Consider the following 72089-nt stretch of genomic DNA (forward strand, 5'->3'; position numbering starts at 1 on the left):
TAAGGAAAATGAGAGGAGAAATGAAGGCATGAATGTGGCACATAGCATTTAAAATAGATCTGATTGGGCAGTGAGAGACTAGAAGGACTCACAGAGTCACAGTTGATTGAGATTAAAAACAAAGCAAAAAACCTCAGAGAGGCCAGGTGCAGTGGCTCACCTGTAATCCCAGCACTTTGGGAGGCCGAGGCAGGCGGATCACGAGGTCAAGAGATCGAGACCATTCTGGCCAACATGGTGAAATCCCATCTCTACTAAAAGTACAAAAATTAACTGGGCGTGGTGGCACGTGCCTGTAGTCCCAGCTACTAGGGAGGCTGAGACAGGAGAATCACTTGAACCTGGGAGGCAGAGGTTGAAGTGATCCCAGATCACGCCATTGCACTCCAGCCTGGGGGACAGAATGAGACTCCATCTCAAAACAAACAAACAAACAAACAAAAAACCTCAGAGCATCCAAGATTTCACGTAGCAATTCATCCCCCAAAACATGCTTTGTCTCCCTTGTTTTCTGGCTTTTCCACTTTTAGGATAAAAGCTTAGAAAGAGTAATGCTGACAAAAAATTAGCCAGAGAGGAGTCAGTCCAAATCTTCCTAGCAGCCTACTTCTTTTTCATCCCTTCATTTCCACATTTCTGTTCCTTCTCCTGTAAAGTATAGAGCTGACCATGGACAAATCTAAATAGCCAGAGTTTCTTCTCTTCTTAGCATCCCCTCATTGTGAGGCCTCATAGGTTGCTCTTCTGGCCACCTGGCTCCCTGTTTCTCTGATGAGATCACCCAGGGCTCCTCAACCAGAGATTTCTCTTACCCTCTATATTCTGGGTCTTTTCCTTATTTACGTGTAATAAGCTTGTAGTTGTAGTTGAATTTAGCATTAGAGTTGAAATGGATATGATCAGGCAATTCATAGGTGAAATTTTAGAGTATAGCCTCACGTGTTTTCTCCGGTAAAGGCCCTTTCGTGAGAATAATTTATCAGTAAACTGAAAAAATAATATGTCAAACTGATGAGGAGGAATCTTTGAGGGAGAGGGTATTGAAATTCCATTATGTGTATGACTGGAGTGGACACTGTCTCTCATCCTCCACCTGGACCCTCCCACCCATCCCCCCGTAGTCATCCAACTATGACTCTGTGAGTCCTGCTGGGACTAAGCACTTGCAGAGGTCTCACAGCTACATCTCTCACTGGATCAAGCCCTTAACCTCAGAGATCCACCTCACTGGAGTCCTCTCCCCGAGGGCAGCTGTGACCAAAGATTGACAGACCCAGGAATGCAAATCCCTGCACACCTCCCCTTCCCACTTGCCTCAATTTGTGACAACTCTGGGGAGCCACTCTAGTTTCTGACATCTACCTTCTCGCCCCTCCCCCTCCCCATTTCCACTGCCTGGCACACACACACACCCTTTGCTTTTGGATTCACTCATAACTACATTTTCAGGCTCTTCTCTCTCTACCTTCTCCTGACCTCCTTACTTGCTTGTAGAGTGTCTCCTAAAGTCACTCTCCAAGGAAACCTTCTGCTCTGTTTCCAAAAAAGCTCAATGCAAAACAGTGCTTCTCCTTGCATTCTTAAGGAGCTCAGTCAGCTTCTCATAAATACTACTGTTTAGCAGAATACTGCTGCAGACAGCAGAGGAGCTAACACCTTTCAGTGGGAAAAGGCGAGGTGCTGTGGGGAGAGCTGAAACCAAGATTGCTTGGGGAAGAGTGAATAGAGGTCAGCGGGGGGCCCTGGCAATTATGGGTGCATAATAATGGGTCTTAGCATACCAGAGGAAAATCCTCACCTCTGTCAGACAAGCTATCATTCCATTTTCACCTCCAACCTGCAAATTTCAAAATCGATCCTTACTTTTTCTATGTGCCCTGGATGTTGCAGGTACAAAAACATTTCAGAACAAATGTGATCTGATCATTTGCCTATATATAGAGATCTTAATTATCACATTTATCCATTTTATTTCTTTTGAAAGGTTTTTAGAGGTTGTATATCAATGACATCCCTTCCGAAGGATTTGCATTTGAAAGGCTGTTGTTCAAATTTAATTCACATTTGACACAATGTTTTCTCTTGCAGAGCGTTACAGAATATCTGAAAATCAGTTTTTAGCAGTCTCTATTCTACATCCCTCTGATCATCTCTCTTTTTGTTAACAGTATATTCTAAGTGAATTTCATGTGTGTTGTGGAAGTGAAAAAAATCAGAAAATGTTCATATCCTTTATTCAGTCCCATTTTGATTTTGAAACTCCATTTCTGTATTGTCTCTCCCATGGGGAGTACTGCCAAAAGGAGCCTGCGGGCCAGTGTCTCTGGGCTTCCTGGGGCTTCCAGGGTCTAGACTAAGAATCGACCCGAACGGAGCACAGTGTGTTGTTGATAGAGAGTCACGATTAATATCTACCTCTGACTCTTCGCTCTTCTGTGAGAGCAAGGCTGTATGAAATCACTCCACTTGCCCAGATGGTTTGTTTTGCACGTCAAGCTCCAACAGCTCTTAGTGAAAAACCAAGGTTACATCCTCAAACCTAGGCTGAAGAAGGGGCTCTCTTTACAGGTAGCAGAATGTTCAGAATTGCTCCTGGCTAATCCTGTTATCTTAGGGGGGAAAAATGAGGGTATTGATGAAGAGTCCCCTTTCTTTAAGAGGACTGTCCAGTAAGAGATGAGAGACAGCTGGAATTAGCAGCTATTTGTTTTGTATGTTTTTGTGTGTTGTTTTCATATTGGAACACATTTTGTTCCCATAGTTAGATGTTATTTATTTATTTATTTATTTATTTTACCCTTGGAAGAGAAATACCGAAATCCAGATGCAAATGCAGGGTACAAAGTAAACTGCAGAATGGTATGCTATCTCCGTATCATTGCTCATTTTATAGGTTTTGTCAGTTTCTGAAAACCGGTGGAAGATAATTGGCCTGAGATGTAAAGCCACACTCGGCTGTTCCAAGGAACAAAGAAAGACAGCTTTAGCCCACAAGGCCATATTTTGTGAAACATACTCTTCCTTTTTAATAATGAGCCGATACACAGTGCTTCTTCTCAGCACTGAAAAATCTGTAGTTTTCCCCCTGCAATGTTGTACAAGGCATTTAAACTGGTGCCATTTGTAATGCTGTGGTCGGTCTCATTGAACAAGGAGAGCCTACACTTGTTATCTTAACGAAAGGCGGAATGACTGTAGCACTCCGGCGTGGCTGTGTGAGAGCTGCAATATCCTTCCAACATATTTAACCTTAGGACGATAGCATCAGAAACAGCGATAGCAAATAATCAGGACCCAGAAGCTGTCATCCCAGCAACTATCATGATCTTCTGGGTGTATTCAATGTTTCCTGTTTAGAAGTGGGCAAATATTTGTCAAGAAATATAAATATGAAAATCTAACTGGGGAATTCAGGTCATGCCCAGAAGACAGAACAAGTAGCCAATACTTCTCATGGGAATCATAAATATATTGTCATAAAGAAAGTACATCCCCCATTCAAACGTAACCATCCTGCTACACTATAGGCACCACGGCATTGGCAGAGGTGACCATGGTAACACCTCTGTCTTTCATTCTTACTTCCTTATTTGAATTCAATCACCATTTTAATTTTTCTTTAAAATCCCACTCCAACTACATGTTATTTTTTCCCATAATTTACTTGGCTGGCTTCTTTCCAGTCTACTCTGGATACAGCAGTCAAAGCTATCTTCTTAAAAGTAAATTTGATTACATTACCCTGTTAGGAATCTTCAATAGTGGCCAGCCGCAGTGGCTCTCGCCTGTAATCCCAGCACTTTGGGAGGCTGAGGTGGGTGGATCACAAGGTCAGGATTTCAAGACCAGCCTGGCCAAGATGGTGAAACCTCGTCTCTACTAAAAATACAAAAATTAGCCAGGCGTGGTGGCACGCACCTGTAGTCCCAGCTGTTCAGGGGGCTGAGGCAGGAGAATCACTTGAACCCAGGAGGCAGAGGTTGCAAAGAGCCCAGATCGTGCCACTGCACTCCAGCCTGGGTGACACAGTGAGACTTTGTCTCAAAAAAAAAAAAAAAAAAAACCAAAAACAAAATAAAACCCTCCAATGGCAGAATAAAATCAAAACTCTTCACCATAGCCCAAGACTTGGCATGCCGTGTGCTCGCCCCTCCATTACTGATCTCTCACACTTCATTTCCTTTGCTCCTTCATCCAAGAACACAGGCTTTCTTTCTTCTCCTAGGACACACCAAGATCCTCCTGCTCCTGGTTCTTAATGCAAGTAAACTTCTCCCTATTCTTACCTCAAACGAATTATTTACTGGGTTTCTTCTCACCCCTCTGGTCTTAGCTTAAATGTTACCACCCATGTGAAGTCCTGCTTAACAAACTTGCCCACAGTAAATGTCTCTCACTCCCTGTTTTAAATGTAAGCTTTGAGATTGTCTCTTCCACGGCAGATACAATCATTCAAATTATTTTATACATTTGTTTTTCTACCTCCTGTAAGCTATGAACTTCCTGAAGTCAAAGAGGAGGACTTTCCTCCCTTAGTCCCTTTCTCCCCCTTATTTCCAGAGTCTACAACAGTACCTGGCACACATCAAGTGTTTAGTAAACACTTACGGAAGGAATGAGTTTTCCCGTGGCCTACTGTATTTAAATCGTACTTTGTTTTTTATTTTCCTTGTTTGGCCCCCTACCGGGTGGAACTTGCTGAGCATCACATCCTATCCTCATGCTCAACGTTTTTGTGGGCTTATGAAACCCCTACACTTTTTGCTACCTTGTGTATTTCAATAGGGAAGAGCAAAGCCAAAGTAATGTCACTGAGCACACGAGAAGGCACCACAGATGGGAGGAGAGATAACATATGATAGAGAGCACCCGCAGGATTCCGTGTCTTCTCAAAAGGCTCCTGGCTACGTGAGAGCAGACACAGCTAAGCAGATGGTGGGAGTCATTTGCTTTTGCAATTCACTTGTTTATGTTTTGCCTGCCTTCCTGTCAATTTCAGCTCTTGAGTCCTTACAGGCAGGGTCTTGTCCATGGTTATTATTGAGGTGTCACCTAATGAAGGTTTGGTCTTTTAGAAACATTGACTGTTTTGTGGTAAATTTTATTTGGCAGTACAGGAACCGTCAAGAATCACAGATGATAAACTTGACTTGAATCAATGATGTTTTAATTAGCTGACCTTGAGTACAACTGGCCAGTTTCCTATGTACATTTTCTCAAACAGCTTTTACAGTAATAAATACTCTAGCGATATCAGGTGGACTCACCATCTGAATGTGAAAAGCCAGGCCATATTTTAGTAGTTGAATAGACCTAAAGCATGGCACAGAAGTTTTTATTGTTGTTGTTGTTTTGTTTTGTTTTGTTTTTCCATATAAAGTCCATTTATTCAATTAACATTTATTATAGTGGACACTATTGGTTGGTAGTTCAGAGCACAGGGAGAAATAGTCCTTGCCTTTTTCCTTTATCCTATTTAAACTAGAAAGATAGACAAAAGAAAAAAATGCATATACACAGCTACTTAGTACTATACAGCACAATCAAATTTACTTATTAAAAGGTTTGTCTGATACCACCCTGGCATAATGAGTGGTTTTATTAAGATTGCAATGTTTATTGGATTAGGGCTTAAGCTGGTGACAAAAGTATGTTGTACTTGGTTTTTAGCCAACAGAGAAGCTTTGAATTGTAAAATCTTAGGAGGCCAACGAATCTGACAAGAAACCATTGGTAAAGCATTTATGACCTTGACGTTGTTTTTGAATTGTTTTTTGCTTAGTTTTTCTGTGATAAATCTGGGAGAGTATATTTAAATTGTAATTTTTAATATAATGAAACTAAACATTTTTTAAATAAATAGGAAGTGTGTAAGAAAATGTCATGATTTGGCTGAGTGCGGTGGCTCACACTTGTCATCCTAGCACTTTGGGAGGCCGAGGCAGGCAGATCACGAGGTCAGGAGACGGAGACCATCCTGGCTAACACAGTGAAACCCCTCTCTACTAAAAATACAAAAAATTAGCCAGGCGTGCTGATGGGTGCCTGTAGTCCCAGCTACTTGGGAGGCTGAGGCAGGAGAATGACGTGAACCCGGGAGGCGGAGCTTTCAGTGAGCAGAGATGGCGCCACTGCACTCCAGCCTGGGTGACAGAGCGAGACTCCGTCTCATAAAAAAAAGAAAATGTCTTGATTTATAAATGAATTTGTAACATGGTGACCATCGCCAGAATGCATATTAGATTACATTGGTCTATTATGATCATTATCATAGGAGTAAGGTATGTGGATTTGGCAATGTATTTTTATCAATATTTGCATATTATGTTAAGTATCCACATTGTGTGAGTCTATGTTTAGAAGCCTATATTTGTCAAGAACTGAGAAGGTTCTGAGATTTTACCCTACTTTCAAACTAACAAGGTAACTTGCAACAGTTTCATAGATGCTGGTAGAGACATAAGACTTCTGGGTCAAGACACATGATTTTATTCCTCACCACATTGCAGGCAGCATAACTTCATGTCTGCATTACTTCTTAACCCCCAAGTCCCACAGGGGTGATAAAGTGATGGGCCCAGGATCCAGTGGGTCTGTGTCGTTCTGAGAAACATTGACCTTAGGAAACCCCCCATCTGTTAAAGTTATTGCTAGCAAAGTCACCCAGTCTTTGTCCCAGAGGCAGATATTATCTTTCTTATATTGTTCAGGAAAAAAAAAAAAAATCTGCCCTTTGTCCCAGAGGGAGAAATTATTATCCAAAGTCTGGCCCAGCGCATTGGCTCATGCCTGTAATCGTAGCACTTTGGGAGGCTGAGGCAGGCAGATCACTTGAGGTCCGGAGCTTGAAACCAGTCTGGCTAATGTGGTGAAACCCAGTCTCTACTAAAAATACAAAAAAAAAAAAAAACAGGCGTGGTGGCAGGTGCCTGTAATCCCAGCTACTTGGGAGGCTAAGGCAGGAGAATTGCTTGAACCTGAGAAGTGGAGGTTGCAGTGACCTGAGATCATGTCACTTCACTCCAGCCTGGGCCACAGAGCAAGACTTGGTCTCAAAAAAATGAAAATTTAAATTTAAAAAAAGTTATTCTGCTGTATAAACATTCTTGAAAAGATAATCTGGGTCAAAACCTGTCACAAGGCATATACAAATGCAACAAAGAATTGCCTTGCACCAATATCAACCACTACTAAGTTGTGTTTAACAGATTCTCAGTTTTGACCTAAGGTATTTAAACAATGACTAAAAGGCATAAAGAGGACAGTTTATATTTACAATTTGAATCAAAATTTTTACATGAAAAAATAATAGTATTTAAACTTCAAGTTTGAGAAATCACATTCTGACATTTTTTAAAAGAATGTATACTCAGCTTTTGTATACAATAAGTGATCATCTTTCTCACACAGAGACTAAAACTGTGATCAGAATGTTTATTCTAGAAATTCTGAAATGAATAATTTCTGAGAAAAATAAAAATTGCTTCTTTTAGAAAATGTTAAAATTTCAGAATCTTAAAACTCAAATCTCTTCGAGAAATTCTGTTATGTCAGAGATTTTGTCATGTTTATTAGAGTGATTTAACTCAAACATTCTCCATGAACAGCAGAGTTATTATTAACTCCAGCATATAGATTCTGCCCTGAAGAAGATTCAGAAGCACAAGCCCCCATGTTGCAACGGCCTATGGTTTGTTGGAATGTTCTGCTTAACGCGATGATTATGGAGAAAATAGAGATTTCCAACAAACACTAGTAACAGAAAATTACCCATCATGGTATTTTCAGGTTTAATTAATTCCTCAGACTTCTGTCAAATACTTACTCTTACAATGCCACTTCCAGGGAGTCGAGCAGTGAGTCATATATGATAGTAGCCATGCACTCCAGGAATTAACAGTATGGGAAAAGATGTAAAAGAAAACTGATTCAGCCATGATGCATTGTCCATTTCCTAAATTGTCAGAAATCCTTATGAAACCAAAACATATTTGGTATTAATTAAGAGGAAGAAAAAGAAGATGGCTTCTACACATAGCTAGAATTTCTTCACCCTCAGAAACACTAGTTAAATTCCTTAATGGAAAAAATGGCTTCATGCAAATGTATAGTAAACCAAATTTAACTTTTTCAAGCTTTTCTTTGTGACCTTGGGCAAGTTACTTAACCTCTGTTTGCCTCATTTTATTCATCTTAAGAATGGAGATAATGATATTATCTACCCAAGAGTGTTGTTGCAAAATATTAAGAAAGATAAAAGGAACTTGCAATAGCACCAAGCACAAAGTTAGCATTCAGGAAATACTAGATTTCATGATTGTGGTTGTTGATTTAAAAGTTTAGTTTTCGAAAGTGTTGTACCTGATGACATTAGTGCAATTTGACCATTGAAGATAATTTATGTTATATATATAGCAAACAAATAACTCTAGTGAAGTAGTTTCAACTTTATTTTTTAAATCAACTTTATTAAAATGTAGTTCATATACCATAAATTCACCCATATGTTGAATGAATTTTGATGTAAAGATTGTATAAAAACAATTTGATGGTTTTTATAGTATTCATCAAGTTGTATAACCATAACTATAATACAATCAATTTTAGAATATTACATCACCTTTAAAAGAAACTCTGTATCTACTGTCAGTTACTCCCCATTTTCCCCAGTCCTCCTCCACCTTGCTCTAGGCAACCACCAATCTACTTTCTCTCTATATATGTTTGACTAGTATGAACATTTTATGTAAATGAAATAATATAATATGTAGTCTTTTGTGACTGGCTATTTTCACTTAGCTAATATTTTCAAGATTCATCCCTGTGGTAGCATTGATACTATAATCCTTTTTTTTTTGCAAAATAATATTCTATTGTGAAAATATACCTGATATGGTTTGTCTCCCACTCAAATCTCATCACAAACTATATTCCCACATGTTGAGGAAGGGACCAGGTGGGGGGTGACTGGATCATAGGGACAGTTTCCCCCATACTCTTCTCATGAAGTGAGAGAGTTCTCATGAGATCTGATGGTATAAAAGTGGCAGTTTCCCCTGCTCACTCTCTCTCTCCTGTGCCTTGCTTCCCCTTCACTTTCCGCCATGATTCCTGAGGCCTCCCCAGCCATGTGGAACTGTATGGAAAGATGTGGAAACATCTTTCCTTTATAAATTACCCAGACTCAGACTCAGGTATTTTTTTTTTTTCCTGAGACAGAGTCTCCCTGGTTGCCCGGGATGTAGTGCAGTGGCACAAACTCGGCTCACTGCAACCTTTGCCTCCTGGGTTCAAGCAATTTTTCTGCCTCAGTTTCCCAAGTAACTGGGATTACAGGCATGTACCATGACGCCTGGCTAATTTTTGTATTTTTAGTGGAGACAGGGTTTCACCATGTTGGCCAGGCTGCTCTTGAACTCCTGACCTCAAGTGATCCACCTGCCTCAGCCACCCAAAATGCTGGGATTACAGGTGTGAGCCACTGCGCCCAGCCTCAGGTATTCTTTATAGCGGTGTGAAAATGGACTAATACAGAGAATTGGTACCAGCTGAATTGGGTACTGCTATAAACATACCTGAAAATGTGGAAGCAACTTTGGAACTAGGTAACAGGCAGAGGTTAAAACAGTCTGAATGGCTCAGAAGAAGACAGGAAGATGTGGGAAAGTTTGAAACTTCCTAGATACGCGTTGAGTGATTTTGACCAAAATGCTGAGAATGATAGAGATGGTGAAATCCAGGCTGAGGTAGTCTCAGATGGAGATGAGGAACTTATTGGGAACTGGAGTAAAGGTCATTCTTGCTATGCTTTAACTGAGAGATTGGCAGCATTTTGCCCCTGCCCTGGAGATCTCTGGAACTTTAAACTTGAGGAAGATGGTTTAGGGTATCTGGCAGAAGAAATTTCTAAGCAAGCAGCAAAGCATTCTAGATGTGACCTGGGTTTTCCTGAAAGTGCAGTTACGAGCATTCACAAAGGGATGACTTGAAATGGGAACTTACATTTAAAAGAGAAGCAGAGCATAACAATTTAGAAAATTGGCTGTAATCCTAGCACTTTATTTGGGAGGCCCAGGAGACCAGCCTGGCTAGCATGGGGAAACCCATCTCTACTAAAAATACAAAAACTTTTAGTTGGACTTGGTGGTGCTCACCTGTATTCCCAGCTACTCAGGAGACTGAGGCACAAGAATCGCTTGAACTCGGAAGGCAGAGGTTGCAGTGAGCTGAGATCATGCCACTGCACTCCAGCCTGGGTCATAGAGTGAGACTCTGTCTCAAAAAGAAATTTGGAAAATTTGCAGCCTGACCATGAAGTAGAAGAGAACAACCCCATTTCTGGGGAGAAATTCAAGCTGGCTGCAGAAATTTGCATAAGTAATGAGAAGCCAAATGTTAGTAGCCCAACACAATGGGAAAACTTCTCCAGGGCATGTCAGAGATCTTTAAGGTAGCCCCTCCCATCACAGGTCTAGAGGCCTAGAAGGTGCCTGCTTCACATTCTGCCATGATTGTAAGTTTCCTGAGGCCTCCCCAGCCATGCTGAACTATGAGTCAATTAAACCTCTTTTCTTTATAAATTACCCAGTCTCGGGTATTTATAGCAGTGTGAAAATGGACTAACACAACACCACATTCTGTTTATTCATTCATCAGTTCACAGATATTGGCCTGTTTTCACCTTTTATCTATGATACATAAGGCTACTATGCACATTTGTGTACAAGTTTTTATATGGACATATATTTTCAGTCCTCTTGGGTATACAATCCTAGGAGTACAATTACTGGGTCATATTGTTTATTACCATATGTTTAACTTTTTGAAGAACTAATAGACTGTTTTCAAAAGTGTACTTTCTGACCAGCAATCTATGAAGATATCAATTTCTCCACATCTTCACCGACACTTCATTCTATCTTTTTGATTATGGCCATCCTAGTTAGTTGAACAACTTTGTATGAGATTATTGGTCATTTTTATTTGTTCTTTTGGATAAATGTCTATTCAAACTCCTTGTACATTTTTAAATTGAGTTGTCTGTCTTTGTACTATTAAGGTATAAGAGTTCTTTATATATTCTATAATGAAGTCTCTTATCAGACATATGATTTTAAAATATTTTCTCCCATTCTGTAGGTGGTTTTCAATTTTTTAAATCATATCCTTTGAAGCACAGATTTTAATTTTAATGACATGCAATTTCTCTCCTTTTTCTTTTGTTACTTTTGTTTTGGTGTCATATTTAAGAAAGCTTTTCCTAGCCCAAGATAATGCAACTTTATTCCTATATTTTCTTCTAACAGAGTTTTAGGACTCACATTTAGATCTTTGGTCTATTTTGAATTAACTAGTTGCTTATGGCATGAGGAATTAGGTTTTTTTTTTGTTTTTTTTTTTTTTGAGACGGAGTCTCGCTCTGTCACCAGGCTGGAGTGCAGTGGCCCAATCTCGGCTCACTGCAATCTCCACCTCCCAGGTGCAAGTGATTCCCCTGCCTCAGCCTCCCAAGTAGATGGGATTACAGGCACGTGCCATCACGCCCAGCTAGTTTTTGTATTTTTAGTAGAGACGGGTTTCACCATGTTGGCCAGGATGGTCTCGATCTCTTGACTTCGTGATATGCCCGCTTCAGCCTCCCAAAGTGCTGGAATTACAGGCATGAGCCACTGTGCCCGGCCCTGGAAAGAGTCTATATTAATGAATTTTTGCATGGGGATATCCAGTTGTCACAAGACCATTTGTTGAAAACACTATCCCTATTGGATTTTCTTGGTGAAATACAATTGTCTGCAAATGTAACAGTTTGTTTCTGAACTCTCAATTCTATTCCATTGATCTGTATGTCTGTCCTTATTCCATCATCACTTTGTCCTGTAGCTTTGTAATAACTTTCAAAGTTGGGAAATGTGAATCTTCCAATTTTCTTATTTTTCAATATTGTTTTGGCTCTTCTGGATTCCTTATGTGTCCATAAGAATGTTAAGATCATCCTTACAATTTCTGGAAAAGATGCCAGCCAGCTGGGATTTTGACACATGGATTGTGTTGAATCTGTAGATCAGTTTGGGGAATATAACCATCTTAACAGTATTATGTTTTCCCATCCACAAACATGGAATTTCTTTGAATTTATTTATATCTCTTTTTAATTTCTTCCCATACTGTTTTGTACTTTTTTTTGTTACATTTAGTTGTAGTTATTTTATTATTTTTGATGCTATTATAAATTGAATTATTGTGTTAAAGTCATGGTGAAATTTTTCATTGCTAGTGTATGAAAATAAAATAGATTTTTATATTTTCATTCTGTATACTGTCAAACTTATTTATTACTTCTAATAATTTTTAAAGGATTTCCTAGAATTTTCTATATTCAAGATCATAGCATTTGTAAACATAGGTAATTTTAATTCTTCAATTCCAGTCTAGATATCATTTATTTCTCTCTTTTTGCCTAATTGCCCTGTCTAGAACTAACAGTGCATAGAAGTGGTACAAGTGAATGTCCTTGTCTTTTTCTTAACCTTAGGGCAAAGCATTAAGTCTTTCACTATTAAGTAGGATGTTAGCTAAGGGTTTTTAAATAAATGCTTTTTATGAGATTGAGGAATTTCTACTCTATTTTTAGTTGTTGTTTTTATCATGAAAGCGTGTTGGATTTCGCCAAATGCTTTTTCTGCACCTATTGAGACTATCACGTAGGTTTTGTGAGTTACTCTATTGATATGACATATGACAATAACTGATTTTTATTTTTATTTTTATTTTTTATTTTTTTTATTTTTTGAGACGGAGTCTCGCTCTGTCGCCCAGGCTGGAGTGCAGTGGCGCGATCTCGGCTCACTGCAAGCTCCGCCTCCTGGGTTCACACCATTCTCCTGCCTCAGCCTCCTGAGTAGCTGGGACTACAGGTGCCCGCCACTGCGCCCGGCTAATTTTTTGTATTTTTAGTAGAGACGGGGTTTCACTGTGGTCTCGATCTCCTGACCTTGTGATCTGCCGGCCTCGGCCTCCCAAAGTGCTGGGATTACAGGCGTGAGCCACCGCGCCCGGCCTATAACTGATTTTTAAAAGTCAGACCACACTTGAGTTTGTGGAATGAATTCTACTTGGTCATCTTGTGTAATTATTTTTATATGTTAGATTTTGTTTGGTTGTTAGTGGAGGAGTTTCCAAACTATATTCATAAGCAATATGTATCTGTAGTTTTATTTTTCTTGTGATTTTCTTTTTCAGGTTTTGACATGAAAATTAACACTGACTTCATAGAACAAGCCAGGGAGTGTTATTTTTCTATTTTTTGGAAGAGTTTGTAAGAATTGGTTTTAATTCTTCTTAAATATTTGGTACAACTTACCAGCAAAACTGTCTGGATTTTGGCCCTTTTATTTTTTGTGGGAATTTTTTAGTTACTAATTTGATCTCTTTGTTTTTATAGATTTATTCAGATTTTCTATTCCTGTTTCAGTTCAGTTTCAGTAGTTTTTCTCTTTCTAAGAAAGTGTCAGTTTTTCTAAGTTATCTAATTAGTTGGTATAGAGTTATTCCCTGATGATCCTTTTTATTTCTGGAAGCCCAGCAGTGATGACCAACCCCCTACCCCTATTCCATTCTTGATTTTATTAATTTGAGTCTTTTCTCTCTACTATTTTTCTTCTTGTTGTTCAGTGTAGTTAAAAGTTTTTTCGATTTTATTGACCTTTTCAAAGAACCTACTTTCAGTTTTGTTGATTTTTGTTTTTCTATTTCCTAGTTCATTAATCTCACTCTAATTTTCATTATTTCCTTTGTCTATTTGCTTTAGATTAACAATGTTCTTCTTTGTCCAGTGTCATAAAGGTAGAAAGTATATTGTATCCTTGAGGTTGTTCTTTTTTTAAAAAATACAGATGTTTATCGCCATACATTCCTCTGTAAACACTGCTTTACCTGCATCCCATGAGTTTCTGTATGTTGTGTCTTCATTTGCATTCATATTGAAGTATTTTCTAATTTCCTTCATTATTTCTTCTTTCACCCATTGCTTATGTTGGGGTATGTTATTTACTTTCAACACACATGTAACTTGACTCCTGTTGTTGACTTCAAATTTTGTTCCATGTGGTTGAAAACATATTGTGCATAATTTAAATCATTTTAAATGTATGGAGGACTTGTTTTATAATGTAGCAGACGGTCTATCCCAGAGTTTTCCACGTGGACTTGAGAGAATACTCTGTTGCAGTTGCGTAGAATGTTCCATAGGTGTATTTTAGGTCCAGTTGGCTTATCGTGTCCCTCAAGTTTTATATTATCTTGTTGATTTCCTGCCAAGCAGTTCTCACCACAATTGAAACTGAAGTATTAAAGTACCCAACTATCATTACTGAATTCCCTATTTTGGGAACTCCCTTTAATTCTTTCACTTTTTGCTTCATGTAATCTGGGGCTCTGTTTGCATCTGTATTTAGGCAAGTATAAGTTTATAATTATATCATGCAATAAATTGAGACATTTATCATTATAAAATTTCTCAAGCTCTTGTAACATTTTAAATTTTAAAGTTTATTTTGACTGATAGTACACTAGCCACTGCAGCATTCATGTTATAGCTATTTGCATAATATATTTTTTTCCTTATTTTCCTTTCAACCAATTTTTTTCAATCTATTTTTATCTGTGATGTAAAGTATTTTTCTTGAGGACAGGACAGCATCTACTTAGCTACATCTTAACTTATGAGAATGCAGGTTAGATTTATACAAAGCTAATTCTAGTGAGATATAGAAATGTTACTCCTATATAACTCTATTTCTTCTTCATTTTTTGCTATTATTATATACATATTGCATCTATATATTGTTACCACAGCAATAGTACATTGTTATAACTATATATGTCTCATAGATTCTGAGAGAATAAAAGAGAATAATTATATATTTACACAATTTGTTATGTTCACTTGGTCATTTACAATATCTACTTTCCGCAATTTATTTTGGTGGATTAAAGTTCTCATCTGGTGTCACTTCCTTGCTTCAATACAGCTTTGCTCCCGCTTGTCTTCTGCTACTGTCAAAAGTATCACCTATCTGTATGTTAAAATCTAACAATACAATTATACACATAATTTTTATATAATTGCTTTATAAATCAGTTGAGAAAATCAGGGAGAACAAACATGAACTTAAACTATCATTTTGTAAGTACATAATTACTTTTACAAGCATGCTTCATTTCTTCATGTGGATTTGAATTACTGCCTGGGTTCACTTGCTTTCAGTCTAAAGAAATTATTTTAGTATTTTTTGTAAGTCAGGCCTACTATCAACAAATTCTCCCACTTCTCATTCATCTAAGAGGGTCTTTATTATTTCCCTTTCATTTTTGAAAGATACTTCTCCTGCCATACTTTTAACACTATTGTTTGACAGTGTTTCTCTTTCAGCACTGTGAATGTGTCATCCAACTACCTTTGAACTTCATTGTCTCTGACGAGAAGTCCACTGTTAATCTTATTAAAATTTTCTTGAATATGAATCACTTTTCTCTTGCAGATTTAATATCTTCTCTTTGTCTCTGGCTTATAACCTTTTTACTCTGATGTGTCTGTGTGTAGATCTTTTTGAACTTATCCTATTTCAAAATTTTGGGGCTTTGTGGATATGTGGATAATTGTTTTTTAAATCAAATTTGTCAAGTTTTATATATATATACACACACACACACACACACACACACACACACACACTTTAAGTTCTGAGATACATGTGCAGAGCATGCAGGTTTGTTACATAGATATACATGTGCCATGGTGGTTTGCTGCACCCATCAAGCCATCAGCTACATTAGCTATTTGTCCTAATGCTCTCCCTCCCCTCAGCCCCCACCCCTGCCGACAGGCCTGTGTGTGATGTTTCCCTCCCTGTGTCATGTGTTCTCATTGTTCAGCTCCCACTTATGAGTGAGAACACGAGGTGTTTGGTTTTCTGCTCCTGTGTTGGCTTGCTGAGAATGATGGTTTCCAGCTTCATCCATGTCCCTGCAAAGGACATGAACTCATCCTTTTTTATGGCTGCATAGTATTCCGTGGTGTATATGTGCCACATTTTCTTTATCCAGTCTACCATTGATGGGCATTTGAGTTGGTTCCAAGTCTTTGCTATTGTGAACTGTGCTGTAATAAACATATGTGTGCATGTGTCTTCATAGTAAAATGATTTATAATCCTTTGGGGGTACATACCCAGTAGTGGGATTGCTGAGTCAAATGGTATTTCTGGTTCTAGATCCTTAAGGAATTGCCACACTGTCTTCCACAATGGCTGAACTAATTTACACTCCCACCAACAGTGTAAAAGCATTCCTATTTCTTCACATCCTCTCCAGCATCTGTTGTTTCCTGATTTTTTAATGATCGCCTTTCTAACTGCCATGAGATGATATCTCATTGTGGTTTTGATTTGCATTTCTCTAATGACCAATGATGATGAGCCTTTTTTCATCTGTTTTTTGGCCATATAAATGTCTTCTTTTGAGAAGTGTCTGTTCATACCTTTCTCCCACTTTTTGATAGGGTTGTTTTTTCCTTGTAAATTTGTTTGAGTTCCTTGTAGATTCTGGATATTAGCCCTTTGTCAGAAGGATAGATTGCAAAAATTTTCTCCCATTCTGTAGGTTGCTTGTTCACTCTGATAATAGTTTCTTTTACTTTTCAGAAGCTCTTTAGTTTGATTAGATACCGTTTGTCTATTTTGGTTTTTGTTGCCATTGTTTTTGGTGTTTCAGTCATGAAGTCTTTGCCCATGCCTATGTCTTGAATTGTATTGCCTACATTTTCTTCTAGGGTTTCAATGGTTTTAGGTCTTACGTTTAAGTCTTTAAACCATTTTGAGTTCATTTTTGTATATGGTGTAAGGAAGGGGTCCAGTTTCAGTTTTATGCATATGGTTACCCAGTTTTCCCAACACTCTTTATTAAATAGGGAATCCTTCCCCTATTGCTTTTGTCAGGTTTGTAAAAGATCAGATGGTTGTAGATGTGTGGTGTTATTTCTGAGGCCTCTGTTCTGTTCCATTGGTCTATGTATCTGTTTTAGCACAAGTACCATACTCTTTTGGTAACTGTAGCCTTTTAGTATAGTTTGAAGTCAGGTAGCTTTGATGCCTCCACCTTTGTTCTTTTGGCTTAGGATTGCCTTGGGAATGTGGGTTCTTTTTTGGTTCCATATGAAATTTAAAGTAGTTTTTTCTAATTCTATGAAGAAAGTCAAAGGTAACTTGATGGGGATAACATTGAATATATATATTACTCAGGGCAGTATGGCCATTTTCACGATACTGATTCTTCCTATCCATGGACACAGAATGATTTTCCATTTGTTTGTGTCCTCTCTTATTTCCTTGAGCAGTGGTTTGTAATTCTCCTTGAAGAGGTCCTTCACATCCCTTGTAAGTTGTATTCCTAGGCATTTTATTCTCTTTGTAGCATTTGTGAATGGGAGTTCACTCATGATGTGGCTCTCTGTTTGTCTATTATTGGTGTATAGGAATGCTTATGATTTTTTCACATTGATTTTGTGTCCTGAGATTTTGCTTAAAAGTTTAAGTAGATTTTGAGCTGAGACGATGGAGTTTTCTAAATATACAATCATGTCATCTGCAAACAGAGAGATTTGACTTCCTCGCTTTCTATTTGAATACCCTTTATTTCTTTCTCTTGCCTGATTGCCCTGGCCAGAACTTCCAATACTATTTTGAATAGGAGTGGTGACACAGGGCATCCTTGTTTTGTGCTGGTTTTCAAAGGGAATGCTTCCAGGTTTTGCCCATTCAATATAATATTGGCTGTAGGTTTTTGATAAATAGCTCTTATTATTTTGAGATATGTTCCATCAATATCTACTTTATTGAGAGTTGTTGGCATGAAGAGGTGTTGAATTTTATTGAAGGCCTTTTCTGTATCTATTGAGATAATCATATGGTTTTGGTCATTTATTCTTTTTGTGTGATGGATTACATTTATTGATTTCATATATTGAACCAGTCTTTCATGCCAGGGATGAAGTCAACTTGAACGTGGTGGATCAGCTTTTTGAGGTGTGCTGGATTCAGTTTGCCAGTATTTTATTGAAGATTTTCACATCAATATTCATCAGGGATATTGGCCTGAAATTCTCTTTTTTTATTATGTCTCTGGCAGGTTTTGGTATCAGGATGATGCTGGCCTCATAAAATGAGTTAGGGAGGAGTGCCTCTTTTTCCTTTTTTTTTTTTTTTTTTTTTGAGACGGAGTCTCGCTCTGTAGCCCAGGCTGGAGTGCAGTGGCCGGATCTCAGCTCACTGCAAGCTCCGCCTCCCGGGTTTACGCCATTCTCCTGCCTCAGCCTCCCGAGTAGCTGGGACTACAGGTGCCCGCCACCTCGCCCGGCTAGTTTTTTGTATTTTTTTTAGTAGAGACGAGGTTTCACCGTGTTAACCAGGATGGTCTCGATCTTCTGACCTCATGATCCGCCCGTCTCAGCCTCCCAAAGTGCTGGGATTACAGGCTTGAGCCACCGCGCCCGGCCCGTACCTCTTTTTCCATTGTTTGGAATAGTTTCAGAAGGAATGGTACCAGCTCCTCTTTGTACCTCTGATAGAATTCAGCTGTGAATCTGTCTGGTCCTGGGCTTTTTTTGGTTGGTAGGCTATTAATTACTGCCTCAATTTCAGAGCTTATTATTGTTCTATTCAGGGATTTGACTTCTTCCTAGTTTAGTCTTAGGAGAGTGTATGAGTCCAGGAATTTAGCCATTTGTTCTAGATTTTCTAGTTTATTTGCATAGAGGTGTTTATAGTATTCTTTGATGGTAGTTTGTATTTCTGTGGGATCAGTGGTGATATCCCCTTTATCATTTTCTATGGTTTCTATTTGATTCTTCTCTTTTTCTTCTTTATTAGTCTGGCTACCAGTCTAGCTATTTTGTTAATCTTTTCAAAAATCCAGCTCCTGGATTCATTGATTTTTTGAACGGTTTTTCATGTCTCTATTTCCTTCAGTTCTGCTCTGATCTTAGTTATTTCTTGTCTTCTGCTAGCTTTTGAATTTGTTTGCTCTTGCTTCTCTACTTCTTTTTATTGGGAAGTTAGGGTGTCAATTTTAGATCTTTCCTGCTTTCTCCTGTGGGCATTTAGTGCTATAAATTTCCCTCTAAACACTGCTTTAGCTGTGTCCCAGAGATTCTGATATGTTGTGTCTTTGTTCTCATTGGTTTCAAAGAACATCTTTATTTATGCCTTCATTTTGTTATTTACCCAGTAATCATTTAGGAGTAGGTTGTTTAGTTTGCATGTAGTTTTGTGGTTTAGAGTGAGTTTCTTTATCCTGAGTTCTAATTTGATTGCACTGGGGTCTGAGAGACTGTTATGATTTCTGTTATTTTACATTTGCTGAGAAGTGTTTTACTTCCAATTATGTGACCAATTTTAGAATAAGTGTGATATGGTGCTGAGAAGAATGTATATTCTGTTGATCTGGAGTGGAGAGTTCTGTAGATATCTATTAGGTCCACTTGGCCCAGAATTGGGTTCAATTCCTGAATATCCTTGTTAATTTTCTGTCTCATTGATCTGTCTAATATTGACAATGGGGTGTTAAAGTCTCCCGTTATTGTGTGGGAGTCTAAGTCTCTGTGTAGGTCTCTAAAAACTTGCTTTATGAATCTGGGTGCTCCTGTATTGGGTGAATATATATTTAGGATAGTTAGCTCTTCTTGTTGCATTGATCCCTTTACCATTATGTAATGCCCTTCTTTGTCTCTTTTGATCTATGTTGGTTTAAAGTCTGTTTTATCAGAGGCTTGGACTGCAACTTCTGCTTTCTTTTGCTTTCCTTTTGCTTGGTAAATATTCCTCCATTCCTTTATTTTGAGCCTATGTGTGTCTTTGCACGTGAGATGGGTCTCTTGAATACAGCACACCAATGGGTCTTGACCCTTTATCCAATTTGCCAATCTGTGTATTTTAATTGGGACATTTAGCCCATTTACATTTAAGGTTAATATTGTTATATGTGAATTTGATCTTGTCATTATGATGCTAGCTGGTTATTTTGCCTGTTAGTTGATGCAGTTTCTTTATAGTGTTGATGGTCTTTACAATTTGGTATGTTTTTTCAGTGGCTACTACTGGTTTTTCCTTTCCAAATTTAGTGCTTCCTTCAGGAGCTCTTGTAAGGCAGGCCTGGTGGTGACAAAATGTGTCAGCATTTGCTTGTCTGTCAAGGATTTTATTTCTCCTTCACTTATGAAGTTTAGTTTGTCTGAATATGAAATTCTGGGTTGAAAATTCTTTAAGAGTGTCGAATATTGGCCCCACTATCTTCTAGCTTGTTGGGTTTCTGCAGAGAGATATGCTGTTAGTCTGATGGGCTTCCCTTTGCAGGTAACCCAGCCTTTCTCTCTGGCTGCCATAAACATTTTCTCTTTATTTTAACCTTGGTGATTCTGACAGTTATGTGGCTTGGGGGTTGCTATTCTCGAGGAGTATCTTTATGGTGTTCTCTGTACTTCCTGAATTTGAATGTTGGCCTGTCTTTCTAGGTTGGGGAAGTTCTTCTGGATAATATCCTGAAGAGTGTTTTCCAACTTGTTTCCATTCTCCCCGTCACTTTCAGGTATACCAATTCAAACATAGGTTTGGTCTTTTCACATAGTCCTATGTTTCTTGGAGGCTTCATTTGTTCCTTTTCATTATTCTTTCTCTAATCTTGTCTTCATGCTTTATTTCATTAAGTTGATCTTCAATCTCTGATATTCTTTCTTCTGCTTGATCAATTAGGCTATTGATACTTCTATATGCTTCACAAAGTTCTCATGCCATGTTTTTCAGCTCCATCAGGTCATTTATGTTCATCTCTAAACTGGTTATTCTAGTTAGCAATTCCTCTAACCTGTTTTCAAGGTTCTTAACTTCTTGCATTGGGTTATAACATGCTCCTTTAGCTTGGAGGAGTTTATTATTACCCACCTTCTGAAGCCTACTTCTGTCAAATCGTCAAACTCATTCTCTGTCCAGTTTTGTTCTCTTGCTGCTAAGGAGTTATGATCCTTTGGAGGAGAAGCAGAATTCTGGTTTTTGGAATTTTCAGCCTTTTTGTGCTGCTTTTTCCTCATCTTCATGGATTTATCTACCTTTGGTCTTTGCTGTTGGTGACCTTCGGATGGCGTTTTGGTGTGGACATCCTTTTTGTTGATGTTGATGCTATTCCTTTCTGTTTGTTAGTTTTCTTTCTAACAGTCAAGCCCCTCTGCTGCAGGTCTGCTGGAGTTTGCTGGAGGTCCACTTCCGACTCTGTTTGCCTGGGTGTCACCAGCGGAGGCTGCAGAACAGCAAAGATTGCTGCTTCTTCCTTCCTCTGGAAGCTACATCCCAGAGGGGCACCTACTGGATGCCAGCTGGAGCTCTCCTGTATGAGGTGTCTGTCAACCCCTGCTAGGAGGTGTCTCCCAGTCAGGAGGCTCAGGGGTCAGGGACCCACTTGAGGAGGCAATCTGTCCCTTAACAGAGCTTGAGCACTGTGCTGGGAGATCCACTACTCTCTTCAGAGCCAGCAGGCAGGAACATTAAGTCTGCTGAAGCTGCGCCCACAGCTGCCCCTTCCCCCAGGTGCTCTGTCCCAGGGAGATGGGAGTTTTATCTATAAGCCCCTGAATGGGGCTGCTGCCTTTCTTTCAGAGATGCCCTGCCCAGAGAGGAGGAATCTAGAGAGGCAGTCTGGCTACAGCTGCTCTGTGGAGCTTTGGTGGGCTCTGCCCAGTTGGAACTCTCCAGCAGCTTTGTTTACACTGTGAGAGGAAAACCACCTACTCAAGCCTCAGTAATGGGGGATGCCCCTCCCCCCACCAAGCTCACGTGTCCCAGGTCGACTTCAGACTGCTGTCCTGGCAGCCAAAATTTCAAGCCAGTGAATTTTAGCTTGCTGGGCTTCACGGGGGTGGGATTCACTGAGCTAGCCCATTTGGCTCCCTGGCTTCAGCCCCCTTTCCAGGGGAGTGAACGGTTCTGTCTCACTGGTGTTCCAGGTGCCACTGGGGTATGAAAAAAAAAACTCCTGCACCTAGCTTGGTGTCTGCCCAAAGGGCTGCCTAGTTTTGTGCTTGAAACTCAGGGCCTTGGTGTGCCTTCAGGTGCCTACACCTGAGGGAATCTCCTGGTCTGCAGATTGCAAAGACCATGGGAAAAGTTTAGTACCTGGGCCGAATAGCTCCATCCCTCATGGCACAGTCCCTCATGGCTTCCCTTGGCTAGGGGAGGAAGTTCCCCAACCCCTCGCGCTTCCCAGGTGAGGCAGTCCCCCATCCTGTTTCAGCTTGCCCTCCGTGGGCTGCGCTCACTGTCTAACCAGTCCCAGTGAGATGGGCCAGATACCTCAGTTGGAAATGCAGAAATCACCCACCTTCTGTGTTGATGTCACTGGGGGCTGCAGACAGGAGCTATTCCTATTCAGCCATCTTGCCAGCCTACCTTGCAAAGGTTTTCATCATTATTCCTTCAAACATTTTTTTTTTTCACTCCATCTCTATCTCGTCTCCTTACACTTGGTACTCTCATTAAACTTATGTGGATTTTTTAAAAATCTTGACTGAAATTTACTTATGAGTTCTCAGAATAACAGGTTCAGGAGATAAAAAAAAAAACAAAACATGAGGCAGATTTGTAATACTCATAATTAGAAGGTGGCTGATGTGATTTTAAAAATTAAAAATAAATTTTTTTTTTTTTGAGAGAGAGTCTTGCTCTGTTGCCCAGGCTGGAGTACAATGGTGCCATCTCAGCTCACTGCAACCTCTGCCTCCCGGGTTCAAGCGAGTCTCCTGCCTCAGCCTCCCTGAGTAGCTGAGACTACAGGTGCCTGCCACCATGCCCAGCTAATTTTTGTATTTTTAGTACAGAAAGGGTTTCACCACGTTGGGCAGGCTGGTCTCGAACTCCTGGCCTCAGGTGATCTGCCTGCCTTGGCCTCCCAAAGTGCTGGGATTATAGGTGTGAGCCACTGCACCCTGGTTAAAATTAAAAACAAAAATGTTAATAGTGGAGCAAGAACAATAGAAAATAAGGACCTAGATTATCTACTATTTATAGAGAATCTCTGTGGAATAAAAATTTCTACTTAGCATCTTTGTTATAAGGTTAAACAACCCCCAAAGTCTGCTTTTAATAACATGAGAAAGTGTAAAGAAAACCTTGCTTTATTTAAAGATCCATTATGACATATTTAAACAAAGCCACTTAACTCTGTATCTTAGCTTTGGTATATGCTAGTGATCCCCCAACTTTGCTGCACATTGGAACCACTTTGGGAGTTAAAAAAAATACTGGTGTCTGGGCCAGGTACAGTGGCTCAGGCCTGTAATCTCAGCACTTTGGGAGGCCAAGGTGGGGGGGATCACCTGAGGTCAAGAGTTTGAGACCAGCCTGGGCAACATGGTGAAACCCAGTCTCTACTAAAATACAAAAATTAGCCAAGTGTGGTCGTGGGTGCTTGTAATGTCAGCTACTTGGGAGGCTGAGGTAGGGAGAATTGCTTAAACCTGGGAGATAGAGGTTGCAGCGAGCCGAGATTGCACCACTGCACTTCAGCCTGGGCAACAGAGCAAGACTCCATCTCCAAAAAAAAAAAAAAAAAAATACTGGTGTCAGGCTCCCACTGCTAGACCTGCCTGTTAATTAATGTAGAGTGCAAGTTAGGCCTCAGGATTTTTCAAAACTCCCCTGGTGATATGAATGTGCAGCCAAATTTGGGAACAGTGCCTTACAATTCTCCGAGACAATGCTCATTTTTCTTCTTTTTTTCTCTTTGTTCTTCAGATTGCATAATTACTGTCTATATATTATCCAGTTCACTGATTCTCTTCTCTGCCAGCTCAAATCTAGCTTTGAGCCTCTGTAGTGATATATTCATTTCAGTTTTTATACTTTTAAACTGTAAAAATTCCATTTAGTTTCTTTTTAGAATTTCTATAACTTTATTGATTTTCTTTGTTTAATAAGGTATTGTCATCATACCTTTCTTTACTTCTTTAATACTGGTTTCCTTTAGTTTTTAGTTTATGTTTCTTTGGTTATGAGTCAAGACTTACCATTAGCAGTTTCTGCCATCTGCTCATCCCATGGATGAGACTCACTTTCCTATTTCTGTCCATGTGCAATATTTTTGTTGAAAACCTTACATTTCAGGAAACACATTGTCTAAACTCTGGAAACGAATGGCACTTTAAGAATCTTGTTTTTGTTGTTATTTGCCTGTTTATTTGTTTAGTGGTTTGGGTGGACCATTTGAGTGAAGTTTATTTCTGCAAAAGGGTATCGTTTCTGATGTCACTCCTTAGAGGGTCAATCCTTGGCATGAACACATCTCTCTAGGATGACAGTGGGTTTAGCAGAACTACCTTTGACTGTCTCTTTCCCTGATTTCTCTATTAAGCTGTCAGCTCTTGTTGATATCATACCCAGATATTAGCCTCCATTCATTGCCAAATGTCTTCAACAATGCCTCAGAGCATAAATTGCTCCAGTGTCTGATCCAGTGAAATGCAGTCCTTTTGCAGGGGTAGTCCTTAGGTCAGTCTTTGAGGTTTGCTCCAACTCCAGGAGAACCTTCTTAGCTGACTCTTTTTCTGGTTCTCCCTCATAAATTTCTAGTTCATTTATAACCTATCTTGCTGCTCTCATGAAGCTATTAGTCTCCTCTTAATTGCTTACCACCAATCGCTCCATTATTCTTAAGGGTATCCTTTGGTTTGAACTTCCCAGGTATTGTTTCAAAAAAAAAAGCACTTTTCTTGGGGAGAGTGTCAAAGCTGTTATTATGGCTTCTCTGTCCCCCTAGGCAAACCTTCTGCACCACTGTACTATAGTGATGGAAAGGAAAAGTGATCTTTTTCTCCAAGAGTGACACCCCAGCTTTAGGAGTAGGGCACTGAGTGGACTGGTAGCCACTGGTCTTCTCACCTTGCTTCTGACATAGAATCTTCAACTGGCAGGTGAGCTGTGATAGGGGTGATATGTGTCTCAGTATTCTCAGTCACTCTTGGAGTAGAGTTTATGCCATATAAATGGGCACTGAGTCATAGAGAGAGCCCCAGACTTTTCAGCATTGTTGCTTGAAAAAAGGAGATTCTGCAAAGACACAGCAGGGAAGGACGAAAAATGCTGGTGACCCAGTTCTCCCTCAGGGCACTTATAGTCCTAGACTGGGAGCCAAGGGGAAAGGATACTCTGGGTTTTTGGCTGCGCCTACCTTGGGTAAGGCTTCCATGAGGCTGAGCTGGGATCAGGATGGGATAATTGACTCAAATTCCACAGACACTTGCTCTTCTTAACAAGATTTGGTAGATTTTCTTAAATAAATATTTTATCATTTGCCCTATAATCAATTAATTTTCACAGACTTTATATGGTGCTGTTTGTTGTTTCTAATAGTTTTCACTAGTTTGGCTTATTTTCCTGGAAAGAGGGTGCATAAAACTGCTTGCTCTGCCATTCTTAAAGTCATTTTATACTTTGTACAGCATAATCTTAGTGCTATACTACATTCTGGAAGAAATAAACTAGCTATTATCTAATCTACCTTATAGTAGGATCTAATGTTTCTGTTATGCCTTGTACAAATAAGAGCAGTGATATATTCTTACTGGTTTTTGATGTTTCAGTGTTTCAGGTAAAACGACAAGCATTTCGTTATTTCTTTTTTCAGGGTTTTTGTTTGTTTGTTTGTTTGTTTAGAAACAAGATCTTGCTCTGTTGCTTGTGCTGTAGTACATTGGCACAATCATAGCTCACTACAGCCTCAAATTCCTGGGCTGAAGCAATCCTCCCACCTCAGCCTCCCTAGTAACTGGGACTACAGGCAAGTGCCATCATGCCCAGCTACTTTTTAAAATCTTTTTGTAGAGACAGGGTTGCGCTGTGTTGCCCAGGCTGGTCTCAAACTGCCAGCCTCAAGAGAGTCTCTCACCTCTCTCCCAAAGTTCTGGGATTGCAGACATGAGCCACAATGCCCAGCACAACAATCATTGCAGTCTGTCCTAGAAGAACCATGGAATAATTATAGAAACAATAGCATGACTTGGCTTGTCTTTTTATGAAAGACACTTGACTTTTCTTATAAACATTTTTCTTAATACTACTCCTTAATACTACTACCACTCTTTCAAATGCAGAGTCTCTTTCTGTCCCATCACACAATTTCATGTTTACTTCAGTTCAATAGTAAAGGAGGTGAGAAAGTGGTTTTTTTTTTGTTTTTTGTTTTTTTTTTTTCCAATTCAAAAAGCCCAAGTTATTAGAAGGCTTAGGCCACAGGCATTCAATTTTTGGAGGGTGGCCTGACATAAAATTTTGTTTTCATTTTTATCTGAACGAGTTTCTTGCCCTGTATTTTCAATTGAATTAGAGAAAAATTATATTTTTATGACTGGCATTGACTTTTGGTTAATTACAAGATGTCACCAAAGCCAGATTTTTGTATTAACATAATTTTGCAAAGCCTTAACCAAAAGATTAAAAATATGTTTACAGCCTAAGTTATTGACCAAATGTGATTTTACTGTCCACCTCGCCCCGACCTCCACCCGCTTCCAAGAAAACATTTGGCTACGTTAGAGTCATATTTTTCTGTCACAATGGAAAGGTGGTGCTAATGGCGTCTTGTGAATGGGGGCAGAGAACGCTGTTAGACACTCCACAACACACAGGAAAGTCCCCCGATACAAAACTAAAACATTATGCAGCCTAATATGTTAATAATGTCACGTTTAAGAAATCTTGGTTTAGAGAAAATCAGCATTTTTCATATCATACAGCCATTAGCTTTATTCTCCAGTGCTAAAAACTAACCAATTTTCAGTTCCTATACTTGTGATATACCTTAAAAATACACACATTCTAGTTTCATTAATTTGTCGAAACAGTTTTGTAACAGTCCCTAGGATACTTTCCCTTACCTTTCTGATAACAAATTAACAACCTCATTGCGATCTAACAAATCACCCCAGTGACTTACCCTAGAGAAATAATAGTTGTCATGTATACACGTTCAGAAATACACAGCAGGAAAGTGCAAATGCAAAGCGCTTCTAAACAAAAGCAATAATACTGTCAAAAGCCAGGCTCCTGAGTTTCGTACCTGATTTCCCCATTCTTTCTTATATCCAATCTACCAACAAACAAATGTTTCGCTTTTCTTCTATTGTAGCCAGGCTCCAAGGTGGCCCCCAGTGAATTTTGCCTCTTGGTATTCACACCACTGTATAGTCTCTTCTGACATTAAAGAGGGTAGTAACCCAGAGGATATTGCAGACATGATGGCTTGTGACTTCCATGGCTGGTTTCCTTTTGCTCCCTTGGATTACTTGCTCTGGAGAAAGCCAACTTACTCTAATAGAAACACTCAAATACCGTTATAGAGGGGTCTACATGGTGAGGAACTGAAGCTTCCTGCCAACAATCAGCATGATATATGTATGAGCCGCTGTGGAAACACATCCTCCAGCCCTGTTAAAGCCTTCCAATTGACTGCATTTCTGGTCAACATCACGACTGCAACCTTTTGAGAGACCCTAAACCAGACCACTCAGCTAAGTTGCTTCCAGATTCCTGGCCAACAGAACCATGTGACATATGAAATGTTTGTTGATTTAAGCAGCTAAGTGTTAGGGTAATTTGTTATGCAACAATACATAACTAATACCACCCCTTTAACATCTCTGGAAGGTGTGCATTTTTTTCCATCCTCACTGGCAATGTGGTTCAGACCAAAATTATATGCAGTTAAAAAGTAATGATGCTGGTCAAACTCCCTGCCCCTTAGTCTTCAGAAAAGAAGGCTGCAAATCTGCCAGGTAAAAGTATCCCCATGAAGTAAATTTCTTTCAGCAAACGTATCTAGGTTCCAGAGTGTTACATCTCTTAGCTGTACAGTTCTTTTATCTCACAAACACACATACACACACACTCCTGCACAGTCGTCATTTTCTCCATAGTAAGAAAACATCCCATTGGATAAGGCTCAGGTATATTCAGGTGTCTCCACACTGTGTCAAGAGTCACCATGGTCCACGAGTCCTTGGTGATGAAAGAAATATCCAGATTCTGTATTCCATTATATTACATTCCCCTTTACATATCCTTTTTTTCTGTTAGTTTGTTTGCCTTGCAAACCTTTCAGTCATGCTTTAGACCTTCCTTTTTTTCTTCTCATCCTTCATTTTCTTCCACTCTTCTCTATTTTTATTGACTAAATTACAGAGGTACTTTCCCACTGAACATAGTTATGAGAAAAGGTGACCACTTCTACCCCCAGCAACATCTTTTTTCCCCCCATGGCAGGGCAGGGGATTCAGTTAAAATTGCTGGACAAATTCTAGATTTATCTACCATAAATAAATTCTAGATTTATCTACAATAAATAAATCCTAAAATTTATGTATTATTATGCTAGATAAATTCTAAAAGAGTTGTGACACTCCTAACAGCTTAGCCCTAAATGCAATTGTGTGAATTAAAATTGGTATTATCTGGTTCCTGTACCATCACTTGCCTACTCAAAAATGCCCTTGATTGGCATGTGTATGACTAAATTATAATCATATGATTGGTATTGTGTCTTTTTCCACTGCACTTTAAATTCCTTGAGGATAGGAACTGTATTGTGTTAACCATTATATCCATGTTGCCTAACTCAAATTGTTGGCCAACCTTAGATGATCAGGACTTGTGATATCACATGAATGAATGAAGGAATGGATTCATTAATTCATTACATGGCCAAGAACAGTATGGCTGACCTTGTTAAAATCTATCTTTTTAAAGATATTTTTTCTCCCTTTTTTCTCAAAGGTCTTAGAGTCTAATGTAATGAATGAGAAAGAATCATGCAATTTTCATTTCTATTTCAAGTTTTTGCTCAGTGTCCTGTTTATAGATATTTACATTAGAGCTGAGCTATCTAATGATTCTCACTGGGCTTCCACCAGAATCGTATTATAGCTTAAATTGCCTAAAGAAAGTGAAGTGAGGGCCAGGTGCCATGGCTCACGCCCGTAATCCCAGCACTTTGGGAGGCTGAGGTAGATGGATCACCTGAGGTTGGGAGTTCGAGACAACCTGACCAAAATGGAGAAACTCTGTCTCTACTAAAAATACACAAGTAGCCTGGCATGCTGGCACATGCCTGTAATCCCAGCTACTTGGGAGGCTGAGGCAGGAGAATCGCTTGACCCTGGGAGGCAGAGGTTGTGGTGAGCCAAGATTGCACCATTGCACTCCAGCCTGGGCAACAAGAGCAAAACTCTGTCTCAAAAAAAAAAAAAGAGAGTGAAATGAGAACACACTTTTTTTTTCCTTTTTTTAAAGACAGGGTCTTGCTCTGTCTCTGTTGCCCAGGATGGAGTGCAGAGGCATCATCAAGGCCCAATGCAGTTTTGAACTCCTGGGCTCAGGAGATCCTCCCACCCCAGCCTCCCAAGTAGCTGGGACCATGGGCATGCACAACCATGCTTGGCAATTTTTTTTTTTTTAATTTTGTAATGATGAGTCCTCACTATGTTGCCCAGGCTGGTCTCAAACTCCTGGCCTCAAGCAATTCTCCCACCTCAACCTCCCAAGTAGCTGGGTTACAGGTGTAAGCCATTATGCCCTGTATAGGGCACAATTCTTATAGAACTAACCCATCAGCAGAATGTCTAGAAATATAACATCATTCTAGTCTGAAGCCATAATGTTTTAACTTTTCATAAAATAAACAGTCTTCCCTAGAATCAAGTCTCTTTTTAAAGAATAAAGAGAATGTAGGTATTAAAGCACCTCCAACTCAAAATAATGCTCTACTATTTGCTTTGTTTATAACTATGCTATCGGGGTAACTGCAGTTCCACAGCATTTCTGTTTGGGCCTCCACTTCATGCTCCAGGCAGCGGGTTGGCATTATATTCTGTTCAGGGTTTTATTTGTTGGCTAGAAGCTCTCAAAACAGAATGGCTATAGTTTTTTCTTTTTTTAGTTTTGACTACTAACTTTTAGAATTGACTTATCTGTGAGTTCCTCTATGCTAATGATTATGTTCTTCCTGTATTCCAAGCCAACAGAGTACCATGGTTACGGTGAAAACTATTGAATTACCAATTAACCTTCTATTAGCAATCTAATAAAGAGTTAATGAACTAATTGTCCATTTCCCCTCTATACAAAATTGAGTCTTTCTGTTGTCCTCACTATTGAGGCCCACTTAGAAATTTGAATATTATTCATATTATCACAATATCCATAATTCACTTCAGGTAAAGGGAACCAGAATTGATTTTGCAGTGAATATATCTTATTTTCGTGTGGAAAAAATAAGTAGAAAGTCTATGTTATCACTTAGAAAAAAACCTGCTTACACAGCCCAGTGCTTTATAATGTTGGGTCCATTTTTGAATAAATGGATAAATCAGTAAACATTGAAATAATTGGCTTTTCTCTTTGGATGTTTTACTACTTGGCCTCATCGTTATTTGATATGATTATTATGCTTTTAAAAATAGTTGGATCGTCAGAAAAACATGAATTAACTTTCAGAAGTTAGATCTCTGAACTATCCTAGGCATTAGATATAAGAAAAAAAGCATCAACCTGGTCTTGGCTCCTTTCTTCTACATAACAGATTTTGAAGGAAGGCTTCATTATGAGACCATCTGAGCCTGTGTCTGGCATTACCAGCACAGTGGTGGGAACCTGGACATATCACTGCATTCCCTTATCATTAAATTAAATAATGTGTAAGTAAGTGGCATAAAACCTACATCATGCTGGACATGAACTTAGTAACTAGTATTTATTATTATTTTTATCACCAACTTTAAAATTTAAATATTTTTTTCTTAAAACTAGATTAATGGGGCTGGGCATGGTGGCTCACGCCTGTAATCCCAGCACTTTGGGAGGCTAAGGTAGGCAAATTATCTGAGGTCAGGAGTTCAAGACCAGCCTGGCCAACATGGTGAAACCCTATCTCTACTAAAAATAAAAAAAATTAGCCAAGCGTGGTGGTATGTACCTATAGTCCCAGCTACTCAGGAGGCAGAAGCAGGAGGATGGCAGGAACCTGGGAGGTGGAGGTTGCAGTGAGCTGAGATCGTGCCACTGCACTCCAGCCTGAGTGACAGAGCGAGATTCTGTCTCAAACAGAAATTAATTCATGAAAGATTATTATGCTTATAATCTCTGTAGTTCTTTAATACAGAACAGAACATTTCAAAATGTTCTTTGTTCTCTAAATAAAGAACCTACCTCAATTACAATGGATTTATGGATTTGCCAGTGTGTGCAGTTTGCATAGTGCACTTTGGCTGTGCTGATTGGCTCCATTCTGGGTTAGTGTCTTTTCTTCTGACCAAGGGGATTAGTGAAATGGATTTGGTGCCTGCTGAGTAGTGGTTCATTCTGTGTCCATCGATATTGTGTGAGGAACTTTGCGTATGTTTTCCATAAAGAGTGCTTTCAGCTGGTAATTTAGCCAATAGTTCTTTTCATTCTAATAGCTTCTGTTTGTAATTTAAATTACCCCCATCCAAACCTTGGCTTCAGATATTATTACCATCTAAACATCATTGTTTAGGACAGTCTCCCAATAGAGAAAAAGAGAAACTCAATGTAAATTTTTTTCTGTTCACACTCGCTGAGTCTGTCTTTCCCCACTGAAATGCTGAGCTTGACTATCACATTTTTTTTCTTTTTTTTTGTGGTGAAAGCTAAAAATGTTTTCCAAATAAGGTGTAATTCCAAAGGCTGAGTAAAGACTGGTCAGAATAGGACAGCTGATTTAAAGGGCGGTTTACCAAATCCATGAATGAGAAGACAGGTCCGTATTAAGAAGAGCCTTCTAAAAAGACAAACAGGATGCCAACATTTTTAACCAAGGGTTCAATGAACAGTTATCATATTGTACGGAAGATCTAAAGGGCAAGAATATCTAAAAGAGAGTTTTCAGATTCCATCTGAGGGCAGGTAGCAGGAATTGATTGATACCTTCACCTATAAATGGAGGATAATAATGGCCATATCGTAGTATTTCATTAGTAGAAAAATTGTATGACTGCATAATAATAGCCATCCATAATGCTATAATATCTTGATATGTATACACATATAGAGACATACAACTACATATGCAATTGATGCATGTGTATGTGTTTGTATGTTTCCTATCTCCAAATGACTTAAACTTGAGATGGGGGCCGGGCGCGGTGGCTCAAGCCTGTAATCCCAGCACTTTGGGAGGCCGAGACGGGCGGATCATGAGGTCAGGAGATCGAGACCATCCTGGCTAATACGGTGAAACCCCGTCTCTACTAAAAAATACAAAAAACTAGCCGGGTGAAGTCGCGGGTGCCTGTAGTCCCAGCTACTCAGGAGGCTGAGGCAGGAGAATGGCGTGAACCCGAGAGGAGGAGCTTGCAGTGAGCTGAGATCCGGCCACTGCACTCCAGCCTGGGTGACAGAGCAAGACTCCGTCTCAAAAAAAAACAACAAAAAAAACAACAAAAAAAAACTTGAGATGGGAAGGTAATATGCATACTTTGTTCCTGTCCTTAAGGGGAGAGGTCCTTGTATATGAGTATATTTTGTTCTCTAAATCTAGATCCTTGTCTCTTTTATGTCTCATGTTGAAAATAGAATGGCCTTCATCTCAGGATGAATTGCACAGAGGATGATGGGCCTGGGATCCAAGGCGTCTCTATTTACTGTAAGCATCACTTAGTGAGGAGAACAGCCTTATTAGAAAGGCACTAGAGGGCTTCATTTGTATCCCTTCTTCTCTGAAACACTTTCCAAGGGGATGCCTTTTAGTCACCAAACTGGGGCACCACACTCATTCTCTAGGAGGAGCTCAATTTTTCTATGTTTAGTAAGTGTGGACTCACCTATTCCATTCTTAGTTCCTAGAGACTCAGAAGGTATTTCTTAAGAAATAGTTACTGAAAAACTAAGGAAGGGTAAAAACTAAAAGTTACTATCTGATTAAAAATATATGCATCAATGAAATTTAGATTGTTGTCTCTAATTTCACAAAAGTCTCATCACAGATCACTTTGGCACCATTTATGGAGTTTCTAGCTTTTAGTTACTTCTCATTTCAATCTCATGTAAAATGGTTTGCTGAAAGAAAGTAATTGCTGTTTTAGCCTGAAGTCAATTTAAGTTGTACCAACTTTCAGAACTGGTGATCTCCACATTCCTTTCCGAAACTAGTTTTAGAAATTATTAATTTTAAGTATGATAATGGGGTATATATATGGTTATGCTAAACTATTTTTATGTCTCAGAGTTACATACTGAGATTATCAATGTTTAAATTATATCATGTCTACTATCATTCAAATTAATCCAAAAAGGGTTCGGAGGAAGAAGCAGATGCAATAGAATTGGTCATAGTAGATTGTTTTGGTCCTGGGTCATGAGTGTATGTGGTCATGAGTATATGAGTAGAATACATAAAGTATGTATTCTAACATACATACTTTCATGTATGTTTGCAATTCTCCATAGCTTCCAAGGAAAATGAAAAAGATATTCTAGTTTCTGAAATATAAGCCCATTTGAAACAACCTGGCCACCCCACTAAAGAACCTCCTTTGAACAAATGCTTTACAGAAAGACTGAAAGGTAAAGGCCTTGATAGGAACTGACATGACAGTAGCAATCTTAGAAATGATGTCTGGGTAGTGGATGTCAAGATAGCTCCTCTGGCCTGTGTTAGTCCCCACTTCCAACATCTTGGTGAGGAATCAGATGATTCTGCCGAACAGCATCCTGGATGGGTCCTGAGCCCTCTGGAAGATGTAACTTCCTAGCTCCACATATTAGCACCATGCCACCCCTCTCCCAGATTTCCCATGGTGTTAAATCAGTTCTTCAGTACCCTCAACAAATGGTTGGCACTCTTTTCTAGATTCCTTTCATCACGTCCTTTAATATATGACACTTTCAGCCCCACAACTGTATAACAAATAATGTCTAACACAATCCTTTGTCTTCTAAAGCTAGTCCTTTATCATGTTTCTTAAGAAAAATCTGTTCAGCTTGAATTTATAGTTTTCACTCTAGAGAAAATTTTTTTCAAAGCTTTCCTTGTCTCTACCACCCCAATAACAATTTATCTCTTCAGTTGTGTTTGTCTGGATTGACTCTTCTTTCCTCTTATTTTCTATGTGTTTGTTTTCATCTAATCAAGAAAAACCTTTAAAGTTTGTCCCCAAGTGCTTCTACAAGAAAATTCCTAGCTAATCTTTGCAGAGGAGTTGATTGTTCCCAACTAATAAATTATTTTATTCTTTTTGTTTGTTTGTTTGGCTCTTTGTGTAAGCAGATGTGATGTGCATTTTTTTTATTTCCATAAGTTATTGGGGAACAGGTGGTGTTTAGTTACAAGAGTAAGTTCTTTAGTGGTGATTTGTGGGATTGTGGTGCACCTATCGTCACCTGAGCAGTATACACTGTACTCAATTTGTAGTCTTTTATCCCTCACCCCTTCCCACCCTTTCTCCTGAGTCCCCAAAGTTCGTTGTGTCATTCTTATACCTTTGCATCCTCATAGCTTAGCTCCCACATTTTAGTGAGAACATACAATGTTTGATTTTCCATTCCTGAGTTACTTCACTTAGAATAATAGTCTCCAATCTCATCCAGGTGGCTGTGAATGCCATTAATTCATTCCTTTTTATGACTGAGTAGTATTCTAATATGTGTGTGTGTATATATATATGTGTGTGTGTGTATATATATATGTATATGTACATATATGTGTGTGTGTATATATATATATATATTTCACTGTTTCTTTATCCATTCATTGATTGATGAGCATTTGGGTTGGTTCCACAATTTTGCAATTGTGAATTGTGCTGCTATAAACACGTGTGTGCAAGTATCGTTTTCATATAATGACTTCTTTTCCTCTGGGTAGATACCCAGTAGTGAGATGGCTGGATCAAATGGTAGTTCTACTTTTAATTCTTAAAGGAATCTCCACCCTGCTTTTCCTAGTGACTGCATTAGTTACATTGCCACCAGCAGTGTAGAAGTGTTCCCTGTTCCCCATAGCCACACCAACATCTATTTTTTTTTTTATGGCCATTCTTGTAGGAGTAAGGTGGTATTGCATCGTGGTTTTGATTTGCATGTTCCTAATGATTAGTGATGTTGAACATTTTTTCATATGTTTGTTGGCCATCTGTATATCTTTTTTTGAGAATTGTCCCATTCATGTCCTTAGCCCAGTTTTACATGGAATTGTTTCTTTTTTTCTTGCTAATTTGTTACGTTCCTTATAGATTCTGGATATTAGTCCTTTGTCAGATGTATAGATTGTAAAGATTTTCTCCCACTCTGTGGGTTGTTTATTCTGCTGACTGTTCCTTTTGCTGTGCAAAAGCTCTTTAGTTTAATTAAGTCCCAGCTATTTATCTTTGTTTTTATTGCATTTGCTTTTGGGTACTTGGTCATGAAATCCTTGGCTAAGCCAATGTCTAGAAGGGTTTTTTCGATGTTATCTTCTAGAATTTTTATAGTTTCAGGTCTTAGATTTAAGTCCTTGATCCATCTTGAGTTGATTTTTATATAAGGATGAGGATCCAGTTGCATTCTCCTACATGTGGCTTGCCAATTATCCCAGCACCATTTGTTGAAAAGGGTGTCCTTTCCCTACTTTATGTTTTTGTTCACTTTGTTGAAGATCAGTTGGCTGTAAGTATTTCGGTTTATTTCTGGGTTCTCTATTCTCTTCCATTAGTCTATGTACCTATTTTTATACCAGTCCATGCTGTTTTGTTGACTATGGCCTTATAGTACAGTTTGAAAACAGATAATGTGATGCCTCTAGATTTGTTCTTCTTGCTTAGTTTTGCTTTGGCTATGCAGGCTCTTGTTTGATTCCATATAATTTTTAGGATTTTTTAAAAAATTCTGTGAAGAATAATGGTGGTATTTTGATGGGAATTGCATTGAATTTCTGGATTGCGTTTGGCAGTGTGGTCATTTTCACAGTATTGATGCTACCCATCCATGAGCATGGGATGTGTTTCCGTTTGTTTGTGTCCTATATGATTTCTTTCAGAAATGTTTTATAGCTTTCCTTATAGAAGTCTTTCACTTCCTTGGTCAGTTATGTTCCTAAGTTTTTTTTGTTTGTTTTGTTTTGTTTTTTTCCAGCTACTGTAATGAGAGTTGAGTTCTCTATTTGATTCTCAACTTGGTTGCTGTTGATGTATAGGAAAGCTACTGATTTGTGTGCATTAATTTTGTATCCGGAAAGTTTGCTGAATTCTTTTATCAGTTCAAGAAGCTTATTGGAGGAATCTTAGGGTTTCCAAGGTATATAATCATATCATCAGCTAACAGCAGTGGTTTGACTTTGACTTCCTCTTTACTGCTTGGATGCCCTTTATTTCTTTCTCTTGTCTGATTGCTCTGGCTAGGATTTCTAGTACTATGTTGAAGAGAAGTGTTGAGAGTGGGCATTCTTGTCTCATTCCAGTTCTCAGAGGGAATGCTTTCAACCTTTCCCCATTGAGTATTATGTTGGCTGTGGATTTGTCATAGATGGATTTTATTATATTGAGTTATGTCCCTTGCATGCCAATTTTGCTAAGAGTTTTATCATTTATTTATTTTTGAGACAGAGTCTTGCTCTGTAGCCTAGACTGGAGTGCAGTGATGCAATCTTGGCTCACTGCAATCTCTGCCTCTCAGGTTGAAGCAATTCTCCTGCCTCAGCCTCCTAAGTAGCTGGGATTACAGGCACACACCACCACACCCAGTTAATTTTTTTGTATCCTTAGTAGAGAAGGGCTTTCATCATGTTGGCCAGGCTGGTCTCAAACTCCTGACCTCACGTGATCTGCCCACCTTGGCCTTTCAAAGTGTTGGGATTACAGGCATGAGTCACCACGCCCAGCCAAGAGTTTTAATCATAAAGTGATGCTGGATTTTAGCAATTGCTTTTTCTGAGTCTATTGAGATGATCATGTGATTTTTGTTTTTAATTCTGTTTATGTGGTGTATCACATTTATTGACTTGCATATGTGAAACCATCCCTGCATCCCTGGTATGAAGCCTACTTGATCATGGTGGCTTATCTTTTTGATATGTTGTTGGATTTAGTTAGCTAGTTATTTTGTTAAGATTTTTTTCCTATGTGTTCATCAGGAGTATTGGTCTGTAGTTCTTTTTTTTGGTTATGTTCTTTCCTGGTTTTGATATTAGGGTGATACAGGCTTCATAGAATGATTTAGGGAAGATTCCCTCTTTCTCTATCTTGTGGAATAGTGTCAATAGGATTGGTACCAATTCTTCTTTGACTGCCTGGTAGAATTCAGCTGTGAATCTGTGTATGTATTTTTTAAATATTTATTATTTGGGGGATTGTTTAAAAACCCTTAAGTTACAAAGAGCTTATTTCCTAGCAGATCTTGAGAGATGTATGCATAGATAAGGGTATATATGCAGAACTTTAAGTGATACATTTGAGTTGAACCTATTGATTTCTTAAGTTGTCACAGGAAAAATATATGTCAAATTATTTTTGACATTTTACACAGTTTACTTTTGTAATTAGTGCTGCTATATTCAGGTTGCAGAATTAGGTCCATTTCTGTGTATTTTATTCTTACTGAACATGAATGATTAGTGGAAACCAGCTAGGAAGAATTACAATTGAATAAAAATTTTAAAAATGAATTAATTATTGGAAACTGTAATTAATTAGGGTTATTCTTCTCAAGGTTAGCACTTTAAAATGTATTTTACAGGTAATATAAAATGCCTCACTTAGTTGAAATATTTTATAAGGATGATGATATACCTTATTACAAAGGCAGAGAGAAATTTGTTTTACATGAAATCCCAGTTTTGTTTAATTTTGTTACCTTTGCTCTACCATCAATCCAGTGGTCAGCCAGCAGAACAGAAGGCAGGATAGTTGGGTTTGGAGTATCACCACTCACATCCGGAAACGTGGACAGCCGCAGTATCGGGTGACATCAGTTTCAGCACTGTCATATCAGTTCCTAGTGGACATTTGTCCACTTTCTCAAAACCTTTATCTTACCTTTCAGTCTGACTGTCAAGCATTTGTTCAAAAGAGACTCTTCAGTGGGGTGGCCAGGTTGTTTTAAATGGACTTACAGCTCATAAAATAGAATCTCTTTTCTTTCTTTCTTTTTTTTTTTTTTTTGAGACCAAGTGTCACTCTGTTGCCCAAACTGTAGTGCAGTGGGGTGATCTTGGCTCACTGCAACTTCTGCCTCCCAGGTTCAAGCAATTCTCTTGTCTCAGCCTCCTGAGTAGCTGGGATTACAGGTGCAAGCCACCACACCTGGCTAATTTCTGTATTTTTAGTAGAGATGGGGTTTCACCATGTTGACCAGCCTGGTCTCGAACTCCTGGCTTCAGGTGATCCACCTGCCTTGGCCTCCCAAAGTGCCAGGATTACAGGCATGAGCCACCGTCCCCAGGTCTCTTTTCTATTTTAATTTGAAATTGTGGATAATTGCAAACATACATGAAAGTACACAGGGTATTATAATGAATCCACCCATAACCATGACCTAGGGCTGAAACAGTCCCCTATGACCAATTTCACTCCATCTACTTTTTCATCCACACCCCTTTTTGGATTGAGTGATAGCAGACATGCTGTAATTTGAGCATTAATTTCAGTGTGTAACTCTAAGTCATAAAAACCCTTTTGGCTAGTGTAAACATATATACCATTATCATACTTAAAAATTAATTCTTTACTATCATCAAATATATTCAATGCATACAAAAGACGACGAGAATCTCTGATGAAAAAACATTTTTCTCAAATGTCAATAATTTGGTGTTAATTTTATTTTTATTTCAATTTAAGTCTCTTGTTTCATATCTGATTAAATTCAGATATAATGCTTTCTGCAATATCATTTTGAAAAATTATTCATTTCTGTATGCCTATCTGTTTAGCTTTCTATTTGTATATATGTATAAAGAGATGCCTGAAATTACATTTACATAACACTAGTGAAAGCTGTTTCTGGGTAATGGCATTCAAGTTGAGTTTTTTACAAATGTTTGTGTCTATGTGTTTATGCTCACATGCTTTTGGATATCTCCTGGGTTTCGCATAATGCGATATATATATGTGTATTTTTCTTTCAATAATAAACTTATTTCATCATTATATAATGGGATCATAAGTCAACACTGAGTTCAAGATATGTATAATTTATAATATAAACAATGTAGTCCATGTGGCTAAATATATTATATATAATCACAACAGTCTAAATTATCCTCTAGTTGCAAACAACTCTAAAATCTTAGCAGCTTAAAACAAAAAAACTTGTTTCTTGGTCATGCTATAGATTTGTTGAAGACCAGCACAGAAGTGGGTCTTTGTACACTATAGTCACTTAGGGATCCCAGTGACTAAGCAAGTAACATCTTGAAAATTGTTGGTTACCATCCAAAGAGGAGAGTACACTTTTGATGATCTCACACAGGTAACTAAATTCTCAGCCAACAAGTCACTTCACTCATAACTCATTAGCCAGTCTTAAGCTTTTCGACCCATCCAACAATAAGCAGCCCAAAAAACTGCCTATTACAGTAGTTCAATAATTTCTCACATAAATGTGCTACCTACTTTGGAAATACAATTTTTCTATTTATATTATCTTTTCCTTTTTAAATTTTTCTCTACCAAGATTTCTATGCAGTGAATCAGGAATAAGAACATTTTGCTTAAAAGGACATACCAAAGAAAGACCCTAGCACATCCTAGGACTAAAAGGTGGATGCGGCTGGGCACGGCGGCTCACACCTGTAATCCCAGCACTTTCAGAGGCCGAGGTGGGCAGATCACAAGGTCAAAAGATTGAGACCATCCTGGCCAACATGGTGAAGCCCCATCTCTACTAAAAGTACAAAAATTAGCTGGGTGTGTTGGCATGTGCCTGTAGTCCCAGCTACTCGGGGAGCTGAAGCAGGGGAATTGCTTGAACCTGGGAGGCGGAGGTTGCAGTGAGCCAAGATCGTGCCACTGCATTCCAGCCTGGCAACAGAGCGAGACTCTGTCTTAAAAAAAAAAAAAGATAGATGCAATTGCATAGGCAATCTATTCTCACATTGCATAGACAATCTATTCTCACATGCTCAAAGCTATGCTGTGTCGACACAGGGTGTAAAGATTGGAGGCCGAGGCTGGAGAATAGCTTTTGCCCGGGAGTTCAAGACCAGCCTGGGCAACATGGAAAAACTCAATCTCTACAAAGAAATACAAAAATTAGTAAGGCGTGGTGGCATGACCCTGTAGTCCCAGTTACTTGGGGAGCTGAGGCAAGAGGATCGCTTGAGCCTGGGAGGTTGATGCTGCAGTGACTCGTGATCGCGCCACTGGGTGAAAGAGTGAGACCCTGTCTCAAAATAAAAATAAATAAAACTGGACGAGATACAGATGATTTTCTCAAGGGTTCCATAGGCAAGTTGATGCATTATAATTTGTAATAAGGACATGTCTCCTTATGTCACATGTTGTTACCTGGAATTGTAAGTTAGTGGACCAACACGGTGTGAACCCTGGCCAAAAGAAAGCCACAGAAATTTGTCTTCATTTCATTAGAAAACATTTTCAGATATCTCCTTCTAAGATATAGTTTAAAAAAAAAACTGATATAGTTTCAGATTTCTTTAGGTATCATTAGAAGAATTATAGTTACTTCAATTCTCTAACCTATTTATTTCTAGTCATGTAGCACCCAACTGTCCAATATATTTTTTCTAGCATAGTCTTCTCTTACTATATAATATACATGTTTATTATATATATATTTCAAAGTTAAGCACAGATATAAATTACTCAGTGCTGAAGGGCCCAAAGGTAACTAATCTCAGCTTTTGGCATATGTCCATGCTGATAGTTTTTGTGCATATGTGTCATGTTTTATAGATTAGCATTGTCAGCATCAAAACGTGCACCTTAGCACATTGAATGTGTATTAATGAAATGTATGATGCTACTTTAAAATAGTTCACAATGTCATAAATATTCTTCTGTGTCACAATATTACACACATCAATTTTAGTGGCTAAATTGTGTATAATTTTACTATAATTTATTTACTAATTTTTATATTTTTGAGCATTCAAGTTTTTTCAGATATTCCAATATTTGTAAGCAATTTTGAATTGAATATCACATCACTATAAGTACATATTAGATTCTACTTTAGTTATTTCCTTTAAGTAAATTAGTAGAAGTAAAATTACTGACTCAAAATGTATGTACATTTTTAGACTTTTGCTATTTCACGGTGACTTACCTTCAAAGCTGTATAGCAGTGTATTCTCCTACCAGAAATATGAACAACCCTTAGCTTAGAGATTTCGTGTGTTCATTAAGAAACTGTGTGTTATGCTAATAAAAGTTCTGAAATTACACTGGCTTCTCTTACAGCAAAATAAATAAATAAAATAAATAAAATCAAAGAGAGGCACTTCATAGACATATGGTAGCTCCTTGATCCTTCTATCTCTTTGGTTTCTTTTGGAATATGGCCTCTTTCCTTAAATTTGCTTTACAGTCACAATATGGCTACTATAGCACCAGCCATTGGATCTACATCTACATCAATGTGTCAGAACAAAAGATGAAGGAAATGGATTTATAAAGTTGTAAAAACCTGCCATCTCAGTCCTGAGTAAGCACTCTTAAAGTGCTTCAGGCCAGGCATGATGGCTCATGCCTGTAATCCCAGCACTTTTGGAGGCCAAGGCGGGTGGATCACCTGAGGTCAGGAGTTCAAGACCAGCCTGGCCAACATGGTGAAACCCTGTCTCTACTAAAAATAGAAAAATTAGATAAGCATGGTGGCTGGCAGCTGTCATCCCAGCTACTCAGGAGGCTGAGGCAGGAGAATCGCTTGAATCTGGGAGGTGGAAGTTGCAATGAGCCAAGATCATGCCACTGCATTCCAGCCTGGGTGACAGAGCAAAACTCCATCTCAAAAAAATTTAAAAAACAAAAAAAAGGAAGCTCTACACAATAGCTATTTTTGGCACATCACTGGCTACCTCTGTCTTTAGAGGAGGGTTGGAAATACAATTTTTAGCCAGATATATTGCTACTTCTAGCAATATAGGCACTTTCCAACATGGGAGCAGCAGGAAATTGGTACTGAGTGGGAAGGGAGCAGCTTCTGTCAAAACCTTGTGTGTATGTACAGACATTAAAAATATATGTAAGTCATTATCGATAGATAAAATTATATCTTATTTTTAGTTTTCACTTTTTGGTCAAGATTTGCTAATAGATTACAATTATTTTTTTAGCAAGTTAAAAAAGGCCAAGAGAAAATTAAACTCAGGTCACAGGAACAGATAAGAATTAAGTATCCAATAGCTTTATGATGATGAATTGTAAGGATGTTGTTATAAATACAAAGGGCATTTGTGTAACTAGATTAATTATCAAATGTACTTTTATTTTCTCTACATATAAATAGAACAATTTGCATATTTAGCAATCAAAAAAGAGAGAATTTCTGGAGTATTTTGAAATATCACCCAGAAAAGTGAACTGAAAGTCATGATTGAAAATGATAAATGATCTTTCAAATTACTAAGTCACTTGTGGCAGGTTCCCTAATAGTTTAATCTACTCTCATAGTACCTCTCATTATACCTTTTAATAATAAAATACCCCTGAAGGTAATTATCCCTTCCATTTGGTTTCTTAGAGTCCTGTCTCTGATAAACCTCTTAAATGCAGTTTTTACAAAATAAGCTATATAAGAAGTGTGGTCATGTTTTTAAAATATTGTCAATGTGGGGATTTTCAACATAGCTGGGCCATGATGAGATTCCCATGTTTGACAACATACTTCCTATGGAAGAATCAAGTTAACAAACAGTGGAGCAAAGCAAAGTAGTACTTGGATGGCGAGTTCTGAGATACCATGTCCAGTTCCACCTCTGAATCTAGAGACTTGAGTAAATTCTTGAATCTTTCTGAGTGTTACATTCTCCAAAATAAAATGGAAGAAATACTGATTTATGGATTTGTGGTATGAATTATGGATGGTAATAAATACAAATGTACTTCGTATGTAATAAGACTCTATTCAAACATAAAGTATCATATTAGCAAAACACTTGTAAAAGGAGAAGCATTAGCCAGAAAAATATTTGTTTTCTTAGAGACAAAGGGCAAAACAATATAGTTTTAGCCATTATAGAGTTTATAAGTAAATTTGCAAGTGCCTCAAATATTAGTGGTCCTCTGTGAGATGCAGACAGATGAAGACTTTTTTTCCCTCTCTTGAGAGCTACTGAAACTCAATTACAGAGACCTATAGACAAGTTATACGTTTTTGCATAAAACTTGATATATTTCAAGAATATGTAAGTATTATTTATTAAATTATAGTACAATGTTATCTTTTAGGAACACTCTTAAGATATATAAATACATAGTACATTGAGATACATATCAAACATATAATAATATATTGAGAAATATATACTAAATCTTCTTAATAATATAAACTATCTTCATCTGGACTCAGGGTTGTGTGACCCATCTCCACAGTAATTTCCCAGATTCTGCCTTGAATTCCAACTCAGCATATACAGTATGTATATAGTGTGAATCTTTACTGGGTCATAGTCGTGTGATTTATACTATCAGCACACTCTAGCCCTGTGTTAATCCAGCTCCAGTGAAGAAACCATAAACTACCCTAGGTGTGTATTTCTACAGAAGAAATTAAGTATAAAGTATTGACAATGCAGGTGTTAAAGAACCGAATCAACACAAAAGGACCACTGAGGCAATCCAAAGATAGTAACTGCAGGAGATAGCCATTTTATCCTGGCTACACACTCATGGTGGAGCTCAGTGTCTATTTACATCTGTCTGTCTATCTATCATCTATTATCTGTCATCTTCTTTTCCATCCAGTATTCACAAAATATTTCAAATATTAAGCACCTACTATATTCTTATTGCATGGAAAACATATCAGTGAGCAACAGATAAAAATCCCTGCCCTTTCAGAGCTTATGTTCTAGTGGTAAGTGAACTGCCTTCCTTCCCTTTTTCAACTCAGCTTAAGTGAAAATTAATAAGTGAGAGAGTTGTCACAGGGATGCATATTATCATTTTCTTTAATTAAAAACTGAAGTCAGACATGTTTTCTGATTGAAGGTACATTTGATGTGAAGTACTGGTTTGACAATGAGAGTTAGCATTGCCAATTAGCTTCTTCAGTGGGCATTTTCCGTAAGTTGAATGAACTGAATCTGAAGCTGTAAACTTTTGACAAAAATCTATATTTGAAGAACATGTGTAATATACCTCACTGCTGGGAATCTCATAACTTGTTACTCTTTGAACAAATGATAATTTAAAATGTAGATATCAAATTTAAAATGTGTAAAGACATATGTGATTTTTCAAAATTCTTTCAGAGAATACATAATTAAACATTTTGAAGATCACCGTGCTAGGGTTCTACTTTAAAACTGATTGGTTGGAGAGAGCTCAAGACTCCCTTGAATTGACTTTCTTATTAGGAGATCAGCTCACAATCTGTAAAGTTCTTTCCAAATAGAATGAATAAAGGAAAGGAAGGTGGTTACAAGTTTTGGGTTGAAAACTACTGTTTTTTATATTCATTATCCTTTCTTGGTAATTTGTGACATTCTTCTTCATGTAAAGCAGGGTTTCTCAATCGCAATATTGTTGACATTTTAGACCAGAGAATTCTTTGTTGTGGGGACTGTCCTTTGCATTGTAGAATATTTAGCAATATCCCTGGCCTCTACCCACTAGATGCCGATAGCGCTCCCTCTCCCCCAGTTGTGATAACCAAACATACCTCCAGACATTGTCAAATGTCTCCCCTGGGGGAGGAGGCACAAAACCATCCCTGACTGACAACGACTGTGCTGTAGTAACGTCTTTCTTTATATAGTAACCGAGAGTCCCCTGGGACTTCCTTATCCCTAAAACTAAAATCTCAACAAACTTTTTAGCTTACATCCAGTCATGGAAAAACAAAAGGAACCTTTTCAAGATCTACTCTCCTGGGGTGAGTGGCAGAATACCTCCATACTGGGAGGCAGCTATTTCATGGGAACTGTTCTTGTGGGAAATTTCCTCACATTCTGCAACTGGTTAGTTCATTTATTCCTTCAGAGTTAACATTACTCTACTCAGCAGGCAGCTGGCAAACAGGTTAGTTGATTTAAAACTAAATATAAACATTAAACTTATACAAGTACGATAAAAATTCTTTAGTTATTCCTAATTATCCATGCATAGACAACTATAGGTTGACTTAAATATAAAATAATTTTTAGAATGGAAATTGCTGTGATATTTAGTGAAACTGCTTTGAGTGGAGAAGATTCACATAAATAGGCTATTTAATGTGACTCAAGTTTAGGCAAAGTTCTAGGAAAGTAAGTTAACAGTTCTCCAAATTCTGAAAGGAGGAGGTAGACCACACAAACAGGACTTGCAAAGAAAGAAGTGGGGCAAACTAGTTTTGCCAATCTTATAAAAACTTTTAATTTGGAGGGGCCAATGGTTGGCAATAAAAGAATTTCCTGAAAGACTTTCTTATGATGATGGGTGGATTGATGATTTTCTTTTCACCTCAAATCTAGTTAGAAAGGTTGCAAGGAGACTCATGTAGACCCAAGAGATGGATATCCGGGAATTAATGATATGGTCCAAGTCTGGACAAAAAGGCTACAGCAGACGCTGTCCACAATATCTCAAGCCAGCAGAGAACAGGAGGGCATTTGGAAGCAGGCGCCTTCTCCTGAAAGGCAAGTCAAGGGTAACTAATTGGCATTCCACAGTAGGAATATTTACTTAAGGCTGCTTTCCTGAGAACATCTGCCCAGTGGCAAGTGATGAGCAGAAGAGGCTGGGGACACATGGTGAGGTGTAGAACTAAGGAGGAGTGGTAAACAGCCAGCTGGAGGAGAGGCATCACCAAGTAAGAGGAACATTGATGACATCTCCTAGGAGTAAAGGGGAGTGGATTTGAGAGAAAGGATTCTCTGGAAGAAGCACTGAGCAGGTTGGAGGAGGGGCTCAGAAGGAGAAACTTTTAATTTTGGATGACTTTCTGAATTTTTGATCAATACAACAGAATGAACAACGTAATTATGAAAAGGAGATGATTTTTATGCCTGAGATTGACTGAAGAATTGTGTACCTCGTAAGGTTAAGGAGCTAAGCTATGTGATCTACCCAAGAGTTTTTCTAGGTACAGAGGAAGAACTGGTTACATGAAGACGACATGAACAAGCAATGAGGGGTGAAATAAAGTTGTTTTCTGATTGCATTCGACACATCTCTCTGTTCAACATTTCAGTTACATAGAAGTAAACATTGCACAGCTTATTCCGTGATAATCCAATTGACGGTTTTATAGCATAATGCAGTATCAGTTTTATTTTGCTATAAATTACATATTGCCTACTCCTTCATCATTCAGACAAAAATGTTCTCAGTTCTCTCTCATCATAATGTAGTAAATTCTTGCCTTAGTACTGTACAGGATTTATCAGTCTCTAGTTTAAAAGAACAAAAAAAGGAGAAGAAAATCCCACACAGAAACAATTCAGAAATGCTTGTTTCTGCTTATAAATCTTCCCTAAACATAGTGAATTTAATTGATTAATGGAGACATTGATGACTGGTGTTATAATTCAATCTCTGGGCTTTGATTAAAACATAAACCAACTGGATTTCTTCAACAGAAATATAGCATTCAAATCAGTCTTGCCTTATTGGTATCCTTTATACTGCATATGCAATTATACGGCTTAGAAAAATGTCAGGTTCCACAAGCATTAATTCTTCCAATGGATATGCAAGTGAGAGCAATCTCCAGTGAAGCAATATAGGAATGAATGCTTAGGTTGGAAGGAGATCCCAGCCAAAGGAGAAACAAAAGTGTCATTTACTGAAGAGCTTGCTTAGTCAAGAAATGTTTATATGCTGAGTATTAATAAACCCAATTCCATATTCTGCCGTTAAGACTTGAAACTTAACTCTGTATTATTTAAGACTTTTAACTGCAAAGCTTAGTATAAAAAGAGAGGAGGGGAGAGAGATAGGGTGAGGGAGAACAAGACAGGGAGAGAAAGAGTCTACTTTAAATGTAAATGGAGAAATTCCAAGATACTTGCTTTAAGTGTGGCTGGATTCCATTGTTCAAGTAATATGAAATCATCTCTCTCTTCATCTTATGTTTTCTTACTTCTGTGTTGACTTCAAGTTTATTCATGAGTCTATGTTGACCTATGCAACTAGAGACTTTTTTTTTTTTTTTTCTCCAAGTTCTAGGAAAGAGAGTGCTTTCTTCATTGTCTTCCTTCTGGGATTAGCCCTGAATAAATTGGCCTGGGTTACAAGCCCATTTTAAATACAACATTATGATTGAGTGCATGGTATGTGATGATTTTCCAGGCCTGGATAGTATCTCTGTTGCTAGTTATGATGGATGGAGCCAGCCCTAGGCAAATGATAAGAGGGTAGTCTTCAAGTAAAATCTGGGTGCTCTTATGAGATTAAAGGAGAAAGGAAACTAGGTAGATTTAAAAGAACAGATTCCACTTGAGATAATTTATGTAATCTTTTAGGATTTAATCTCTGCATCTGTAAAAGAAGCACTAATAATACAAATTCTATATATTTTCCAGGCTCATTGCTATAAAACTTAAATGAGATCATAGATGTAGAAATACATCAAAAAAAGTATTGAATTCAGTAAAATGTTTGTAGAATAGTAAAATATTCTGTGGATCAGCAGAATATTAATATTAATACTCAGCATATAAACATTTCTCGACTAAGCAAGCTCTTCAGTAAATATTAAGTAAAACCATCTATATGTTGAGACCAACTAAATAGTTCTTTTGTAGAGGGTTTTGTGATATTTCTTATTGTATAAATCAAGAATTACTGGTATTTTGTTTTCTAGGACACAAGGACTGCCTTAAAGTGAAAATACATATCCACTTGCTGTATCTCTTCAAATATATAACTCTATGACGTAAATAAGCAAGAATGAAATATTGGGATTAAATTAATTTCTGAGCAGTCACAAACCAGATATCCTCTGGAGAATGTGAGGGCTACTTCTTTTTCCTAAGATGACAGCTTGGTGCAATTAAAACATAGGAACTTGAGATTTTAACAGAACTGCATTTGAGTTCTAGCTTCATCATTACTTATCTGTGAGATGGACAATTGACTTCACCTCTCCGACCCTCAGTTTCTCATCTATAGAAATAGGGATGATAACTAGCATGTGGGGTATTAGGGACTTCTAGGGATAATATATGCCACAAAATTTTTTTCACATACAGGCATTCCCCAAATATATTGTAGATTTTGTTCTGGACCACCATGATAAAGAGAGTATCATGAGAAAGTCATGAATTTATTTGTTGTTTTCCAATGCATATACAATTTATGTTTATATCAAATTGTAGTCTATTGAGTGTGCAGTGGCATTATACCTGAAAAATAGTGCACATACTTTAATTAAAGTATTCCAAAAAATTCTCCATGATCATCTGAGCCTTCAGTGATTTGTAAGCCTTTTGCTGGTCTTACCTTGAAGTTGATAGCTACTGACTGATTGGGGTGGTAGTTGCTGAAGGTTGACGTGTCTGTGGCAATTTCCTAAAATAAGACAATAATGAAGTTTGCCACATTAATTGACTCTTCCTTTCAAGAAAGATTTCTCTGTAGCATGCCATGCTGTTTGATAGCCTCTTACCAACAATAGAACTTCTTTCAAAATTGGACTCAATCCTCTGTAATCCCGCTGCTGTTTTATCAACTAAGTTATGTAATATTTGAAATCTCTTGTTGTCATTTCAGCAACGTTCAGAGCATGTTTTCCAGCAGTAGATTCCATCCCAAAAAACCACTTTATTTGCTAATTTATAAGAAGCAATTCCTCATTTGTTCATATTGTATCATGAGATGACAGGAATTCAGTCACATCTTTAGGCTTTCCTTCTAATTCTAGTTCTCTTGCTATTTCCACCACATCTGCTGTTACTTCCTCGACTGAAGTCTTGAACCCTCAAAGTCATCCATGAGGGTCAGATTCAACTTCTTCCAACCTCTTAATGTTGATATTTTGACTTCCTCTCATGAATCATGAATGTTATTAAAGGGATCTATAATGGTAAATCCTTTCCAGAAGGTTTTCAATTTTATTTTCCCAGAATCAGAGTGATCAAAATAATCACTAGTTATGATAGCTTTAGCCTTACAAAATGTATTTCTCAAATAATAAGAATTGCAAGTCAACATTACTCCTTGAACCATGGGCTGTAGAATGGATTTTGTGTTAGCAGGCATGAAAACAACATTAATCTCCTTCTGTATCTCCATCAGAGCTCTTGGGTGACTAGTTGCCTTGTCAATGAGCAGTAATATTTTGAAAGTCATCTTTTATTCTAAGCAGCGGGTCTCAATAGCAGGTTTAAAATATTCAGTAAACTATTTTATAAATGGATGTGCTGCCATCCAGACTTTATTGTTCCATTAATAAAGCACAAGCAGAGTGATTATATAACTCTTAACGGTCTTAGGACTTTCTGGACATTTCACAAGCATTGGCTTCAACTTCAAGTCACCAGCCACATTACCCTCTAACAAAAGAGCCCGTCCTTTGAAGCTTTGGAGCCAGTCATTGACTCTCCTTTCTAGCTGTGAAAGTCCTAGATGGTATCTCCTTCCAATATAAAGCTATTTAATCTACATGGAAAATCTGTTGTTTCATGTAGCCACCTTCACCAGTTACCTTAGCTAGATCTTCTGGGTAACTTGTGCAGCTTCTACATCAGTTCTTGCTCCTTTACCTTGTACTTTTATATTATGGAGACAGCTTCTTTCCTTAAACCTTATGAATCAGCCTCTGCTAGCTTCAAACTTTTCTTCTGCAGCTTCCTTATCAGGCTTCATAGAATTGAAGAGTGTTAGGGCCTGGCTTTGGGGTAGGCTTTGGCTTAAGGAAATGTTGTGTCTGGTTTGTTCTATCCAGACCACTCAAATTCCTCATCAGCAATAAAGCTGTTTTGCTTTTTCATCATTCATGTGTTCACTGGAGTGGTACTTTTGATGTCCTTCAAGAACTTTTCCCTAACTGTTTGGCTCATGGGGCCTGTCCTGATGTTCAACCTGTCATAGTTTTCAACATGCCTTCCTCACCAAGCTTAATCATTTATAGTTTTTTTATTTGAAGAGATGTGAGAATCTTTCTTTCACTTGGACACTTAGAAGTCATTGTAGGGTTATTAATTGCCCTAATTTCAATAGTATTATGTCTCAGAAAATAGTGAGGGCTGAGAAGAAGAGAGAGGGGTGAATGGCCAGTCAACGAATCAGTCAGAACACACACAACATTCATCAATTAAGTTCACTGTCTTATCTGAGTCCAGTTCATGGTATCCACAAAACGGTTACAATGGCAACCACAAAGATCGCTGACCACAGATCACCGTAACAGATATAATAATAATGAAAAAGCTTGAAGGATGCAAAAATTACAAAAATGTGGCAGAGACCCAAGTGAGCACATGCTGTTGGAAAAAATGGAAACTATAGATTTGCTCAATGCAGGATTGCCACAAATATTCAGTGTAAAAAACAATAGTATCTATGAAGTGCTATAAAGTGAAGTGCAGTAAAATGAGGTATGCCTGTATAAGCACACAACAAATGGTGATTTTATTCATTTTTATTTATTATGCAGTTCTCAGTATAATCTCCTGGGAGTTCTAGGTAATAAGATGCTTTGAAGGGATAAAGTAATGATGCGAGGTTTGAGTTGAGATGGACAGATGAAGAGATTGCTTACGTGACTTTTGCTGTATTTCAGGAAACTGAGGGTATGAGCCAACGTTTGACGAAAGAAACAGTGCCACTAAGATGATATAGAATAAGGGTTCTGTTTTTTTTGTTTTTTTTTTTTTGAGAGAGGGTCTCGCTCTGTTGCACAAGCTGGAGTACAATGGCGCGATCTTGGCACACTGCAGACACTACCTCCCAGGTTCAAGCAGCTCTCATGCCTCAGCCTCCTGAATAGCTGGGATTAGAGGTGAATGCTATCATGCCTGGCTAACTTTTCGTTTTTTTTTTTTTTTTTTTTAGTAGAGACAGACTTTCATCATGTTTGCCAGACTGGTCTTCAATTCCTGGTCTCAAGTGATCTGCCCACCTCAACCTCCCAAAGTGCTGGGATTACAGGCCCAAGCCACCACGCACAGCCCTGGAATAAGGTTTCTTTTGAAACAGAGATGAGGCCTGGTGTGGTGGCTCACGCCTGTAATCCCAGCACTTTGGGAGGCCGAGGCAAGTGGATCATCTGAGGTCAGGAGTTCGAGACCAGCCTGGTCAACATGGTGAAACCCCGTCTCTACTAAAAATACAAAAAAAATTAGCTGAACATGGTGGCAGGCACCTGTAATCCTAGTTACTCAGGAGGCTGAGGCAGGAGAATCTCTTGAACCTGGGAGGTAGAGGTTGCAGTGAGCCGAGATCACTCCATTGCACTCCAGCCTGGGCAACGAGAGCGAAGCTGCATCTCAAAAAATAAAATAAAATAGATTAGACCTTGTACAACTCTTGTGAGCAGGTGGAGACAGTAAAAGAGAGTGGGATGTGGATGAGAGCAAGGACAAATGAGTCCACATCTATCTCTCATGGCCAGCAACTGCTGCCATGGTGACCAGCAGGAGTAGCTTTTTCTCTAGTCTTCACTGTGAGGCTGTACACACATTGGCCCAGGACTAGGAGAAGCTGCAGGAGGAGGTCTGGTGGGAGCTGGAGTCCCTGTGGGTCTGGTTGATGTCTCACGCCAACAAGGTGAGCTACCAGGTCAGTAAGAGAATGTGAGCTGCCACAGTGCCTGCACTCGGCACTGACTTTCAGGGTGAATATAACAACTACCACTTCCCTTCTAACTTCCAACATCTTGTATGAATTCCTTGTGTCCAGCACTGACTCTGAAGGGGAGATCTGGGAAAGGCAATTCCAGATTGGTTACATTGATATAGTACAAAGTCACCCTACCAATTTAGAACTCAGAACCGAAGTATTACTAATAAAAAGGAGATGGAGAAATGGCCCCGTGGGGTTCACGTTCATGAGGATGGAGGAACAATTAGAAGTGTTCTTCTCCCATTTTTCAAAACTTTCTACATTTGCATAAATTCAGACTTATAGAAAAGTTGTAAGAAATGTATGAACAATTCCATTATATCCTCTACTCAGATTTTTCCATTATCATTTTGCCAAATTTGTATATTCACCTTCTCTCTATATATACACATAGTATATATGTCTACATACATATATACTGCATACACATACACACACATATTTTTTTCCTAAAGCACTTGAGGCTAATGATACACTTACAGCCCTTTTATCTTCAGTTTGTAAAAAACACAGTATCTATGAAGTGCCAAATTCTTCTGTGTGTGTTTCCTAAGAGCAATGATATCCTCCTACATAACCCTGCTACAATGATCAAAACAAGATCTTTGAGACAATACTATATAATCTCTAACACTTATTTAAATTTTACTTAACTGTTGTAATAATATCCTTTGTGGCCAAAAAATTCTTTGAAGGTCTGGTCCACATTCCAATCCAAGGCCACAAGCTGAATTTGGTTGTCCTGTCTCTGGTGGCCTTTAGTCTGGACTGGTTTTTCAGATTGCCTTTGTCTTTCATGAGCTAGGCTTTTCTTTAAAGTACAGGAGGGCACATTTGTATATTTTCCCTCCATTTGGATTTGTCTGATTTTTTTCTCAGAGTTAGACTGAAGAATTTGGCAGTGACTGAGCAAAAAGTGATGTTTTATTCTTTCTAGTTCTTTCTTTTTTCTTTTTCTTTTCTTTTTTTTTTTTTTTTTTTTTTTTTTTGAGATGGAGTTTCACTCTTGTTGCCCAGGGTGCAGTGCAGTGGTGCAGTCTTGGCTCACTGCAACCTCTGCCTCCCCGGTTCAAGCAATTGTCCAGCCTCAGCCTCCCAAGTAGCTGGAATTACAGGTGCCCGCCACCACACCAGTTTTATTCTTTCTAGCGCATTATATGAGATGGGATCTGCCTTCTCCTCCCATGTTTAAAATGCATCCTTATGCCATGTATATACCAGTGAGATCACTGCTGAGGATTTTTGTTTTCTCTGGACTAGAACTTTTCCTGTAAAGAGCCAGAGAGTCAATATATTTGAGTTTGAAGGCCAGAAGGTCTCTGTCACAACTACTTAACCAGTTATTGTACCGTAAGAGCAACTATGACAATATATAAGGAGCATATGTGAGTATGCCCCAATAAAACTTTGTTTGTAGACATTGAAATTGGAATTTCCTGTAATTTTTATGTGTCAAGAAATGTTATTCTTCTTTTGATGTTTCTCAACCATTTGAAATGTAGAAACACTTATTTGCTCCTGAGTCATACAAATCTGGTACCAGAGCATAGTTTGCTGACCCTTCCTGTAGACCTGGAGGTATTATTACTCAAAGCTGCTTTTTTTCCTCCTCACAGCTTTTATATCACATAGATATCTCAGCTGTAAAGGCCACCTTTTAATGCTCTGTTTGCCTTTGAAGGGCCTGAAATGTAGGGAGGGAAAGCAGAGCTATTTGAATTGTATTTGTAGAAACTGATTTTTCTTTATTACTCCATATTTTTCTCCAGTTCACTTCTTGTATGTGAGTATTGTACTTGGACCTAATTTTCATCTATTGCACATTATACAATACTATTAGTTTGATTAATTAATGCACAATACATCCTGGAGACTAATTTGTTTACTCCTAGTGGACTCATTAAGGCTTGCTGTATGAATGTGGGATTAGGTTTAAAAAGGAATCACCTTACAGTGATTGACTTGCATGTCTGTCTTAAAAAGAAGAAAAATCTGACAAATGAAAATCTAGTAATCTACATCCCCCTCTTTAACCATAAAAGAGCATGAAAGGATTTCGAATGCTGCATGCATATATGTTGACTTCCTATGGTGATATTTTAGAGTTGCATGATTTACTTTCAAAAATTGATCATAGAAAAATCCAATTAAAGTAGTGTGCTAATATTTTCCTCCATAGGTGAATAGAGCAATGAGGACTTGCATCTCTGCTTTAATTCTGCATGCTGGTGCATATTTTAAGTTTAGTATCTTGCCACCCATGTTAACGTTATTGCCCCTCATGCGGGAATAAAGCAGCTTCTAATAAACAAGACTGCTGTTAGGTGAGCCCCAGACAGCAAGCGTTGTTAAAGGCAAAAGAACACATTTCTTGATGATACATTTTTGTACTGTTTTCTGCTTTTTAGGAATAGTTTATGCACCCTAGCAAGATGAGATGTTGGGTATAATAAATTGTAATCATTCCCCATTTCAGTTTCTAATGCACTGTTTTTGACTAGTACTTAGGTATTCTGACATAGCCACCGTTAGAAAATTAGAGAGGCTTAGACTTATGTACCTCTCCTGTGCAATGTTTCTCCAAACTCTTATCTGTTACCCAATGCCTCTACTAAGGTCTCCCTTCTAAAAGAGCCAAAATTCAGTTATCAGTGGGGGTTTCTGCTGCAGATGTGTGTGCCTGAGGGTTATTTTTAGTAAGAACAGGTTTTTTTAATTAGAAATCTTGGTGCTGTTAGTGTACCACAGGGCTGAATATGCAGACACTTCCTCTTTCATTGAAAAAATATCTTCAGAAGGTTTGAGGCAGATCTTCACAGCTTAATTTGCAAGGGAGCAAGTGTATTGTGTTTTTATTGCTTGTACAGCACCTGGGTCATCTCAGAGAGTGGCAGTAGCATCCTTTAAAAAGAGTTGTCATTATTGCCTAGCTGTGGGTATTTATGCTTTCAAAAATGTGGAGTAAACAGTTTGTGATAAATTTTCTCTGGGCCAAGGTTATTGGATCTCCTTCACTGTAGATATTTTTGTATTGAATAGGAACCCAACTGTCCTATGCGGTTTCGATGCAATCAAGTCTGCAGGTCTGGGGTTGAAGAAGATGACCTCCATAGATAGGCTGGCCTTGGGCAAAATTGTTAAGTAGGCAAAGTTCCCAGTTCCATTTGTCATTTCACCAGAATGCCCTCAGGCTGTTCCCTGACTCCCAAGCGTTATTCTACCCCTCACTTCATCCGGCACTCTTCAATCTTAACATTCAAAATTTATCTGGTTTGGTGCCCTGTTCCCTCAGGGTCTCCATGATTGTGGGAAGTGGTTATTTAAGTAAAATCATTTTAATAACTTAATAAGTGATTATGGTTTACTCTCCTTTACCTCCTCATCCTGTTCCCTCGCCCTTCATGCGTTTACCACGTGTGCATTTTAGAAGGATCTTACCAAAACCTCAGTGCCTTCGTGTAAAAGGAGAACGTTAATATCAAATATTTCAGGTATCACAGCGGAAGACAGAGAAATATTTTGGAGTTGTTTTTCTCTCTTTTAAAACCAAATTTCATAAGGAAATAACTCCTGCGAGGAGCCAATGCTTTCCCTAATAGTATGAGCCTTCTTTTGCTGAAAAGGCAAACAAGGATTAGAGCCAACTTTCAAAATAATTGGTTGGCAGATCTCCTTGACTCTACAAATCAGTGACCAGTAAAGAGGCAGGTACAGTAACAAAAACAAAATTTAAGGAAGCAGCTTTTAACAAAGTTGAGAGGAGAAAGGAGCGGCAAGAAGCAAGAGGCAGAATAAAATAACAACTGGATTTAGCTCGGAGAAGCTGCTTTTGTCAGCTCGAAAGGAAATGACTTGCAGATTGGTTTTGTTATTGTAATAATTGTTTAATCTGAAATGCTTCTAATAAGTGACTGACTAAAGAATATAGAACCATAGAGCTTTAGTCCTAGAAGGGAACCTCAGAATCAACTTGTCCAAATCAAGTATTTTAGAGATGAGGAATTTGAAAAACACAGTATAAAATGAATTCATTCAAACTTAAGTTAAAGAACTATCAAATGTGATACAGAGAGTATTAGAGCCTCGAAAATGTGGAAGAATAAAGTCTCAACTTGAAATCAAGGAACCGTAACAGCACAGTGCAACGATTAGATGGACAAAGTTTGAAGCTGGATGTATGTTGAATCCTACCTTAGTACTTGTGTGACCCCTTGGACATGGAATACATTTTTTTTTTTTTTTGAGAGGGAGTCTCGCTCTGTCGCCCAGGCTGGAGTGCAGTGGCACTATCTCGGCTCACTGCAAGCTCCGCCTCCCGGGTTCATGCCATTCTCCTGCCTCAGCCTCCCGAGTAGCTGGGACTCCAGGCGCCTGACACCACGCTCGGCTAATTTTTTGTATTTTTAGTAGAGACAGGGTTTCACTGTATTAGCCAGGATGGTCTCGATCACCTGACCTTGTGATCCTTCCGCCTCAGCCTCCCAAAGTGCTGGGATTACAGGCCTCCCAAAGTGCTGGGATTACAGGCGTGAGCGAGCCACCGCGCCCTGCCGGCCTGGAATACTATTTTGTTAACCCAACCTTGGTACTTCCATCTATAAAATCCAAATTGACAGGTACTTCCATCTATAAAATCCAAATCCAAATCCAAGTTAACACTGCTATTATTTAAAGACCAATGCTTTGTTAGACAAAAATAACAAGTTAGGTAGCTTTAAATCAAAGTGAAATTATAAAAGCTGGTTGCTATATGAAAAATCTATAATCTAGGTACACTCCAGAATTTTCTTGGTAGTGAGGTTCTGTTTTTATTAGGAATAACCACATTGTGAATAGGGATTACAACTAAAGAGAAGAAAAGGGGAAAAAATGAGAGAAGGTGAATGCCGCCTCTGATTAAATTATGTAACGGTGATGTAGGGTAGTTTAGGACAGCAGTCTTTCATCTAGATATATGAATTCTTGAGTCTACATAAAACCTGGACAGTTTAAAGAAGTTTCACTTCCGAATCCTCAACTTTTTCTATGGATCTCTTTTTTTTTTTTTTTTTTTTTTTTTTTTTTTTGAGACGAAGTCTTGCTCTGTCGCCCAGGCTGGAGTGTGCAGTGGCGAGATCTCAGCTCACTGCAAGCTCCACCTCCCGTATTCACGCCATTCTCCTGCTTCAGCCTCCCGAGAAACTGGGACTACAGGTGCCCGCCACCACGCCCGGCTAATTTTTTTGTATTTTTAGTAGAGACAGGGTTTCAGCATGCTAGCCAGGATGGTCTCGATCTCATGACTTCAGGTGATCCGCCTGCCTCGGCCTCCCAAAGTGCTGGATTACAGGCATAAGCCACAGGGCTCGGCCTGGATCCCTTTTTAAAATTGATCCACCTATGATTCCTCTTGTGATCCTCCTCTGTTATAGTTGCTTTATCCTAAATTTTCAAAAGAAATTCAGATATCTGATCCATCCCACATCCTACATTTTCTAATTGCATTGTTCCAAAGGGGAAAAGATCCTTCTGATGTGACAAAAAGAAAATCTTTCAAAATACATGTGCAATTGATGTTGGGAACTAATAAGACACCTCACCCCCACAGTCTATCTCACTGAGAGATGGACTGTCAATACAATTTTACTTTTTGTACATAGAAACTATTTTTTCAAAATTCGTGTGTGTGTATATATATGTTTTGTCAATTATATAGTAATGATTATTATAATGTTAACTAATCTCCCTCAAAATTGTTAACTCTTAAAGCCTATGACCCTAGGAAAAAAATTCAGTTTGAATACCGTTTATATTTTGTGGAGGGGTATGAAGTAAAGTATTACAAACTGAAATTATATAAAAAGACAACTTTCAAATGGAAATAACCTTTTGAATATTTAAGTATGTGTCTCTATATATATGAAGGTGTGTATCAAATTGCTGTTGGCTTTATATTCTTTTTGTTGCATTTACAAAATGTTGTATAGCAAAAACTAAGAATTGTCTATTTTATAATTCTTTAGGTTGTAGATAACTAGGAGCAATGTAAAATAATTTTTCTCTGTAGACACGCTAATGAACTCTGTTCAGTGGAGGCACAGTCTTCCTTCCTGTGTAGAACAAGAGCCTGGTCTCTATTTGCATATTCACTTCCACATTCCTGATTTACAAATATATCTGTTCTTTAGATTCTCTTTTAAACTGGTTATAACATCTTCCCAGTTTCCTCATTAAAAAGGAAAATAAAACATAATGTGCTTATTTTTTACAGCAATATGAGAGTCATACTTTTACCCATTGAAAAAAAATTATATTTTAATAAATATAACAGTTTAACTTTAAATGTCAGTATCATAATATCATACAAGTTGTATGCTTTGAAACAACTGAAAGTTATGAAAAAATTTTAGATGTCAACTTAAAAACATACATGGTCAAAGTTAAATGGATATTGCTAGATGGAAGAAGCCATCTCAAAAGGCTACATAGTGCACCATTCCAACTACATTATGTTCTAGAAAGGGTAACACTATGCAGACAGAAAAAAGAACAGCTCTTTGGTAGGCCGAGGCGGGCAGATCACCTGAGGTCAGGAGTTCGAGACCAGCCTGACCAACATGGTGAAACCTTGTCTCTACTAAAAATACAAAAATTAGCTGGGAGTGGTGGTGGGCACCTGTAATCCTAGCTACTCGGGAGCTAAGGCAGGAGAATTGCTTGAAGCCAGGAGGCAGAGGTTGCAGTGAGCTGAGATCATGCCACTGCACTCCAGCCTGGGTGACAAGAGCAAAAAACTGTCTCAAAGAAAAAACAAAAAGTGGTTTCCAGGGATTTTCAAGGAAAGAGAAGAATAAGTGTAGCACAGAGGATTTCTAGTGCAATGAAACTATTCTGTGTGATACTACGATGGTGGATACGTGGCAGATACATTTGTCAAAGCCCAAAGCATATAAAACCCCAAGATTGAACCTTAGTGTAAACTATGAACTTTGCATGATAATGAGGTGTTAATGTAATATAGGGGGGGAAAAAAGTAACATCTTTTTCTAAGTTATCACAGTATTCATGGCTGAAACTCCTGTAAGGAAAAGAAAGATAAACAAGTGAAAAAGTGGTTGGGTGTGGTGGCTCACACCTGTAATCCCAGCACTTTGGGAGGCTGAGTTGAGCCCATCACGAGGTCAAGAGATCAAGACTATCCTGGCCAACATGGTGAAACCCCGTCTCTACTAAAAATACAAAAATTAGCTGGATGTGGTGGCACGTGGCACACTCCTGTGATCCCAGCACTTTGGGAAGCTGAGGCAGGAGAATCACTTGAACCTGGGAGATGGAGGTTGCAGTGGGCCGAGATTGTGCCACTGCTCTCCAGCCTGTCGACAAAGACTCCATCTAAAAAAAAAAGAAAAAGTGAAAAAGCATACAAATTTATTTAGTACAAGTTTTATATGACACAGGAGCATTCAGAAATGAAGGTCCAAAGAAACAGGGAAATCTGCATATTTCTATGGACAGTCATTCAGAAGTATGATTGAAGCATAAAAGGGTAAGATCTAATGGTAATAAACTGGGGGAAGCTAAGCACAGTCTGTTCAGATTCTTCTTGGCATCCCCATGTGATATTCTTTCCATCTGGACACAGTGTAGGATACTTGAGTATCCTCAGAGGAGAAAGGAGGGAAAGGTTAGAGAGTGACCTTCTTAGGTTTCAAGGCTTGCTTTGGGGAAGAAAGAAACACGAGAATGGCCTCCATGCTTCTGCTGTTTTCTCATATGCCAAGGAGCCATATTTTGGGGTATTGTGTCCTGTACCTTATCAGTAGGTTCATCGACTATAACAAATGAACCACTGTGGTAGGGGATGCTGATGGTGGAGGAGATTGAGTCTGGGTGGAGACATGGAGTATATGGGAATTGTCTGTATTTCCCACTAAATTTTGCTGTGAACCTGAAACTGCTCTAAAAACCAAAGCTTATTCATAAAACAATTTTTAAATGCAGAGTCAAAGATTTTTCAAAATCCTTATGATATGCATATGATTCATGGATGACTTCTGAAATTTTATTATCCCACAGACATTTTCTCTCTGAAGATGCTTTGATGTTATTTTCAGGAAGCCTGTTCTTCCCCCAGAGTCTACAGTATAGTTGTTGATCAGGAGGGATGAGCAGCACTGCGTGTAACCTATGCTGGGCCCGGTTATCTTGGGGAATATTAATCATGACTGGAGTGGTAAAGCAGTTGGCGCAATATGTTGTAATAGTGATGCAGGAAATTTCTGCTTTCTGTGGTTCTTGCCCCATCTAAAGCCTCGTTGTTGCCTGCCCCACTCTGACACTCTGAGCCCCCAAAGTTAAAACAGAAAACTCTAACTGCTTCAGGTAATGCAAGACAGAAACACAAATCAGATCTTTAGGGGACAAGTTTCAGTTTAACTTCATCAACCTACTGGCCTTCATGCCCTGAATGTCCATGCTGCTCCATGACTTAGCAGCTTACAATGATGATTCTATTTAAGAGTTTCTCGTGTCCTATCTGTGTATTAATATAGAGAGTAATATCTTGAAAGGGAAGACCTAACACAACCAAATTAAATTTAAAAAATAGTTGTGTTAGCCGGGCATGGTGGCTCACGCCTGTAATCCCAGCACTTTGGGAGGCTGAGGCAGGTGGATCACGAGGTCAGGAGATTGAGACCATCCTGGCAAAACACGGTGAAACCCCATCTCTACTAAAAAATACAAAAAAATTAGTCAGGCGTGGTGGCGGGCGCCTGTAGTCCCAGCTTCTTGGGAGGCTGGCTTCTTGGGAGGCTGAGGCAGGAGAATGGCGTGAACCCGGGAGGCGGCAGAGCTTGCAGTGAGCGGAGATCGCGCCACTGCACTCCAGGCTGGGCGACAGAGCAAGACTCCATCTCAAAACAAACAAACAAAAAAAGTTGTGTTTCTTCTGATTTCTGTTTAAAACCAAGTGGCATGGAATATTAACTATGTAAATGGATGATTTCTTACTTTCTTCTTTTTTTTTTTTGAGATAGGGTTTCACTCTGTCACTCAGGCAGGGGTGCAGTGGCATGATCTCAGCTCACTACAACCTTCGTCTCCAGGGCTCAAGTGATCTTTCCACCTCAGCCTTCAGAGTAGCTGAGACTACAAGCACGCACCACCACCCCTGGCTAATTTTTGTAGTTTTTGTAGAGACAGGGTTTTGCCATGTTGCTCAGACTGGTCTCGAACTCCTATACTCAGGTGATCCACCCACCTTGGCCTCCCAAAGTACTAGGATTACAAGGGTGAGTCATCACACCCAGCCTAAATGGATAATTTTTATACAACCTGTCAACAGGGTAACAAGTCTGCAGGAGACTTTTATCCCAACGTTTTATAATAAAAAATATAAAGCACACTAAAGACTTGAAAGGATAGTGCAGTGAAAATGTATATCTAGCATAAAAAAGTTAACATTTTGCCATATATATTTCCTTTTTATATTTTTTTTGCTGAGTCATTTGAAGGCAAGTAACACCATGACACTTTTCCTCTAAAAATTTTACTGTGTCTTCTAAGAATGAGAGGATTTTTCTTCATGACTATAATAATATTACAATAATGAAATCAATAATATTGACTATTATCTAATTCTAGACCATATATGAATTTCTTTATTCCTGCCACCAATATCTTCTATAACTTTTTTCTCCTAACAATGAGCCAATCAAGATTCACACATCCTATTTTGCTGCTTTGGTTTGTTATTCTTTTAAAATCTATGGAAATATTAGTATTTGTTCTGTTTTGCTTTGTTTTGTCCTATGATGTTAATTCTTTGCAGAGATCTGACCTGTAGAATGCTCCACACTCTGAATTTGTTTATCTCTTCATTGGTCATTGAACTTTCCTGTTTACTGTGTATTTTCTATAAACTGGAAGTTAGAACTATGAGATTATATATTCAGTTTAACATTTTGAGAATGCTAAATAGCTAATGAAGTTGTCTTCAAAATGCATCGTATCACAAAGCACAAAATGTCAACTTGTCACTCCCAAGTAGGATGCTGATGTAGATCATTTGGTAAAGGTATGGACCACCAGATATGACCACTGCAAAGTGGTATGTGTGTGTGAGCATGCACATGCATGAGTGTGTGTGTCTGCTCCTATACATGGCCCACAAATGCATGTTTTCTCCCTGGTATTGGAGTAGTTTGTTGGATGGATTGGTATTATGCAAAAAGGATTATTAAAAGCTTACATAGTTGTATTTATTTATGTTTTTAATCAGGTACGGTCATTTTTCTTTTTGATGGTCAAATTGTTTTAAAGTTGGCTAGCTAACTCCTGCGTCCTCTTGTTAAGTTCCCATTGGTCGTCTGTGATTCTCACAAACAGTAGCCAATGTGCTCCTCTTCCTTTTCTGCTTTAGACCCGATACCGTCATTTTTGCAAGGAACTCTGGTCCTCTTACTGAGAAATTCTTTTAGGAACCAATGCTGATGTGCTCATTGTTACTAGCTAGGTATTGCTTCTAGGCCATTTTAGTGAACAGAGTTGGAAAGAGATAGATGGAAAAAGATAAAAATGGAGACAGAGTTAGAGTTAGAGAGATATAGAGATGGAATAGATATATATATACAGAGACATGTATATAGAGATATACCTGTATATGATATTCCTAATACAAATGGAATACCATAGGATTTGTTCTTTAAAGTTCTTTATATTTGTTCTTTTTTACTCTTACGTTGAAATACTTATTTCTAATAATATTTCCCTATGTATTTACTTAATTTATCCTACTTTCTTTTTGTTTGTTTTTTTGAGAAATAGTCTTGCTCTGTTGCCAGGTTGAAGTGCAGTGGCACAATCTCGGTTCACTGCAATCTCCGACTCCCTGGTACAAGGGATTCTCCTGCCTCAGCCTCCTGAGTAGCTGAGATTACAGGCAAATGCCACCACACCCAGCTAATTTTTGTGGTTTTAGTAGAGACGGGGTTTCACCATGTTAGCCAGAATGGTCTTGATCTCCTGACCTCATGATCAGCCCACCTCAGCCTCCCAAAGTGCTGGGATTACAGATGTGAGCCACTGCGCCAGGCCTATCCTACATTTCATAATGATATCAACAATGCTACCTAAAATAAATAACCCACTAAGTGAAATGCAAGACATTTTTGTAGTCCTTTTTGTCTTAGAATATAATATGCAGAATTTTATTTATTTATTTTACTTTGTTTTTAATTTTAGGATTATTTCTTGTGATTTATTTATGTTTTAAAAAGTAAATAAAACCATTTACATAGTTTAAAAGAGAAAAATGTTTTAAATTATTCTCAGAAATCTTGCTTTCATTTTATTTCCTATCCCTCTATAAGTAAACATTTTTATTGTTTCTTGTTGCTTTCTCAGTGTTTATTTTTTATAAAAATAAGCAAATACATGCACATGTATATTCATATTTCAACTTCTTTAAAATTTTCATTTACTATGTCCTGGAAATAATTTGCTTCAGTACATAAATACTGGTCATCATTCTACTTTTTATAGCTGTGAAATACATTCTTTTTGTGGAAGTGAAGTAGTTCATTAATCCAGTCCTTTAATTTGAATATTTGGCTTTATTCCAATCTTCTGCTGTTTCAAATAATTCTGCTAGGAGTAACCATTTCCCTTGGTATTTCATACCTGGATGGTTTTCTTTCTCTCCAAGATGAAATCTTTATAGTGGGAATGCTGAGTCAAGGGGTTAATGCATACGCAATTTTGTTTGATATTGCCAAATTCTCCTCTGTGGTAGTTATGCCATTTTGCAATCATTTCCAGCAATGTTATGGAGGGCCTATTTCTCTATAGCATTGCCCACAGAGCATATTGTAAGACTTCTGGATTTTTGTCTATTTAATAGTGGCATCTTTTTGTAGTTTAATTTGTATATATCATACAAATGTGACTGCTCACGTTTTTTTCATAAACTTAAGTGTCATCTGCTTAGCTTTTTTTTGGGAACTCTCTTCACGTTTTATGTCTTGTTTTTAAATTAGATTTTTGACAATTTTCTTTTAATTTTTAGCATTTTATATAATGGGAAAAGAAACCATTTGCCTGTAGTATCATTTGCATTTTTTTGTTGGTGTTTGTCACTTCTCTGTGGTGCTTTACTGTTCTTTTAAGACTTAATGTATCAGTCTTGACTTTTGCTGCTTCTGGATTTTGAATGCTAACAAGATTATCTTCATTCCTTGGATATAAAGTAATCCATCTATGATTTTATCCAGTATTTGTCTGTCACTTAGGTTAGAGTGCAATGGAGAGATCATAGCTCACAGCAGTCTTAAACTCCTAGACTTAACGTGACTCCTCCTGCTTCAGTCTCCTGAGTAGCTGAGACTACAGGCACACACTACCATACCCAACTATTTTAAAAATGTTTTTGTGATATGGGGTCTCACTTGTGGCCCAGGCGGGTCTCAAACTTCTGGCCTCAAGGGGTCCTCCCACCTGGGCTTCCCAAAGTACTGGGATACAGGCATGAGCCGTTGTGACCAGGAACACTTGTATCTTAAAAATCTCCAATCTATTTGGAATTACTCGGCTGTGAAGTGTGGGAACTAGATCCAGTTATAGCCTTTTGTAAATGATTATCCAGTTGTGCCAGCATTACTGATTAAAAAGTTCACTTTCCTCAGTGACTCAAATGTCCCTGAAAATTCATGTCATATTTCTTTATGCCCTTGGTCAATTCTGGACTTTTCTATTCTAAAAAATTGCTGACTATTAATGTGCTATTGCCTATATGTTTTGAAAAAAGCATATTATAGAGGACTTCTAACATGTTTTAATTTCTGATAGGTCTATCTTGTCCCCCATTACTCATTTTTTTCAGGTTTTTCTTCTAGTCATTCTTATTTGGTATGTATTTTTAAACAAGGTTATTATAGTAAACTTGTCTAGCTCCAGATAATAAATTGCTATATTTATTATGATTCTATCGTATTTTACAACTGGGAGATAATTGATGTTTTTATAATATTGATTTAACCTATCTAACAATAGTGTTTGGCATTTCATTTGTCCAAATCTACTTTTGATCTTTTGGGAAATTTAAAAATTGTCTTTACATTTTGTTCATTTTAATCAATCTTATTCCTATTTAATATTTAAACTTGCTACTGCATATGGAGTTTCTTTTCCTTTCATTATCTGTTCTAATTATTGTTTGAAGAACTATAAAGTCTATTGATATTTCATGATACTGATATTTTATATTTTCAATATGTGATATTTTATGATATTTAAATATATGTATGCATATATGTGTTTTTATATATATTTTATGTGTATACACACACAACTTTATTTTATGAGAGAAGAATATTTTAGTTCACTTAGTAGGAGTTATAGAGAGGTAAATTAGCCAGGTCAGTTTATAAGAATATTGTGATATTTTCCTCCTAGAAACAATAGAGTCATGGTCTTCTTCTTCCAATGGTGAGTCCCAAACAACTGACATTTGCCTTGTAGCTATCTCCTTCCTTGCCATATCTCTAAAGGATTTTCAACTCCAAGTCCCAGTATGAGTAGGTTATCTTCTCCAAGGGAAAGCTTCTCTGAGCTTCCTTAGCACTGTCTTCTGAGTATTTACAGTGCCTTAGATGCTTTTTTTCTTTTTAGTTTTATTAGGTAAATATCCTCTTGAAAAGAGAGATTGAAAACTTTTTTAAAAGGTTAGAGTTGTAAGATTAATTTCTATCTAATGTCTGTGATTTAAAACACAGTACACAGATAAGTCTGTATATAATTATTCAACATTTTTTTAAATAGAAAAGCTAAGTCTGTCTTCCTTTAAAAGTGTTTTGTAAACAAGCTTTTCGTTATATATAAAAATAAACACTTTACGAAATTAACGTACTTTATGGAAAGAATAATGGAAAATTATTCACATATCTCTCTATTAAAATAATTTCCGCTTCAATCAATTATTTTATAATTTTCAGTCAAACAATTCCATATTCCTATGAAATCAATTTTTTACTTATACTGATAGTTGAAAAGTATATTTAAATTGAAGAACCACTGAATTACATTCCTTATAAAAGATTTATCACTGATGAGTATTGAAAAATTATTAAAGAACTACTCAGTATTACTGGAACATTGCTTTATTCTCACTGAAAGTCAATTCTTTTTTTTTTTTCTGGAAAAGGCAACTTGTTTTTATTTCTTTAAGAAGTTAACCTCTAGTGACCCAGCTTCTAAACAGCCACTGGAAAATAAAAGTGGCCAATTCCCATCTTCCAAAATAAACAAAACAGCTTAGAACAGATATTAAAAGAGTTTGAAGTTCATGGGTTTCTTTCTTTGTAATATGAATCCAAAAATCTTCACAGAATAAATCTTCCTTTCAAGGACTAATGGAGGTCATCTGTGGGAGAGAAAGAAAAGAGGCAGGACAGAGGAGAAAGAAAAACATTTGTAGATCTCCGGCCACCCATAGCCATTACTTAGTATGCTTATTATTTTAGCAGGTGGGTGTAGGGGGAAGGAACGTGAACAAAATTTTATGAACTATGTATGATGGACCTTATTACATAGCTGTGTTATTTAATCCTCACAAATGCACTTTGAGAAAGACTTTCCAACATTTGGAAGGAAGCGGAGGAGGCCATAGAAATTAAAATAATTTTGTCTAAGGTGACTCAGTTGGTGATTCATCTCACTTCAGAGTCTGAATGTGCATGTTTATTTCCTGCTTTTAATGTTTTTTGATATTTTCAAACAAGACTTTCCAACTCCTGTCATTCACATAGTAGCATTCCATATCTTGCCATTGCTGTGTACTGCTTATGTTACTGTTTAGTGTTTTCCTCCCCTTTAAATGGACTTTAGAGCTACTCATTGTGTCCACTTTTCCTAGTCCTACCACACACAGGCATGATTGAATAGTTGTGTTTTCCTTTGTGCTATATATTATGATGAATACACAATTTTACAGTTTTGTCATATTCATCCATGCATGACCAAAAACATTGTCACTGGTTTTATACTCACTGCCTCTTAGGAAACACTGTCCTGGAAGTAAATATACTATCACTAAGACAGATTTCTCATTAGCCTGTTTTCACAAGATTAGTCTTTCCTTGGTATTAGGCCACCAACCTCCCCTGGGCTCTTGCTCCTCTAAAACTATCCAGCAGGATAAAGTGAAAACAGGAATATCAGTACTTTAGTAGAATCTCAGCAGTGTAAAGTTGCAAAGGTGAAACTTGGGAAGGTGGGGTAAAGTATGCCTAACGCTACAGACAACTCCACTGTGGACAATTCCTGAGGACTTGACAGGAGGAGAACTGACCTATGGCTTCCCTGAAGCCAAAGGAAATGTGAAGACTGTGCATTCTCTCACAGGTTAAAGTGAATAAGATGGCAGAGGGAATCCAAGGTTTGCTCTGGCAGTCCGAAACCAGAGTGAGCATGATTTCGAGCCTTCCAAGGATTTTAAAGATCAGATGCTCAAAGGGGGAAAAATCAACAACAACAAAACATTGAAGCTGAGATGGCTTTAACTCTGTCAAAGCCAATTTAGACTGGCCATTGCAGTTCTGTGGAACTGATTCAGTAATCCTTTATGTTAAATAATTTTTAGATATTCTTTAACCTTCCCATGAAGAAAAATCCAGGAAAGGAAGAAGTTACATTCTCATGAAACTGCTGTAATTTCACCATGTCCGTTACTATTTTGTTTCCCCATTCTGAGAAGAGTAACAAAACCCCAACAGCAAAATAATGCACTCCTAGATTTTTCATTTAGATGGCAAGGAAGTAGCCTGAGGGAGTAGGGGCCTTAAGAGATACTTGATTCAGAAACTAGAGCCAAATCCAAGACTAGTGTCCTGGAAGAGATATAGCATGCTTAACTGGGGACTGAGTGGCATGAGAAGGGCAGAGAAATTCCCTGTGAAAGGTTTAAGATGAGGAAAGTCCTGAGGTTCCTAGCAGCTTGTGTGCAAATTTGAGATTTAAATGAGTATGAGATGCAGTATGGTACAATGGTAAAGTGCATGGGCTCTGACTCAAAACTGTTTGGTTTTTTAATTTAAAGTCCTTCATTCACTAGGTTTGTGGCCTTGAAGAGTTTAATTAATATCCTTAACCTCAATATTCTCATCCTCAAAATGGACATTATTAAATTCTCTGATTCCTAGGGTCCTTTCCACCAAGTGAGGCAATCCGTAGTGGGTGTGTTAACTCTTTAAAAATCAGTATATTTCTATTAGCTATGTAATCCACATGGTAGTATTCTTACCAGACTGTCTGGTCTGCAGAGTCAAAAGGTCATGAATAGAAAATTGCCTGGAAGCAATAGATATATGGGACGCTTCATAAATTAAAGATTATTAAATATCTTTTGGAATAGCAATTGTTTATAGTTATTACAAATGATAATACTTAATGGGAACTGAAGAGGAAAACACAAATATGGTAGTTCACATATGGTCCCCGTTAGTTGGAAGAGCCATTGGTGTTTATAAAGACAACTTCATTCACCCATCAAATACAGAGTGTTACTGCATTAATTTTTTAGTTAGTAGTGATAGATAAGTTTGGAGTATTTCATTTGCCTCTGATTTTAAGGGGCAAGTGTTTTGTCTGTATCAGCCCAGAGTTCGTAGTATTGTGAGACTGAAGCTAGTTTGAATCCTTCCAACATCATGTCTTCTACCTACCTGGGTTAACTCGCACTAGGTACTGTAACAACAGCCTTTGTTACCTTACAGGCAAACCCTGAGACCAAATGATTCTTTTTTTTTTTTTCCATCCTTATGTGAGAGTTCATAACGAACTGAGGTACATTGTTGCTCCTTTTGCCTTGCTTCAGTTAGTGAGGAGATTTAAAAAATGAAGCGAATTTATTTTAGTATGTTTGCATTGGAAACTATAGTGGGTTAAATAGCGTCCCAATGCATGTCCACCCAGAAACTCAGAATGTGACCATTTTTTGGAAATAGGGTATTTGTATTTGTAGTTAGTGAAGATGAGGTCATAGTGGATTATGGCAAACCCTAATGACTGGTGTCCTTATAAGAAAAGGAGAGGACACACAGGTGCACAGACACTGAGGAATCAGAGAGACAGAGAAGAAGGTGACAGAGGCAGAGGATGGAGCGGAGCATACCCAAACCTGAGAATGCCACGGATTGCTAGGAGCCAGCAGAAGCTGGGAAGAGGCAAGGAAAGATTCTTCCCTAGAGCCTTCAGAGGTAGCATGGATCTAATAACACCTTGGTTTTGTGCTTCCAACCTGCAGGACTTTGAGAGAATTACTCTTGTGGTAATCTACCAAATTCATGGTAATTTGTTGCAACAGCCCTAGGAAACTAAGGTAGAATCATTTTCCCTTATTCCAGCATTTCACAGGTAAGGAATGAAAAATACAGCCAAGTAATGTAACTTGTCAACTAGCAGTTAAAACGGATTCAAAGCATTTGTTGTAATCTAGGTCTTGTGACTTCCCTATAAAACTTACTGGTTCTCAAATATCTATTAAATGCATTTAACTCCCTTGAGAAAAACTGAAGTCCTGTGTTTTGTTGTTTTTTTTCTTTTAACACATTTTGTTTCATTGTATTGAAGTGTTTCTTCTATCCATATTATGCCTCTAATTGCTATGCACCTATTATTATTTTAAAATACTTTCTGTTCATTTTCCTTTATGCATATGCCATTAGAGTTACTGAAAACTTCAAAATATTTGTTAACATTGAAATCCTTTCCATTTCCCCCAGCTATCTTCTGTCAACCCTAATACTTCGCTATTTTGTCATTGTACACTTTCCACAAGGGCGACTTCACAAGATAAGGAATAGTCTTAAAAGAGAACTGCTTCAATCTTAAAACCTATCTCTGTTTAAAAATTCTGTTTAATGACAAAGAGATTCTTAGAACATTACCCTTAGTAATCTCATTTTTTAAGGGGCCAAGGTTGTTTGTTACTGCCTTTGTAAATTAGGAATAAATTGTTTTTTATTTGCTTCACAGTTTTTATTTAAGGGACAAAGCAATAAATCTTTAAGTAATAAAAAATAAATGTAAAAAATGTTGTCAGGGTAATCGAGTTATGCTGAGCCACAAGTATGCATGTTGACAGTAATTCAGTGGTTCCTTTCAGAGAGGCCCCGGGAATGGAAGTTCCAGGAAATAGTAACATATGTTATTTGGGTGGTAGGAGTTTGCCTTGGGTAAGTTGCCAGACACTCTGGTGACACTAATCAGGAAAATACAAAGGCAGGCTGATTTCATGTGTAAATGTACATTGTCTTTTGGGGAAATAGGTTTTATTTCCATAATCAGAGTGAGCAATGGTGCTAACATATCCAAAAAATAATACTTATTTCTGTAGTGTTTTTGGCTTATATGAAAAGTAGTGTCATCTTTATACTTACATTGTCTTATTGTTCATGGAATCTCTGAAGAATCTACTAAAACCGCCCCCATGAATTTCCCGAAATCTTTCATTTTTATTATGTTATCTGAAATATCACTCACAAAGACAAATTTCTTTCATTTCTAAACATTCTAACATTCCTCAGCAAAGGAAAGGAAGAGAAGGAGTCAATGAGCAAAAAAAAATCTGAAAGAGAGAGAAAGGCAAATACATTTAGGTGTAGCTACTTAAACAGCTGATGTCTTCAGAACACCAATGAAATCTGTTTTCCTAAGCTCACAAAAAGATTCCCAAAACATCTAAATTAACAGCAACTATCCCTGTAGTAGTATTTTAGGGCTGCCATAACAAACTACCACAAACTGGGTAATTTAAGACAACAGAAATTATTTTTTCACCTTCTGGAGGTCAGAAGTCCAAACTTGTAGTGTCGGCAAGGTTGGTTCCTTCTGGAAGCACTGCAGGAAAATCTATTCGATGCCTCTATCCTAGCTTCTGATGTCTGCCAGCCATCCCTGGTATTTTTTGGCTTGTTGATGCAACACTCCAGTCTCTCCCTCCATCTTTAAATGACCTTCCTTGTTGGATGTCTGTATCTCCGATCTCCTTCTCCTTTCTTTTGTAAGAACACCAGTCATGGGCCTTAGGGCACCCCTAAATCCAGAATATTCTCAACTTGAGATCCTTAATTATGCCTGCACAAACATAATGTAGATATAATTTCTGTTTCCAAATAAGATCACATTTATAGATACCTACTCAATAGAGCGTAATATTCAATAGAGCACAATGAAACAAATGAAATTCAGGATACCTTGTTTACTTTAGGATATTATATTAAAAGTGAGAACGCACAACTTTCTTTTTATTTTATATTAAGGATAGGACATATGTCTCTCTCTCTCTTTGTCACTATTTTAAATTGAGTACCCACGCTGCAACACAAGTAGGCTAAAGAGTTGATGTAGTGTCTAACATTCAAAGATTCATCTAGGCATCCAACTGAAAGTTCATCCCCCTAATGCCTAAATAGAAATCTCTGGATAGCTTTCACCACATTTAGTTTGCTTTTCAGGGTTGAAGAGGGAGCCTCAGCTGCCCATTCTGCTATTCATTAAAAATAAATGGCTCTCATAAAGAATATTAATTATAATAAACTTTTCCATTTAATAAAACTCAACCTTTCAAAATGGGACTTTGGGTGACATTGGAGAGCAGAGGTGAAGGGCATATCAGAGTGAGCAGCCTGTAACTCCAATGCTTCATCGAGAGCAGATGGTGCTCAGAATCAGTCCACTTATGATCACTCCATAATAAAGATTAAAGTTGCATGTCCCCATTGAGAGGTGTGCTCGGCAGGCTGCCAAAGCTCTGAAACAAGTTCTTGGCCCACCTTGTTCCATGTTAGATTTTTTTCCTCTCCATTTATCTAAATCATTTCATATTTCTACTAATAAATCTGTCCATTAAAAAGTTAAAATGTTTAAAAAGCACTAGTTTTATGTAGTCATTATTTTTACATGAGGCTATTAACAGTGATAAGAAATTTTTTTATTGTTCCAGATCTTAACCTTACAATAATATTTTGAGTTATACACATGTTTGAGCTACAGTCTGTTTCCAAGGTATATGAAGTTGATAATTAGAC

This window comes from Macaca mulatta, chromosome 6 (assembly GCF_049350105.2).
Source record: "Macaca mulatta isolate MMU2019108-1 chromosome 6, T2T-MMU8v2.0, whole genome shotgun sequence".
In the NCBI taxonomy this organism is placed as follows: domain Eukaryota; kingdom Metazoa; phylum Chordata; class Mammalia; order Primates; family Cercopithecidae; genus Macaca; species Macaca mulatta.